We start from the raw sequence: 60,948 nt of genomic DNA on the forward strand, positions 1-60,948 counted from the left end.
AGCACGTTAACCCACAGAAAAGTTATCATGTGAGTAATCTGAAAAGTTGCTGATACAGATGCCATGTATTTTGTAAAATGAAGCGAATGAAGCAGCAGAGAATATAGAATATAGGATTTCAGCTTCACGTTTGGATAATTTTTTTAGCTTTGCTCTGTCCCAATTAATTTCTCTCTTTGAAGTGGCTTCAGCCCTTGCTGTTGTAATAACCTCCCTATTCCCCTGATTCATTGAGATCAATAGATGTATGTGAATGGCCCATATCATAAAATGTACCACATACCGTGTCTGATGTTTGTGTTACTTTGGGCTCAGGCAGTTCATTTTAATTCACAGAAAGCCTAAAGAAAGTGACACATTTACAAACCTCCACAAAAATGAATACATACAAATACACGTATAGCATAGTGGGACAGGGATATTTGTGTTTCGTTTTTTTCCCCTTTTTTTTTTATGTCAGACACCTGTAGATGACAATGATCAGCACAGACTTTGTAGCCTATAATTTCACAACTGAAAGGCATAAAATTACAGTGTGATTGACACAGGAGATGTTCTTCACACAGCTGAGGCAGAGCAGAGAAGTTTTCATCAGGTTCCTTCATTATCCCTGTGATGAATTATTGTGCATCATTATAGCATGTGTCTGATGGCTTTCTGTGTTTGTCATTCAGGGACTTCGTTTTCTAACAGGAGAGTTTGGGAGCTGTTAGCAAGCTATAAATACATGAAAAAAAAAAGAAAAAAAAAGTAGATAAGAGGCCTTTGGATATATTTAAAGCAAGATAGGAAAAATAATGAGCGTTTACCTAAACATTTATGCGCGTATGTGTGTGTGGCCCAAAAAAGTGTTTGGATATTTCACTGAAGAATGATAATTCTGACATCATGTACCCGCCCTCATGTCGTTCCAAAACTCTTCTGTGGAACATAAAAGAAGACATCAATACGATTTTTTGTTTCCATACAATGGAGGTCAATGGTCAACAAAACGGTTTAGTTACCAACATTCTTTCAAATATCTCAGTCATATAGTTTGGAATTACATTTTCCCCATACTTTAAAATATATGAATTATGTTGCATTAACACAATTATATTAAGTGGCATCTTCAAACAAATTATGCTAGACCTATAAGTAACTGGATATTTTCTTGGCCATTTTTGCAGTGACCTGTAGATTTTAGTCTATGCATGAAGTCAGTTCTCCTCAAGTTCCCACAGGTGTTCTAACAGGTGTAGTAGCGCATCACATTAACGTTTGACAAGCAGCAATTATTCAATAACTTTTTTCTTAATTCTGATCACTAATCACTAACTCTAAACCTAACAAACCTAATTTTGTCAAATGTTTTTCTTAAAAGCTGTGTTTGCTGTATCATCAAAATATTTTTCGGGGTCAATGCGTGTGTGTGTTTTGGTATTTGTTTGTATTACAGGCACATGTAACGGCTATAGAATATCTAATTTAGTTTTCTAAATTGTATTACCTTTTAATGCATGGTAAAACCTGTGATCTGGCTGCTTGTAAGATGTTCGTAAGATTGTGAGATACAGAGTACTCCAGTCAAGAAGAAGTAAAATAAATATGCTATTCCCATTGCTCTTTGGTCTAGTCAAAACTGGTGACAGAAATTCAATTAAACCTGTTTAATGACCCTCTGAGGAGTTCCTGCCAGATGCCTACAATATTCTGAATGTGATTTAGGACTGGCCTTGTGAAATAAATTACATCCCAAGCCACCCCGGATGCCACACACTAAACTAGCATACTAAGGGGGGAAAGCTGCATATGTAGTATAATCTTAAAAATTCATCATTGCAAATAATATATTTTGCTGTATTTTTATTGTACACAAACGAGGGAATCTCAAAGAGAAGGATTTGTAGAGAAGGCATTTCAGCTGAGAGAAACATATTAGCACAAAGAGGCCCTAGATGCTGTTTTATTAGTTTCTATTTCCCCTTTGTTTTTAAATTGCTTTTGTTCTTCACATATCTTCAAATCCATCTAGTCCTTTTAGACTAGATAATCCAAATATAGGCCTATCTATAGAGTCCTATAATTCAAAGCCATTTTTTTCCCTCAGTGAACTTCTATTAGACTGATCTTACAGAATTTGCCACAGGTGCAATACAACGTTCCTGCTGTACAGCACAATAACAGATAGTAGTCCCTGGACAGGCAGCTTTGTAATATTGTGCAAAGCTCAGTCAATCTGGCATGGTTTTGTTGTATGAAATATTGAATGAAGGATATACTGTTGTTGTTGTTTTATCAACATTTGATAACCCCGGGTGTACGGCTGCAAGAAGGGTCTTCTGGACTAGACTCTAGATTGTTAGGTAATTGCAGAGCTTTTCAATGTTAATAGTACTTTTAGTCACAAGAAACAGTCTTTATGGAGTCTTTCTTATTGTGCATATTGAGTCCTGTGTGAATTTCAACTCCTTTGATGTTCATAGCAGTGTATGTCGCCATAACAACAGTTACAGCTTTATTTATAGCCTAATGCAACATCGTTTGCATTCCGAGAAATCTATTATGACAGCCAGCGTGAGCATTGATTCATTTCACATTTACATTTTAATGACTGCAATATCATATTGCTGATGGGAACATGGGAACAAATATAATTGTACACTATTGCCTGTGGCATTATTTTCCATAATGACATATTCATTGTCCGAATTACAATAAATTAAAGGCTATTCTTTTTTTTAGCAGAAGATATGCTTGCTTGAAAGCCAGAAGAATTTTTACTCTTCAAATTATTTCAAGTGATCTCTTGAGTTCCAAAATGTTAAAAGTATTAATTTATTGGCATCGCCTGCCTCTGTTTTGTAACCAGGGTTTATATGCAGAAACTGCTTAACATAAGTTTCAAACAGCCTGACTGAAAATTTCAATGTAATAGGATTGCATGTTAAAACTCTAGAAGAGGGAACGAGTACTGCGTAAGATATCTTACGCTAGGGGAAAATCCTTTTTCCGCGAGATATTGAAGCCAAAAATTATCCTTAATTTTGTAATAATGCAAAACGCGTTGCGGCAGCATGCAGACATAGGCGAGACAGCTCGCGCGCCTATTGGCTGCTCTGCGGCAACTGCAGCAGCCTATCGAGCGAGGCCTGGCGTGACGCCAGACCCAATCAGGGCACTTCACGCCCGCTGCGTCACGTCCCGCCGAAATGGGCGTGGTCTAGGCCTATAAATACCGCTCGCAGGCAGCTATTATCTGGTTTTTCATCATCGAAGCAACCAGAGCGTGTGCATGCACGGCAAGATACGCAGTACTCGTTCCCTCTTCTAGAGAGAACCGAGGTTACGTTAGTAACCGAGTACGTTCTCTTACGAGAGGTCTCTCGTACTGCGTAATATATCTTACGCTAGGGGACCCAATGCAAAACGCCGTGCATGCTGAGATCTGACACCAAAGACCCAAGGGCGAAAGCCCGGGGTACATATAGTGCACAATCACTCAGGGAACTCACAGGGAGTCCAGGAAGAGGGAGGGGCGAAGCCGCACTCTTCCACATATGGTAGCGTCGCTGAGACGCGAATTTCATCATACAGACAGGGCGGGGTACGGCCTGAACTGATGGGGGAATGTGGGTCTTACACAGTTTGCCCAGGCACATCTCGTGCTGCTACTTTTTTACTGTCGAACATTGAGCTGTGCTCAGTAGACGCAGCATTCTGAGCTGATCGCATCAGGTCAGACAATACTGGTAAACTTCTAGGTTATAAAACCTTATAAATGTAGACGGGGAGGCCCAGCCTGCCGCCATACAAATATCTTGCAAGGCAATCCCACTTGACCAGGCCCACGAAGAGGCCATGCCTCTCGTGGAGTGCGCTCTGACACCCAACGGGCACTGCATGCCCTTGGAGGCGTATGCCAGCGCTATAGCATCAACTATCCATCTGGATAGGCTCTGTTTCGACGCGGCTAGTCCCTTAGAACGTCCGCTAAACGAAACAAAGAGCTGCTCCGTCTGTCTGAAACCAGACGAGCGAGACACATAAGCTCGTAATGCCCTGACTGGGCAGAGGAGGCTCGCTCCTCATCAGGGACCGGTAGGGCTGACAGGGAGATAACCTGCGCCCTAAACGGTGTGTTGAGGGATTTCGGAACATAACCGTGCTTAGGTTTGAGTCTAACTTTCGAGTCATTAGGCCCAAACTCCATGCACGCCGCGCTCACAGAGAGCGCGTGCAGATCCCCTATGCGCTTCACCGAAGCGAGAGCCAGCAAAAACACCGTCTTGAAAGACAGGTGTTTCAAATCGATTGACTGTAAAGGCTCAAATGGCGCACATTTCATGGCTTCCAGAACCGTAGAAAGGTCCCATACGGGGACTGAGGGAGGTCTGGGAGGATTCAGTCTCTTAGCCCCTCTAAGGAAGCGGATGACTAAATCGTTCCTTCCTATTGACTGAAGCGTTGTTTCTGAGAACGCTGCTATAGCCGCCACATAAACTTTGAGCGTGGAGGGGGCCCTGCCCCCATCCAACAGCTCTTGTAGGAAGGAAAGCACCTCCGCCACACCACAGTCTGTGGGTGACACACCACGGGCTGTGCACCAGCCCGAAAACACTGACCATTTCGAGGAATAGAGTCGTCTCGTAGACGGAGCTCTAGCCTGCGTGATCGTGTTTAATACTCCTTCAGGGAGTCCAACATGTACCCGTTGATGGCCCAGACATGAAGGGACCACAGTTCCGGGTGAGGATGCCAGATCGAACCGTGGGCCTGTGAGAGGAGGTCTCTCCTCACTGGTACTGGCCACGGGGCAGTACTTGCTAACTGCATCACGACTGGGAACCAAGGTTGGTTTTTCCAGAACGGTGCCACCAGCAGTACTGAGCATCCTTCTTCCCTGATCCGTTCTATCACCTGAGGCAGGAGAGAGACGGGGGGAAAAGCATAGAGCGGGCGGCGGGGCCACACATGGGCCAGCGCGCTCCTGCTCTTTGAGAAAAATTCCTGACAGTGAGCGTTTTCTTGAGACGCAAACAGGTCTACTTCCGCTCTGCCGAATTTCTTCCACAGCAGTTGGACTGTCTGTGGGTGTAGAGACCACTCGCCTGCCGGAACATTGTTCCTGGACAGTCTGTCCGGTCCTATGTTCAGGAGCCCTGGCACGTGCGCTGCTCTGAGCGAGCGCAGGTTGCACTGAGCCCATACCAGGAGGCGTTCTGCCAGCCTGTACAGGTTCTTGGACCTGAGGCCGCCCTGGCGATTTATGTAGGACACCACAGACATGTTGTCCGAACGGACCAAGACGTGGCGTCCTTTTATCTGGGGACAAAAACGCGTCAGCGCGTTGTCTACTGCCAGCATTTCGAGGCAGTTTATGTGCAGGAGCTTCTCCCGTTCCGACCACTGGCCGAAGAACGGTCTGCCCTCGAGCAGCGCTCCCCATCCCGAGGTGGACGCGTCCGTGGACACCACTTTCACCCTCGAGGAAGTCCCCAGGCTTACACCTAATTGGTACCAGTCGTTCGCTCTCCAAGGTTTCAGAGCTGTGACGCACTTCTGATTGACCCTGAGGCGAAGCGAACCGGATGCTCACGCTCTGCGTGGGACTCGCACTTTCAGCCAAAACTGCAGCGGGCGCATGCGGAGCAGGCCCAGCTGGAGCACTGACGATGCTGAGGCCATGAGACCTAGCATCTTCTGAAATTTCTTGAGCGGGACAGACGCGCCGCAGCGAAACGCGTTCGCTGTGCGTTGAATGTCTACCGCACGCTGTGGTGATAGTCGCACTATCATGGACAGCGAGTCCAATTCTGTGCCCAGGAAAGATATCTTCTGACTGGGTAACAGAGAGCTCTTCGCCCAATTGACACTGAGACCCAAATCCTCGAGGTGATCGAGTAAAATGGTCGTGTGTTCTATGAGCACTGCGCGAGATTGCGCTAGAATCAGCCAATCGTCCAAATAGTTCAGCACTCGTATGCCTCTCATTCTGAGGGGTGCGAGCGCCGCGTCCATGCACTTCGTAAATGTACGGGGTGCCAGGGACAAACCGAATGGCAGGACTGTGTACTGATATGCCTGGCCCTCGAAGGCGAATCTCAAATATCGCCTGTGACGTGACGCTATCTGTATTTGAAAATACGCGTCTTTCAGATCTATTGACACAAACCAATCTCCTTGGCGAATCTGCACAAGGATTTGTCTGGTCATGAGCATCCTGAACTGTCGCTTCACAAGCACTTTGTTCAGTTGCCTTAGATCTAGTATGGGTCTGAGACCCCCGTCTTTTTTCGGTACCAGGAAGTATCTGCTGTATAGCCCTCCTTCGCTCTGAACTTGAGAGAGAGGCTCTATGGCCCCTTTGCTCAATAGTTTCGTCACTTCGGCTCGAAGTAAATGTGCTACCTCTGTTTTTACCGTGGTCTCGACGCGCGCCACATAGCGGCGAGGGCGTCGGCGAAACTGCAGCGAATAGCCTCTTTTTATAATGTTCAGCAACCACTTCGAAACCCCGGGCAGCTTTGCCCATGCGTCTGCATGGATAGCTAGGGGTTGAATACGAAGCGCGCTCCGCTCGCTCAGCGATGGAGAGGCTTCGGCGTGCTGCAACACAAGCATCGCGCTCGTGACATTTGAGGCATGGGGCGCGCTGATAACAGCGGGCAGATTGCCCGCGCTCGACTCCTCTGCGGTGGTCAGCCGCGAGGGGGAGGGCTGGGCGGTTCCCGTGGGAACTGTCATGTCTATGTGTGGATGTGGGCGCGGGACAGCGGGCACATTTATCACACCGAAAACATCGTTCGCTTGCGTGAAGCGAGTGCACGTTGGTTTCGTTTTTACAGAAACCGTGAGACATGCACAACGCGGTGTTAGTGGGCACTGGGTAGTGGGCACTTTCACCATGTTTGAAGCGCAACCGATCTGAGTCGGTTTTATGTGCGCGAGCCCTGTGTGACAGGCTGTGCTTGTGTGTAGGGATGGGCACTGGGCAGTGGGCATTCTTACTACACATGAAACACCATCGGCCGTGGCCGGGACACCAGAAAATACACTCTTTTGGGGATTTATCTGGGTAGCCATGAAAACGGCATTTGTGTGCAGGCAAGCGGGTGACAGAACCGACTTGTTGGCTGCAGAAAACACTGGAACAGTCACATTTACTGGAACTGGACGAGCGAATAGCTTTGGTGTGAGTCTGGCCGCAGCGGGACTTAAACACCGTCGTTTTCCTAGCTGTGCTAGGACGACTTCGGGGCCTCGGGCTTCACCATAATCCTAGGTCGCGGGCCACGTACAGCGGGGCGGCGACCGGATGAGCGGGAGCGCGGTCTCGCGCTTCGGGCCTGGCGGCGCTGTGAAGTGGAGGCAGTGGACGGTGGCTGTGGCTGTGAGCTCTGAGCAGACGGTTTCGCACGGCCTGCTGCAGAGCTGGAGCGCTTCGGGAGGAAGTGCTTCATAGCCTGTGACGCTTTCTGTACCTCTGCGAATCTCTCCGCGAAATCCTTGACGGAGGATCCAAAGAGGCCTGTGGCGGAAAGCGGGGCGTCGAGGAACGCGGTGCGCTCAGACTCGGCCATTTCCGAGAGCGTCAGCCAAAGATGTCTCTCAGTCACGGTGAGAGAGGCCATATTCCGTCCAATGGCTTGCGCTGCAGACTTAGTAGCACGGAGAGCGAGGTCCGTGGCACTCCTTAAGTCCGGCACGCAGATCGCGTCAGGCCCTTCCTCATCCAGCTTACGGAGGAGATCGGCCTGGAAGATCTGAAGCATTGCCATGGTGTGCAGCGCTGACGCAGCTTGCCCGGCGGCGGAGAAAGAGCGGCGGAGCAGGCTTGACGTCGTGCGGCAAGCTTTAGAGGGTAGGGCCGACTTAGCACGCCGTCCAGCAGAGGGCGGGCATAAGTGGGTCGCTATCGCCTCTTCGACCGGCGGCAGCGAAAGGTATCCTTTGTTCTTGGCATCGTCAACAGCGGAGAATGCCAAAGAAACAGCAGGACGCACTCTAGCCGAATAGGGGGCGTTCCAGGACTTGGCGACTTCTTCGTGTAACTCAGGAAGAAAAGGCGCCGGTCTGGACGCAGGCGAAGCACGCTCCCCAGGCAGGAAAAATCCATCCAGCCGGTTGTGAGCGGGCTGCTCAGGCGAAGACCACTCGACCACTGCGAGTACTCGCATGAGCTCCGTCTCGATGGACACTCTCTTGCCTGAAGACATGCGGGCGCCAGGATAGATCAGGAATCATCCTCTCCCAGCAGGGCTTCCTCATCCACGATGTCAACGGAAGCGGCGGCAGACGGCGGCCGCTGTCCGTCAGGAAGCGAGGCTGACGAAGCCGGGGAAGCAAGCGGGCGAACCGGCGAGCTTTGGCGGCTGAGGGAGGGTTCCGGGGCCCGCTGGGCACGGCGCGACGCCGCGGCGGGCGGGGGAGGAAACGCAAATCACGTGGCGGTCCCCGTCGCTGAGTGTGGCTCTGCACGAGCCGCAGGAAGGCATCTTTAAAAAGACGCTAGCTCTTTTAGAATGTGTGTCGCCGCCGCGCCACACACAAAAGTACAGTGTAATAAAAGGGAAGGATATAAGCGCCGGAAAGCGCAGCAGGAAGGCAGGAAGGCGGCGCGGCCAGCGACTTCAGTGACTCGTCCCGCTGAAGGTGCTCTCTCTCAGACGGCGCGGCTTCTTCTCCGGCTCCAGCAATGCGTGTGCTTCGCTTGAAGGATGAAAAATCAGATAATAGCTGCCTGCGAGCGGTATTTATAGGCCTAGACCACGCCCATTTCGGCGGGACGTGACGCAGCGGGCGCGAAGTGCCCTGATTGGGTCTGGCGTCACGCCAGGCCTCGCTCGATAGGCTGCTGCAGTTGCCGCAGAGCAGCCAATAGGCGCGCGAGCTGTCTCGCCTATGTCTGCATGCTGCCGCAACGCGTTTTGCATTATTACAAAATTAAGGATAATTTTTAGCTTCAATATCTCGCGGAAAAAGGATTTTCCCCTAGCGTAAGATATCTTACGCAGTACGAGAGACCTCTCGTAAGAGAACTTGAACCTCAAACCAGCAGCTGATTCCTGTGGATACTGGACAGCATCATGTCGAGAAGATGATTGATCAGGTAAGTCATAATAGTATACATTTATATACCAACAGCAAGTATTATTGATAAACAAATGAGATTTTTGTTCTGTTAAATTCACTAAATCACCCACTTTTATTTGCATTTGTTTCAGGAACTCAACAGATTTGTTGAGTCATTAGTTGGACTCATTATACTGGACTCATTAGTTCTATGATGATCTCAGTGAGCCCATCTGTGACCTCATCCGACACTCAAAGCAGCCGACACCCAAATTTGTGGTGTTCTATCATGAACTGTTTCATTCGTTAAAAATGAACATTAAAAATTACAAGGCACATTTTGTCAAGCTGTAAAATTTCACATATTTTCCCAAGATACTCAAATTACACAAGATAAAACAATCCAAATTCTTGGTAGTTATCAGCATATTGTTGTGCATGTAAACACACTAAAGCCACTTTCACACAGAGATTCTGGAAAATACACGGATAAAGTGACCCGGGATTTGACCTGGGTTCGTTTGATTTTGGTTCATTCACACTGCCAGTGATTTTCCGGGATCAGAGTGTGCGTTCACACACAACCCGTAAAAATCCCGTAAAGACATGTGACATCGATGTGACTTGTAATGTCTCAGCAGCGTCTTAAGTTTGCTTATGAGCTGCGATTTCTCTCTCGAGAAACCACGCTCGTGCATTTTGTTCTCTGATTCGATCATAAACTTGCGCATTACGTACCGTTTCACAGCTGGCGAACGATCCCGGCTTCAGCGTCATGACTACGACACAGCATTATTACGGCTTTTGTTCACACCGCGCGCGTTCCGGGACTGAACACGGCAATGTTACTAGGTCCCCAACCCGGCATCGATGCCGGAATCAATCCCGGGTCGTGTTTGCGTTCACACAGAAGGCGTTCTGGCAATTTTCCGGCAATTTTCCGGGATCATCGAGCTGTGTGAAAGGGGCTTATCTGTTATGGCCCGTTCACATTTTTTAACAAAAATTTTACCTTTAAGAGTACAACGGCTTGTCACTGGGGCAGTGCCCTTAAAGGGACAACTATGTACCTTATCAACCCCTAAAAGGTTCATAGTAGTACCTTAAGGTACGTGTTGCTATAAGGTACTAATATGCATCTTTTAGGAGTAAAACAAGTATGTCGTTTTTTTTTTACTGCCCCAGTGACAAGCTGTTGTACCCCAAAGGTACAATTAAAAAAAAAAAAAAAAAAATTCTGAGAATGCACCAACAACAATATAACGATACTAATAAAGATATTGGATATGTAACAGTCAGCTCCCTATCTCCCTAGCCCACACCATAACTATAACAATAACGGCACAGAGAAACAAATTCTTTGGAATCACTGATAAAATATTACAATGATATTTTCCAGCTGATGAACTGTAAAAACTTTGACTGCCAATCAATATCCATCCTGCTTTAAAGAGCTTGAGCATTTAAATTGTCAGACGCCATAACTGCAGCACATGCTTATAATAAACAGAACAATCATGTGTTGCTGTGGATGCTAATATAGTTATCTATATTAATGTTCTTGGTGTGAAGTGGCCTTTAGACTGTCCTGGACTCAGTTTCTACCTTTAATGGCAATATTCATTCACACCGCAAATATATAACTAAATCTAAAAATAATGAAACATTTGTTTTATAGTCACAACATAATGTCCATTGTTGATGTGTCTTATGTTCTAAAACCACCTGCCATGCACACTGTAACCAGACCAGAAATGTAGTGCTTTATTCTGGGGTATGGGGTTCAGTCATATTAATGGGAATGGTTGAAATGGGGGGAGTTTGTTTTAGAGGTAATGTTTACACAATACTAACTATGCTTAACCAACTATTACTTGCTCTATGAATGAGGTATAGGCTAATTAAGACCTTACCTGGCAAAAGGCAGATACATCACTGTAATACAGTAATGCTATTTCAGCGAGTTTTTGTAAGTGGCTGCTCATGAGTATTTGTTTTAAATGTCAGAAAATACCACGCATCCCCATTACTTTTAAATTACCTCCGCATTGCCCACCATGCTCAATTAAGTAATGAGAGTCTAGTAAATTAAAGGCAGTTATAGAATTGGATGTGTACAGTTGGTTAGAGCAGAGGTGGAGGGAATTATAGAGCGCTTCTTTGTGAATATAAACCCATTTAGCAAAAAAGCCTGATTCTAAATGTATTTTCACTTTTACGGGGAAAGTACAATCATGCAACAAAGACTTCCATTTAATACTTAAAAGTTTGCTTATTTGAATAATTATGAGCAAATATTGCTTTTGGACAGTCTACAAAATGGATATTTTCACACTCAAATTAATTCGCCACCCCTGGTGTAGAGTACATTGTTATTAACAGTTAAAAAAACAAAAAAAAAAACATTTTCCATATAGTCACTCAACTGAGTCTCCCATGCTTTTAGCCTTTAATTAGACCCAGAGACCCTTTCGGAAAATGCTTGTGTTTCAGCTGAGAGAGCCTGCCCTATGGTGGCCAAGATTTATCTGAGCAGCAGAATGTAAAGTAGCCTCCACAGAGACATGATGCCTCACCAACCACTGTTCAGTCTGGTCTCTGGATAAGAGGCAGTGGAGCTCTGGTGGTGCAAATCACACATCGAACCACATGTTTGTGCGGGCAAATCGATAGGACTCATGGGTGCCAAATGGCAAAGAATTTAGTCAAAATTGCAGATAAAATTGAGCTTATCATCCCATCACAGTGTGAATGCTGGTCAAACTCTAATGTCCTCAGTGATGTTGCCATGAGAAAAGGGTTACAGTGAAATGTCACATTGCCATTTTAAAAGGTGTACTGGCCATTATTTACAGTTTTTCTCAATTGATTCGAAGTAAGGTTGATGTCGATGTTGAAACGTTTCATAATTTTTTCTAAACAAATTAAAAAATTCAAATGGCGTCATATTGATGTCTACAACTATGAACTTGTAATACAAAGGTTCACCTGTGAAAAACCAGAGCAAACAAATGAGGACACGGGAGAAAAAAAGAAGAGGATAGCTATGTTTCCATCCACCTATTTTTATGCGCATTTTGAGATATTGCATAAAAAACGTTGGACGGAAACCCCAAGATGCACAATTGAGGCGATATATTTTGGAAACACATTTACCAATTAAATCTCTCGATGCGCAGCAAAAAACTTGTGTGATTGGAGGATGTGATTGGATAACTGGACAAACCAGCGTGAATGCTTTATGCGTTGTTCCCATTTGCGCATAAGTTATTTAAGACTAAAAAGAGGTGGTGAAGACAGAAGTAGAGGGGCAAGAGATGAAAAGAGAAAGAGCAAGAGAAGATAAAGCTGACAGCAGAGAGGAAAGGGACAGATAATGGAAGATTATCAGTTTATCACGTGGAGGGAGAAAGAGTCTAAGGATTTTACAATGAGAATGATGTTATATACAGTAAGTTTAGAGAGAATAAATGAATCTTTAAGGGTCATTATCACTCCAAAAATAATGAAGTCAAAATGGAAGAAATTATTTATTTGGGATTTGTAAGAATATTTTATTTTAAGATATCACATTTTTGAATTGCAAGATAACATCAGAATATATATATTTATATATATATATATTTTTTATATATTTTTTTCAGAATCTATTTTATTTATTTTTTAACCTTAATCATGTTGTTTTGTTTCCACAATATCCGGCCAGGCTGAATATCTCTAGATTCAAATTATTTTTGGTCCAGTACACTAATATAAGTTCCATACTGGCCGTGGGGTATTTAGCATCTCATACTTTAAAAAAAAATTGCCTTTTACATTCACAGGAGAGTCTGGGGAGAAATAGAGAGAGTGAGAGGGGAATGGTTCAAACAGACAAAGCATGAACCTACATCCTCATTATAGGTCTTACATGATGTACTTCCCACTGTGCCCTACCTTCAACACATCACATGCTGTATTAATAAACATGATTCCATAAATGCAAAAGGAAAAACATACACACATACAATATGCAGAAATAGGAGCTGAAAAATGAAAAACCATCAAAAATCACATAAAAACAGCGAGTCTTATTCATGAAACAAGCAGATTGAATTTATGTGCAAATTGTTTGTTTGCATATTGTTGTTTGTTTGCCATTATTGCATATCGTCACATTCAATTCAGTGCAACAATTTACATAAAAATGGATTTACGAAGGATTTACACAGAAACATGCTCTGTTGCTGTTTCATGAGAAAGGACCAGAGACTTTTAAAATGTCTCCTTTAATGATATGCACAGAGAACATTTCAGAAATGTTTCAGCACTGAGAGAATGGGGAGTGTTATGAAGTAAATTCATAATTTATAAGTAAAGGAAGGCAGAACCTATTTGTGCAGAATTGTGTGCTTCTGAGAGAGCATTTTACGGTGTCTCCTGAGCATTAGACGCATGGCAAACTTATGTTTCAAGCTTTTTCCAATGTATGCTTGTATATACATAAATGATGTGTCTCTCGTATGTTTGTTGATACGTGATTATACTGTATGCATAAAGGTGTGACAATAGACTAGACCTTAACCGGGGTTCATGCCATATTTAATTTTTCAGAAATGTAAATTTGGTTGTGCATAATATATATAGGCTATATATACAATATATTTATTATTATTATTATATATTTTTTTATTATGTCTCGCCTGCTGAATGATCAACAGCAAGTTAACAGAACAACTTATGGAACCGGCGTACATATCATCCTTCAGCCTTGTTTTCATCCATGAGAAATTAGATATGGCATCTACCCTAACTAAAGTCCAAAGCAGACGCTCTCTCTTGTCATTAAAGACACTGTATCCGTGTTATGTTCATTATTAATGTCCTTCCAGAGTCTTTTGGAAGAATGCAAGATGACAGGCCTAACCACATACTCAGGTTTGGGGGCAATCAAACGTAATTACTTAAGAATTAACTATTGAAAAGGCCATATTGGTCCTACTGAAATGAATATTTAGGGAGGAGGGATTTAAGGGACCTGCTCTTTGGTTAATGTCAGCTGAAAGTAACTCTCCACACAGGTCAGGAGATACAGCAGTGCTCTTAATTATGACAAACACATGTTGCATATAAATTACCCTGGAGCCAGAGAAGCCATGCATACTCTGTTTATCAGGGTCATGACAAGGTGAAATAAAACACGTCTGTAGTGTTCTCTCTTTTTGTCTGTCTCTAGATCACACACACAAATGCACACACAATTTGAGCACAGTGCCTGAGGACTTGATCTTCGCAGCAGTGCTCTATGCGTGCTTGTGTATGTGAGTTTGTGTTCTTGAGACACAAGACAATTAGATAGGTGATTAAAAGTGTTGCTCTTTTATTACCAGTATTCAGCTATGATTGTATTATTCATACTAATATTAAGCAGTTTATCCTTGTATCCTCACTTGATTATATTTTCTGTTTATCATCAGTTCTGTGTTGTGATCAGTGCAGTTGAAACCTTTTCTTTTTTTTTTTTTTTTTTACTGAAAATGATTCATGCAACATTAAAACATTTTAAAAAGTAATTATTTTTATAATTATAAATATTTCTTGTTTGCCTTTTTCTGTTTCCTTTTTCTTTTCTTGCCCAGTCGTAACATCATGATTTGTGCCATCAAGACTAGAAAATAATGTTTTTTGTTTTCTCATATTCACAAGTAAATATAATTGTTTTTAACCAATATATCTACAATTTGCACCTGTAAGTTCTGTATATTAAATTAAAGATTAATCATTTGAATATTGAAGAGTTGAAAAGTTGAGTTATCAATAAACAGTATAAAAACACGTTCACAAGCACAACAAAGGACATTAGCAGAGAGCTCCTGGCTCAGGTTCGCCACAGGCAATCCTTGTCCAGCCGAGTGTTTAATGGCCATAATGATTGTAGAGACCATCTAAGATCAAGAGCACAGACAGAGCTGTATGGGGTAAAAGAAGAAGAAGAGGAACAGAACTCTAGAGACTGAAAATTACAGGAACTCAACAGTGCAGGACTGGCCCAAGCCAGCAGAGGGTCATAAATAAGAAGGGCACAAAGGGCAGATGGGACAGGAGAATGTATTTTAAAGAGACTGTACATTTCAGATTGATATGAGAACAGAATTTAGATTTACATGTTTGCCACACCAGCAGGGATTTAATTTTTTTTTACCACACCAGAAGGGATTTTTTTTTTAAATTACTCAAGTGAGAACAGCAGAATTTATGATAAATTATTTGTTGGCAGTGTGTGTACACAACCACCCTATAATGGTAAAAATCCTCCACTGTTTTAAAAAAAAAATCTGTTTGCAGTTTCTATGCAATGTGACATCACAATGCCCACGACTGCTGATGGACGCTGCCCTATTAGCATAGACTCTGGCCTGAGTGAGCTCGCCAGAGCATTGAACATCAGCATTCAAGTACGAAATGTATTCTTATTAAAGCTACTAAAGTTATTCAGTCAAGAGCAGTGAGTGATTTTCTCATTTTCTTTTGTTGTTTGATTCATATTTATAGCAGTAGGTACTGTACATTACTTTGCTTTCACTTTAATACACAGATCTAATATACACATGCGATTTCTTTACTTGCTGTTTTCATTCTCAGACATAACCGACTGTGTTTATGTAAACTTTGTGCGTTTTTGACAACCTTGCGTATTTGACAGTTTAAGCGCAATAAGACGTGAAAGAGAACTACTCACGGGATGCGCCGTCTGACATCTTGCTCTCTGTGCATGTGCTTCGGATGTGTGTGCTCAAAAAAATATATATATCAGAAGTTTAGACTGATATGGCTATAAAGTGCATGCAGATGTGCAAAGTGCAAACTTTCATGATGATGAAGAACTGTAAAGGTTCCGCCCTCTTCTGGAAAGCAGAGTTGGGAACAGCAGTTTATTTACATTTAAAGATACATGCATGAAAACAGCTTGTTTTTCCTTCTGCTCAAAAATGTGCATTTACAAAATATAATCAATTATCTGTGGGGTATTTTGAAACTTCAGAGACACATTCTGGGGACATCTGAGACTTATATTACATTGTAACGCGGTTAGATGTTGTGGGAAGGAAGAGGCGGGAACCGGCGAACATTTAAAGACTTTAATGGCATAAAATAAATCAACAACAAAACGAAAGTAAAGGCAGCAGTCCCTCACGGACGACTGCTGCCACATATAATAAAACAAAACATCAAATAAAGTAGTCCAGGCCTGGTCCTCTCTCATCCTTCACGATCGCCGCTCCTCCTTTTATGCCTCCGCTCCTCCGTGAGAGATACGAGACAGATGCGTCGCACAGGTGTCGCTCATCAGCAATCACGCCACCGGCCTCGTCCTGCTCGCCGCATACATCTTGTAAAAAGGGGCATAATAGGTCCCCTTTAAATGTAAACTTAAACAAATCAGAAGCCCAAATGAGCCATTACAGCAGCACTCAGGTGATTAAAGGCTAAACCGTTCATAAGGAGTATTTTCAATGTCGTGTTTTCAAAAAATCAGTATTTTGTTAATTCGTTTTTTTGTGTGATTTCCTCAAGCATTTGTCATCAGGTGTTTGCAGAGATAGGGATAGGGTATGTTTTAAATGAATATTTTGTCTGTATAGCAAAACAAATGCAAATTGATGCAGATTATGCGACAAAGACCTCTCTCTGTGCCTCGCCGTAACACTTAAACTCAATGGAAGCAACAGCTTTTGATGGCCTGTTTTGTTTTTGCCGAACAAAACACACAACAATTATTTTTTCCCCACTTCATTATTATTATATTCTGCTCTGTTTTTGGGCCCTAGGGGTCATTGTGCCTTTTCATTTCCGCTCTCTGGGAAGTTTTACCATCAGAACACACATGGATGTTGCTAACAGGCTCAGCGGTAGCTATCAATTCGACATCAGGATTAATAATGTGCCCGTCAACAAATGAGGATCCCACTGTGAAAGGCACCACATGTGGTGGCATGAGTGGGGCTGCAGTGAAGTCGACGAACTGTTTACCCTCCCCCTCAAAGCAGCCATACATGCTCACATGCGTCCATCCCTGCAGCTGCTCACATGACGCGCAGCAGTGACCTCTGGATGTCCTCACCTTAAGTTTGCATGTGAAGGAATTACATCACATTTTAATGCTGGCTGGAATTCATGAGGCATTCACAAAGCATTTTGCAAAGGTGCCAGTTTGGAAAAATAACATGAGGCATCCCCTGTCTATACAATTTTTGTAATGGTTGTCCGGGGGTGGGACAGCTGAAGCATAAATTAGTGCTGCCATTGATCTTCCCCATGATATGGGCTTATTTTGCACTGATGAAATCTTCCTTCACATTGGCCAGAGTAAATGCCAAGCTGCTAGCAATGCCAAGCTGTACGAAACCCTCAGACCCAGCAATCTCACTCTCTTGGTCTGGGTACAGTGCCTAATTCCCTGCCAGGGGACTGCCCTTCTGTTCTTCTTTGGCACCAAGCTCTCTCACCATGTCTACCATATGTCAAGTGTTACCATGGGATGCTTTTCAGTGGCATCCTGAAGGCTGTCAGAAAACTGAGATAGACTACCGATTATGACCTCTTTACTTTCTTTTGATTTTGTCCTTGATGCCTTAAACACATTAATATATATCATAATGATTTAAGCTGGGGCACAGTTGGAAAGCATAGTCAAAAGCATTGAAAAAAAAACACTATGAGCATAGCAGAAAACCTGTAGGATTAGGTGGCACTGTATGCAACCAAATGCAGATAGTCTGTGAACATTTGAATAACCGGGACATAGAGGCACAAATGAAATGTTTCCATTAGAGAGAGGAGCGTTAATCTGGATGTGCCTCGGTGGACATGTAAAACCCATCTTCACAGAACACATCCATGGTCTCCCTCTGCATCTATGGTGGGGAAACCCAGAGGGATAAGGATCATGGAAAAGTTATAAGCAGAAATTGAAAGAGGATTCCCACCTGCAGACATGATGCTCTGGTTGGTTTGCCAAGCTCATTTCCATTCAGTTGAAAACCAATTCAGTTTAATCTCACTTGGAATTGGTAAGGAAACATGCAATGATAAAGGTATACTACATCAGTGTCTCACTAAGCATGACTTCCCTGTGGGACATATAATTTTCCTGGTTAAAAGTTTTGTTATATGTTATCCCTTTATCGGTTGAATTTAGTGTATCATGTGACATTGTCAATTTTGATATTGGTTGTGTTTGTACCAAATACATTTTTCCTGTGTTCTGTCAGCATGCCGTTTCTTATGAAGAGTAAAATAGTATACATAATGCCTACTACAAACCTTAAGTAGCTTCAGTGTAGTTAAGCTACTTTATCTAAAAGGTAATCTGAAGTTTAAAGGTGATGTAAGCAATTTCAGATGATTTGCTTACAGCCTATAGATATACTGAATTAAAGGGATAGTTCATCAAGAAATTTGCTTAATTTGATAGAAAACATAAACTGCCATTCACTGCCATTATAAAGCTTGGAAGAGCCAAGACATTTTTTAATATAACTCCGATTGTATTCGTCTGAAAGAAGAATGTCATATACACCTTGGATGTCATTTTTGGTTGAACTAACCCTTTAAGTTGTCAGTGCTGGCAAATTACCATGGTATAAGCATGGTCCGCTTTGCGTCGAGTGGTTCGTTGCCTCCACGTCGTGCATTAAAATTGTTTGCTGCACAGCTAGCCATGCATTATCCCTTACTGAAAATGTCTTTTGAACTTTCTGAAAAATCCTGAAATAAATGTATCACAGTTTCCACAAAACTATTAATCAGCGCAACTTTTTTCGACATTTATAGTATTAAGAAATGCTTTCGCACCAAATCAGCATATTAGACTGATTTCTGAAGGATCTTGTGACACTGAAGATTGAAGTAATGATGCTGAAAATTCAACTTTGCCATCACAGGATAAATTACATTTTAAAATGTATGAAAATTGAAAACTTGTATTAATTGTATTAATATTTCTCAATATTACTGTTTTTTTTTTTTTTTTGATCAAATAAATGTAGCCTTGGTTAGCATAAGAGGCTTCTTTCAAAAACATAAGAAAAAAACTTACCAATTGTAATCAATTATTTAATTTTCTTTATTATACAGTTCTCTGGAAAACGTGATTTTAATTGATTCTACAGACCCTTTCCAAAAAATTTGAATATCATGGAAAAGTTTATTTATTTCCATAATTCCATTCAAAACGTTAAACTTCCATTATAGATTCAGGGCCCACAACTTAAACGATTTCAAGTATTTAGTTGTTTATTTGTACATAATTTGGGCTTCCAGCTCATAAAACCCACGAAAACAGGATTTCAAAAAATTCGAATATTACATGAAATCACACAGTAATTACACAGTAATACCATGGTCATTGAACCAGGTTTTGGTTCTTTTGGCAGTGTGGGCAGGTGCAAATCCTGCTGGAAAATGAAGGAAGCATGAAGTGCTCTGAAAATGTCCTGGTAGACGGCTGCGTTGACTGGATTTAATAAAGCACAGTGGACCAAAGTCCTCTTTTCTGATGAGAGCAAATTTTGCATCTCATTTGGTCACCAAGGTCCCAGAGTCTGGAGGAAGAATGGAGAGGCACACAATCCAAGATGCTTGAAGTCCAGTGTGAAGTTTCCACAGTCTGTGTTGGTTTGGGGAGCCATGTCATCGGCTGGTGTTGGTCCACTGTGCTGTCCACTCAACGCAGCCGTCTACCAGGACATTTTCAGAGCACTTCATGCTTCCTTCAGCAGACAAGCTTTATGGCGATGCTGACTTCATTTTCCAGCAGGATTTGCACCTGCCCACACTGCCAAAAGAACCAAAACCTGGTTCAATGACCATGGTATCACTGTGTAATTACTGTGTGATTTCATGTAATATTCAAATTTTTTGAAATCCTGTTTTCGTGGGTTTTATGAGCTGGAAGCCCAAATTATGTACAAATAAACAACTAAATACTTGAAATCGTTTAAGTTGTGGGCCCTGAATCTATAATCTATGGAAATGTAACGTTTTGAATGGAATTATGGAAATAAATCAACTTTTCCATGATATTCTAATTTTTTGGAAAGGGTCTGTATGTATTCTTCGGTTAATGAGGCTTTGAAAGTCATATCTATGAATTCTGACTAAAGGCAATATTATGTTTTTTTGCACAGATGGACAGAGGGAGAGAGACACCAGATGCGGAAATGGGGAATGAACAGATGTATGGAACAGAGGCCTTAGGTCCTGCCACGTCTCATATATCAACCTCACACCTCACTTTGCCCTTGGCCTCAAGTATTCTCAGGATCAGAATTAAACCGGATTAGTGAGTTGATTACGACAAACATGAGATTACACAAGCAAAAACTAATTGCTCGCACATGCTTGTTTTTATGTTCTTCCTGTTGCCTGTAATACCACTCTAGATAAACACTCGAAAAGACCCATGAGGAAAATTATTGAAATCACACTAATGCTTTCATTTACATATTTATTTATTTATTTATGTAATGCTAAGGAGCAGTGACTCATAGCCTACTCTCAGCCATTTCTTCAGTCATAGAAGAGACGCATATCTCCCCTCTCAGAGAGACACACCATTTAACTTTACTGCTCTGTCTGTGAGGGGGTGTAAGTGAGCGTGAATAATGTGGGACATTAAAGCACTGGAGATCACCCACTCCCTTCTGCTGACTATTCAAAAGAGACGGACTGTCTGACCATTTTGTCCACTGTACCACATTTGACTTAATATAAGTAACTCAATCACATTTATACAATCCGTTAGATAGAGATTTTTTAGAGAGCTGTATCCATACTCAATTTCTAACTCCATTTCGTCTGAAAGCAATTCAATCAAGAGATTAAAGTGCCTTTATTTGTTCATTTTGAGAGTACTGCATTAGTGTGTTTTAATTCTCTGTCTGTGCTACTCAAAGGTATATTTGTGGTTTCTATCACAACATACTCAGTTACATAAAGCACATTAATACCCTTGCACAGTAGAGAATCTCTGGATGAGCTGAATAATCACTGCATGTAAGTGGTTGCCATAGAAACTCATGCAGTGTAAGGCGGCAAACACTAGTTGAACTTCGGCACAAATTAGTATGTTGCATGACTACCTCAGCTAGTGCCTCTGTGGTTTTGAGGTACAAAGATCACACCAATCAGTTGTTGTAGACATGTGTTTGTGACTTGTAAAGGTGACAAAGACATGAATCAATTACAACAACATCTTCAGATCCCACATGCTAAACGGCATCCTGTTCTTCACACAGGAAAGAGCACAGCCAATGCTGTTTCCATGACAACACAGCCAGGGGATAACAGGTTCTATTTTTTCCTTTCTGTGCAGAATCCCAACCCATTACCGCAAGAGAAAAAAAATCTGAATTTTTCTTTTGTTGTTTGAAGATAGCCTTGAGAAAAAAACGAAATGAAGATGAGCTTTCAGCAGTGTGTCCTATGTCAGCTCTACAGAGAAAAGACTTCATGTCACATGTCAAAAGCAGATGCCATCTGCAACTTTCAGACAGGGCTGCTAGTGTAGGCTACTGTGAAACCATCTCCCAACTGAATTATGGGTCAGGGATTCACATATCGCATCAACTTATCAAGTTTTTTGAAGGGCAATCTGGTAAGATATCCATCTCCCATATCTTGAATATTGACACTTCATCTCAACCAGGCCAAATAGAGGTCTATAGTTTTATGCTTAATTTGTGCCGGAACCTTTTGGATTTGACTATGTTTTCCAGTACCTGTTTGGGTGGATCCAGTATCTCTCGTCAGAAGAAGCGTTATGGGTGCTCCTTACGAGAGTTAAACAGACAATAGCCCCTTTCACACAGCAATCCCGGTAAATTAGGCTACCGTAAAATTGCCAGAATGACTTTACCGGTAAATACACAAATATGCTGTTCACACATGCAACGGCGTTCTTGCTTTTTACCGGTGAGAGATCATTCACACATCAGCAGCAAAATGCCAGTAAATTCTGTGATGTCAGTCATCGGAAGGGATCTTTTAACACCGCGCCATTGTCTTCAGCCGCCCGCATGAGGAGAAGCGCTTTAGTTTCACCGTCTGTTCAATTTGACAAAAATTGTTGACGTCTGAGTGAAAGGCATAAGGGTATGATCAAACAGCGTGTTTTTGCTCTTAAAAACACTCAACTGCCGAGCCGCGAACGCTGTTGAATGAAAAAAATGGCTGAGTCTTGAGCACATCTTGAGCACGTTGAGTAATCACGTCATCTCCATAAGAACTTTATGATTGGCTCAAAGCAGACTTCTTATGTCAGCACATTCTGACCTCGTACATGATCATACGGTAATCTTCATTCCGAATTCACACAGAGCACATTACCGGTAATTTCCCCACAAAGATGGCAATATCCAAAATCTTTGTCCTTGTGGGGACATTTATTGGTTTATAAATCATACTAAAAGTAAAATGTAAAAATGCAGAAAGTTTTCTGTGATGGATAAGTTTAGGGGTAGGGTTAATAGCATATACAGTTCAACAATACTACAAATAATTATGTCTATGGAAAGTCTCCATAAAACATGAAAACACAGTGTGTGTTCCCGATCTGCTCTTAACTTTTTGAGTTAAGCATTAAACACATAAAGCATTAAACACATATCTTACCCATGATTTTTTTTTTTTTTTATAATATGAAATGCTTAACGGAAATGTAATTGTAATATATCACAACAAAACAAACCAACTTGAATTATTCTGTTTATATGTAAATTCCAACTCTAGATTTAAAATGAATTGTGAGAACTTGGGTGGGTCACATGACCATAAACGATTAAATGACTTCCTTGAAGTGACCTTCACTAATGGATTTGGGAATGCTGTGTAATAAATAAATAAAATTCAACTATTATCCTGGAAGTTTTTTTTGTTTTTTGGAATAATTTGATCTGAATAGTACCGTAAAACTAGAACAAAGTTTGTCCTGATGAATCACATCTCTGGACTGGAGAAATGGAAATATTTTAGTGGATGAATACAAATGATTTTGTAATGAGACTTTGGCCACTGACCCTAATATCAAAGTAGTTTTCCTCGTCTGGGTGACATATGCAAAATTCATTGCTAGGGCAAAATTGTGAATTCAAATTAATCCAGTGGGCCGTCAATCAAAATTCTCTTTTACCGTTCTAGATGGAGAGATATTAAGGTCGTGTTACATCATACTGCTGGTTAACTGATGTAGGGAATAATTTCTTCAACCTTTTGTATTTTGGAAAGGAACATAAGTTCATCCTTATGAATATGTACGTACGTACAGCAATATTATGTATTTTGCCAAAGCTTGTAATATAAATTATGCAGTGAATTGCTGTATTACTTAAAGCACAATCACATTTTTGAATTTGGGATTATTAGGATTACTGCTGTAAATTTTCTTGCCCCAATTATGTCCCACATAATTCCACTTATAATGCATGTGTTTTCATAAAATTGTAATCGTGTTCTTGCAGCCCACTCTCTGGTTCCTCTGCAGACCCCAGGAAATGGCTCTGGGGCTTCATTATGAGAGTAGCGAGATGAAAGGTGAGACTGTATGGGGTATTGATGTCTCCACTGCACTGGCATATTCAGGGCAGTCCTGTTGTTCCTCCTCCTGTCATCTAGCTGTGCTGTGCTTGACTTTATCAATGGCGGCTTTGATTGAGTTGCAAAAAGGGGAAGCTGAAGCACAGATAGTCATATTAGACATGGCAATGGGTTTTTGAGTTTAGCCCACTAACCCCCCTGTCTTATTATTGACCTAATGACTCATAAATGCTGGAGATAGCCCAAAGGTCAGTATTTTCTGACTGATGTAGATATAACCACGGCTATCCCTCCTTTTGTCTCTGTATCAGATGACTGCCTTATTCTTTGTAATGCATCTTTGAAGGTCTTTTGAGGACACGTTGTAAGTCTTACCAATTATACAGTTTTTATATAAAGAGTACAATATGTTGGTCACACTTTAGATTTAAATTATTTTATTTTTACTTTAAGATTTAAGGTTTTTTTTACTATAAAACGAACTTTTTACATTTTACCCTAGAATTCAACATCTGACACAAAATGGCAACTACATTTTGTGCGTTTCGCTGCCAGTTGTTTCTGTGAATTGCAGCGATCCATTACCTTCTCTTTTCTGTAGCTTTCGGAAGTCTGTAAAAAGATAGCTCAGATTTCTTGTTGATTATATTTCTCTTTCCTATTTTTCCCACCGTGTTTTGTGTGTTTTTAGCAGCATTCAAGCTGAACACCTACACTGCCACTCAGTCTCATTCTGCAGTGACTTCCGCCTTGATAAGTTGGTGAGATGTGTATCCCCGATCCATATTCATGTTTTATGTATTAAATTAAAGGGGCATTTCACCCATTTGAACATTGTTTTTTATTTAAAGTGGGTCATATATGTAGTCGAAATGTAAAATAAATTTTGAATTTGGTGCCTTTGTGACCGAGAAAAGACAAAAAATAACTTCAGGACGCATTTGTATGAAAGACAACAACTCCCACAATGCACCACATTGCACAGCTCCGCAAGCCACTCCCACTAATCCAGAAAGCGCATATCTGCCTATAAGAGAAATCACTCTTCCGTCTACAAGTCTAGCTACCACCAGAGCTTGAAATTCATTTCACATTCACACAAAATGTCTAGTTAGTTGGCGAACTCATTAGTGCATTACTCCTCGTTTGTATTTCTTTCGAAAAGGTGAATTATTGCATGGTACCTGGATGTTCAGTCAGAACATATGCGGTGCGAAACTAGGAAACTAGTTCACAACACAAACGTCCGTGTCCTCGTCTGATTCAGAGATTTCGTCCAGGAGAAATTGTCATCGTTGAAAATCTTTGCCACAGACTCTGTGACACTATCTCTGTGTTCGTAGCGGTTCGTAGTTGCATAGTGAGATCACCGGCGCCACCAGTCCGCCCTAACTCGAGCCAGTCCGGGCTCCTCGTCCGCGGCAGGCAGGTCTTCTGCCTCGGCTGCTCTTCGCTACAATGCGGCTTGTAAAGGTAGCCACAAACACCTGATTCAAGCATCAGACTTCCGAAATCCTCTTCCTCTAGTCATATCATATTGAGTACTCTCCTCCGCTATTGTCATAACTTTACATCTGCCTCCACAGCGCCTGTTAGCTTAGCTTCAAACAAGATGGAGGATATTGCTTTCAGTTTCAGAGAGTAAAGTCCCACCCACTGATCTGTAATAGGTCTGTAGCGTGAGCGGGTCCCGCCCCCTGGGAAAGATGAGGAACTAGTGCTTGTAGTCTCAACAGAAATCCCCCCCTCTTACACTTCCTCCTACAATGACGCAAAATGACGATTTTTGCGTCATTGTAGGAGGAAGTGTAAGAGGTAAATAACGGATTTCTCCCGTCTCAGGGGAAAATGAGAGAGTGTTGCACAACCATTCAATAGTATGACTGGGTTTCTAACAATGCAAAGCTTAATGCAAATGGGTGAAGTGTCCCTTTAAGCATTTTACTTGTCTTTTTCTAAATTAACCTTAAATTATTCCTTTTGTTGATTAACATTTTTTGCCACTGCTTTCGGCGAAAATACATGAAGTCACTGATGGGGCCACCATGTTGAGATCACATGACCAAACACTTACTAATAAAACTGAAACCTGTCCTATTTTTCAGACACTATTGCATCCATGCTGCTAGATGTCAAAATAAATGCAATTTGGTCTAATAGAAAAATGAGCAGGGGGCATTGTTTGGAAACCCAGTATAAAGGAACGGAAACAGGACAGGCGGTCTTTTAACAGAAAGTCCCAAGCTATTTTGTTTTGCATCAAGAATCTTCAGAAATACAGGGAACATAAAGTTCAGATGATGATGTGAAATTAGATTTTCTATTAGATTAGAAATTAGATAGAAATTAGACACTTCATTTCTAAACTGCCCTCCAATTCAGTACATGCCCCTGTTTAAAAGCCCAAAGAGCCTTTAATTATTTGAGACTAAATGTTAGATGAAATATTAAATGGATGTCTCCAGAAGTGCTAGGCACCATATGGGCTGCAAAGATGGAAGGGGGATTATGTGTGAAGAGCAGGGGGAGGGTATCTGTCATCTCGGAATGTGTGACATTCATTAACACCAATGCGTCACAGCATGATTATTTATGATCAAAAACACCTCTCCGTTCCTCTCATTTCCTATCAGCTAGCAGACACATTCAAATCACAGTCAACGCAACAAGGAATGAGTGGAAATCACTTCATGAATTATCTATTGGAAAGAATGAAATCCTTGATTGTGTCTTTGTGTTTGATTGAATCATTTTGACAGTGATTACTGGAAACACTTTAAAAGAATCATGCTAAAATTACATTTTATTCAAAATGATTAGTGCATATTTCTCAGATGGCTCGAAATGTTCTGTAAAATTAGATCTATGAAGTTCTGTTACCTCAAACTCTTGCACTACATGCTTAGACAGAACTTAAGTCCTCCTGTAATTTTATCCCTTAAAACTCATCTTTGATCATCAAAATGACATATGTATATGTTTTTTCCTTGAATTTCTTTATTTTTTATTCATGCCTTAAAATAGCTTGAATGTAACTCTACACCCTTGCCTCATTTAGTATACACGGTTCTATGAATATGCAAATTAGCCCAGCCTCCACTAACTCAGAGATCCACTGATTGACGATCACACTTTGACGTGATTGGTTACAAGGTAGTTTGTGAGGTCAGAAACACCATCGATTTCAAACCTCTTTGCTTCACTGCAGTTTTAAGGAGACAATATTCAGCAATGGTGTTGACTTATGAATTTCTTAAAGCATATTAAAAACACCACATAGACATATAAACAGCTTGATTTTTCAACTGTGGTATAAGTAAAATGATGCCATAATCTATTTGGTCATTGAAAAACTGCAATCAAAACATAAGAATATTAGTCAGCTTTTATTTAGAAAGAATCCCAAAAATAAACAAGTTGGCACACATTCATTTACAAAATGGTAAAGAGAGCGGTCCTTAAAATTACATGAACTTGTTCAACTAAATTTAGTATATCATGACAAAACCAATCGATCCAGTATCTGTCTCCCAGTCTAGTGCGAAAGACTGAGGAGAAAAAGGCTGAAGAAGTGTGAGAAAAAAAGGACTAATAAAAATCATTCAAAACTGTACATAATTGTGACAATTATCTAAGTTTACAAATGTTCTCTCACTTTTGGTGACATCTCTTGTTTTTTAATCTTGGCTTATTGCAATATCAAGTGTTAACTGTTACGGTTGCCATTGCTTTTATAGGAAATAGTCATTTAACTGTAAGATAATAAACTGTGAATCGTTATCATTTTCAAACAAAATGTTCTTGTGATAGGTATCTTAAATACTGAAGAATAAGCACAGATGTTTTTGCCTGTAATATGGAATTTCTCATATTTTATGAAAGAATATATTAAAACTAGATGCTTGGAAAACAAATTCAAGATGCAGAGTTATCATTTTAAAAAGCCATATTGTGTGAATCCTAACAGAAAGAAAAAAAAAAGAAAGAAAGAAAAAAAATCCTTGATAAATCACTGTGTATACCATCCAACTGTACATTTAGTAACAAAACTTACAGAATGTATTGACTACATTCACATTGATGACAGATTAATATATGACTAGGCTATATTTATCAATAATTTTGGCACATTTAATTATTTGGCATTTTTAACAGAGCATTTTGTTGACGTGTATGCTTCTATTCATTTCACAGCAAAACATATGCAACAATACAATAGGTACTTTTTAAAACATTTTCCTTTTTTGTTATGTTCATATTGTAGACACTTTTTTTCTTTTTTTTTTTTTTATATTTTAACCGCTACCCTGATTTTCTTGATGAACAAGAAAATACAAACAGATTCTTGAAACCAAACAAGTTGATGAAAGTAAGAGAACATAACTGCGGCACCCACTTTTCAAACAGATTTCAAATGTCAAGCATTGCTAGATATTTCATATTAACACCAAAATGTTAATGAATATATCAGAAAAGGACTAATAAATTACAAGATAAGCAACATATTTGGCATTAAAATGTGAAACTAGTAGCTAAGCTCTTAAAAGTATGTCGAGATTATGATTTACAGCTTTAATTAACTGGTATGTAAGCAGGTTTATTTAAAAGCCATTTCTGTGAAAATACATAAAAATACTTTTTCATAGAGTTTTTTGTATGTTTGTTTGTTTTATTAATAAAAAGACGTTTCACATCCTGAAGCAGACAATGGTAAAGTGTGCTTGAGCCGAAATGGACATCGGATGGCGTCAGCTACGAAAACAGACAGACTTTATTGACTTCTTTCTTTCCCGCTCAGAGCTTCTGTGAGTTTCAAGTTTGTCGTCAAAAATATCCGTTACAGGGGGTAGATGTCATCAGCTCGCTTATCGAGCATCTTTATCTCAGTCGGCGTATTTCCAATAGGAGAGTGCATGTTTTGTTATAAAGGGCCAAGAAAGGATTCTGTCTCTTATGACATCAAATGAGGCCTCCGTCTTCCATTCAGACGAGAGAGAGGGGAGAAAGCGACAGGAAAGAGAATAGAACGCGCTCTATTGAAAACCATTGTGTAAGGCACTCGACAGGTTCTTATCCATCAGGAGAGATCAGTCAGACTGTCGTTCATTCCCACACCAGGTCTAACAAAGGGCACCGCATGTACTGCTTTGGGAAACTCAGGACTCATCACACGTCCATTCTCGCCAGTACTTCCAGTTATAGACAGCCTCGCTTTGCTCCTCATAGCGTCCGAAAAGGTCACCTGGAACACACGCACGCACGCACGCACGCACGCAAACGGAGAAACAAACATCCACGCACGCACACCAAACAGAGAGATGGCAGAAAGTTAGAGCGTATCCCACAAAAGGGCTTCAGTCTTATTTTTTAAATGTTTAGTTGAAAATGCAGATGTGAATTTGATGTGGTGTAAAAAAACACTGAAAATGAAGAGCAAAGTTACGAGCAAACACCATTCAGAAAATCATATCGCAAGCAGGGAATGAGGGAGACGGGTGATACAACAACAAAAACATTCATACATGACAATGGGGTTGACGGAACAAAATCACATGGGATGTACAAAAAACTTTTCTCTCCAATATATGTGCAGTGGAGGGGGAGAAGTCAAGTTTTTTTTTCCACTAGGAACACCAGTACATACGATCCAGCTTTACGGTCCAAACCTCCTCATTCAATAGAACATTCAGGGAATGGAACAGATGGAAGCCAAAAGAAGCGTGCACGGGGATAGATTGGAATGACGGCCGCGTATCCTACCCCCTTAAATTTTTACACTTTCGATCCCATATACGTTGTACCCTTCCTTATAAGTGGCAAAATTCTGTGAATTCTGCGAGGAAGTGGGATTAATATTCTGTGCATTCTTTGCCACCTTCATGCGCTTGGCCTCGGCTCGGGACTTGTAACAGAACTCGACCAAGGCCACCAGCATGGCCAAGCCCAGGCCGCCCACTAGGATGTAGAAGACCCCAGCCACATTGCTCAGGCTGAGAGCGCTGGTCTTCTCCTGTAAATGCACAGGAGACACGGGTCAGCGGTCAGGGAAAGTACAACATATCTGTAATAAGCATTTATATGCATAAACAAGAGAATATTTAAAGTGGCAGTTTTACGTCTATGTGGATACAAATGCACAGCTCAGGACAGTAATGTTAAAACAATAACTGTGCTAAGTAGAATGCGCTATTGGTTAATGTGCCCTTGAAGCGATGCAAATGGGGGGCATTCAACAATTCTGCTCAAATGGGATGGATTTACTAAAGCCTTTAACATTGGCTTGAAAGTTACATACAAAACCAGCAATGTGGTTTTAAATCACAGTCCTTACATTTCCCACATGCTAATGGCTGTAGTAAATATTATTTCTTTTGTTGAATTCACAGTTATAGCAGGGGTTAATGTGCTATGCTTAGCTGTGATATGAATTATGCTTGTGTAAGAAAGCCTACAGGACCATTTAAAGGGATGCTCAAGAGAGGCATCTGAATGGAAGGCATAGCATTAGACACAGGGAAGCAGATGACAGGCATTGTGGGTAAAAGACAGGAGATCGACACACATATACACACCTACCAAAAAGGTATTTAGGGGCTGTCAGTTAGATATTCTTTTCAAATATTAGTGTACTGTACTGTGCACAGAATGACCACGCATAAAACACGACACATAGACAGATATAGAGCTTACTTTTGTGAAAATTCATTTCTTGTTTGCACTGTAAAAGGTGGTATATTTTTAACCTTGAATTTTAAAATGTAATAAAATCATTAAAATCATTGAATTATATGTATTTAACAATTTAACCTTTTTAAATAATAATAATAATAAAATCTTTAAAAATGTATTTTGTTAAGTTTGTTTGTGTAACCATATGCAGATGGATTTGACTTTACCTGTTAATTTAGATGTTACCACACGAAACACTTTTTTTTTAACAATCCGTCCAATAACAGCAATAAATTGGGGTTCCAAAGGTGAAATTTTAAGAACTAGACATACCGAAATTGATCAACCACTATCCTGAATATTGCCTATGGTGGTTACAACCCTGAAGCGGAGATATACTTTGACTATATGGCTATGAAAGCAACCTATGCCTTGTTGCAGAGAGTGTACTGTTTTATATTCCCATTTTTGTTGTATTATAAAAGTGCAAACATGGCAAAGCAGTTTTCAAACAATGTACATATAAATATTTCAATAAGCATCGAAATAAAGCACACTAAGACAATACAACAATCGACAAAACACAACCAAACAGCTTAACACAATATGAAAGACATTTAAGAATCTTGGACACCCTTGTAGATGGTCCTACAAATGACCTGAGAGAAATCATGTTTGTACTGGAACAATTTGAAGTCTTTCGTTGTATGTGCTGGATATGAATGTCTGAGAACTGCAATTCTAAACTTGGCACAGCTCAGGCCTGCAAGTAATAGCAGGATCTGTGATTCTCAGAATTAGAAGCTGGAAGGAGACCACTGATTATGGTACAGATATTACAAAAGGTGCATATGGCAAAAGTGGCATGCATTACTTTTTAATTCTCAGTGGATGGTACCAGATATTAGTAGCTCTGCAGGCATTAGTCAAAGAATCTCACCAAGGCATCTCATGCTTGTCTGTGCATTGTCTGTCTAAAATCGTTTTTTTTTTTAGTCATTATTATTTAAAATATGGGTAATTCCCACTAATCAAAAATGTGCTTGATCACATAGAACCTGCAGCGACTAACCTTACTTCCAGAGTCCTTGGCTCCACATTCACCTTTATCGTACCACCATTTGTTTTTCAGCTTGTCTAAGGTGCCTTGCTCACTGAGTTTCAATACTGCAAGGTTTACTGGCGTTCTTCACGTGGGAAATAACATAAATAACATTATCAATGTTATTTTATGTTATTATTACATTCAACTTTCTCTTAGATTTCACCTTTTCTCTCCTCTTTTCTTTATTGCCATAGCGATTATGACGTTGATGCGCCATTTGGCCTAAGCAAATGCAAGTTTTGCAGAGCCAGATGTGCATTAACGTATCGCCTGAAGTAAGCAGCAAGGACAACAGCGATGTGTACTGCACACAATAACCAATCAGAATACCAGTGGCTATTATGTTTATGTGTGTGTCCTCTGGCAATGGTTAGCAATGCTAAACCTGTCAGTGTTGAAGAAAATGTCCGCCTTTGGACTTGTGGTTCCTGTGTGGTTTTGCTGCTTACTTGAGTGTTGCATTGAGTTACCCATCACTTTGCTCTCTGGGGCTGACCTTGGAATCACCTCCCCCGCTGCCGCACTCTCCCTTGTCGTACCACCATTTGTTTTTCAATTTGTCCAACAGGCCTTGTTCATTCAGTTTTAGTACTGCGAGGTTAACCGCATTTCTTGAAACGATAAAACATAACTTGTAAGACAGGGTGAGCCAACTTAGCAATTGTCAATGGTCCTCTTTCAAACCTGCTGATTGCTTTTCTCTGTTTTCAGCATTTTAACAAGTAAGAAGAAATCATATCTCCTCCCTTTCAAAGCAAACATAAGTCAAATCAACTAATATCATCAGTTAAATGTACTTTAGGTGAGTTTAACTGATAAAGGTGGCTCAGAGTGCCGTGAATAGAGACGTTTAACGCAGTACTCACATCCATAACTAATAGCAGTGGCCTGCAAGTAACATTACTTGAAGAAGGACAGCAGAACAGCAATAAAAGCTGGTTATATCTTCATCATATATAATTCAATCTTCTCCTAAGGCCCGCCCACCCAATTCTTAAATCTGTCCAGATTGGTTGCTGTTCACAGGAGGAGGAGAAATTGAATCCCACTAAAAGAAGACTGTCTCTAATAAGGCTGAGAGATGGCATTATGAAATACATTTCAAATATCAGCATATCTTCAAATACATTTACATAGGTAAACCCAAGCAGTGCCACCTGTTCCTTGAATATGGCTAAATTTAGTTTGATTGCCAATTTGGAGGTTCAAAGCACATCTTTGTTAATGTTCTTAACGAAAAATGTGTACTGCAAGGGTTTGGTAAAAACATTTCAGCAATCATTACATTATTAGAAATAGGCAAAGACAGCAATAATTAATGAATATAGAAAGATGAGAGACATGATAGGAGAGGATATTAGGCAAAACCTTAAAACATTCACAAGACAAAACTGAGACACAACACTTAAAATACAAAATCTCAAAGATATATCTCTATAGATTAGCATTCGGTTAAACTTGAATTCAAAGCATGAAAAAATGCACTAATATAATGTATATCTTTAAGATATAAAAAATGGATGTATTCAAATATATTATATATATTTATTAAAATGTATTAAATAAGGAGGTATTCATATATGTAAGATATAAATAATGAAGTATTCATTTTTCTTTTTAAATTTGTAAAAAAATCTGATAAGATAAATATTTTCTTTCTTTAAAAAAAAAAAAAAGATTATTAATCTTTGACTAATTTGGCTCTAATGTATCCAGCTACTACATCTATCTCTTTTATACAAACCAGGACACATGAGCACAGCTACATCAGGGTAGGTGGGATACTATAACAACATTGGACACATTGTTATACTATTCCACCCACCTTAATGAGGATCCTTTGGGGGTGGCGATGCCGTAGCCTTTGGAGTCCAGGTTCCCTCCGACCTTCATAGTGTCACAGGGCTTGCGCTGCTCGATGTACTCGTTCATGGTAGACTCCAGCAGATAGGCATACTTCCCCTTGGACTTCCTCACCCGCATAACACCTTCTGCTGTCGTCTTAACAAATACTGAGGGCTCCGCACTTTTCATGTATGTCCACATTTTGTCGAAAAGAGCGATTTTGGAACGCTGGAGAAAAAAAAGATGCAATGATTACGTAAACTCTGTTAAATCTTAGTTACACTTTACAATAAGGTCCCACTGGTTAACTAAAATTAACTAACAAACAAATCATTTGTTGCAGTATTCATTCATTTGTGTTCATGTTAGTTTGTCAATACAGCTGTTCATGTCAGCTTAGGTGCATTAAAAAATATTACCAGAAACAACTTTTGATATTGATAATTTATTAGGAAATGCTCATTAATGCATGCTTTAGAGTTATTCTTAATTTTTTTTTTATCATAAACAATATAGTTAAATAATGTTAACAAACTTTGTTACTAAAATGGCCATGCCAAACACATTTTTTTCAAATTACTGTAACTAAAGCAATTTATTATTTAGCTTTGCATTTTATCTTAGCCTCTTAAACTCAAACTTAAAAGTTTGTACTATTTCATATTTAAAACAGTCATACATTATATATACAGTAAAAAAAAAATAATAATAATTGCAAATGAAAAAGTAAAGAAAAAGTAGGCATCTGGATTACATGGGAATTAAGAAAATGGGTGTCTTACCCTGAAAAACTCTTTCGTTGAACCAGAATCTAAAGTTCCATAAGCAATCTCTGTTTGCTTTGCTAAGTCCTCTGCACTCTCAATTGGAGACACCATCCTTTCCACTGTTAGGAAGGCAGCCAAATTAGCCGTATAGGATGAAATTATGATCAGGGTGAAAAACCACCAGACACCTCCAACAATGCGGCCAGAAAGAGACCTGATAAAAAAAAGACATGAGATCATGATCACAGTTCAAAAATGTTATTCTCAGCTAACAGGCTACATTGAAAGCAAACTGCGATCGATGTAAAACTCAACCATATAAATGTTTTAACAAAATTTTGAAACTTATCTCTGAAAAGATATTTACAGTATGTAAAAGAGTTAGACTAAGGTTTTTGAAGGCAACATGAAGTCTGAACAGAAGCTTCACTAATGATTTTAAGGTATTTGTGAAAATAGCTGCTAGGCAGAATTTGCTTCGCCTGCTTAGATGAGTCTGCGTCATGCATAATGAATAATGAACATCTCAATATATAATGTTTTATCTTAATTTAAAAGTGTAGTATATATTTATGAATTTCAGCATATAGATGTACCTAATAATTTATCTTAAATAATATCTTTCGACCATGCATTGCATTACAATAATGCATTTGCCTTTATAAAAGCAGCATTTCTTGAAAAAATGGCATGTAGAAATATAAAGACCTTATAAGGCAAAAACAAACCTTGGTGAAATATCACAGCCTTGTCTCATAAAAGCTCCAAGAGAGAACCAAAGGCTGTTGAAAATCCCAAACTCATTGGTTGACTCGTTGGTCTGGATCTGGCCGTCCTCATATTCCTCTGTGTGCCACTCATATGGACTGAAACGACTGACCAGGAAAAGCACCACGCTCACGCCGATGTAGGCAAACACGATACACATCCAGATCTCATAGGCCAGAGGGTCCAGGAATGAGAACACACCAGGCTTGGACTTCTGAGGCTTCTTGATCATGATGGAGATGCCCAAACTCATGAATGGCTTGGAGAAGTCGATGACTTCTTCTCTGACTAAAGTGATAGTCAGTGGAGCCACTGCTATGTCCGCTTTCTAAAATGAAAGAGATTTAATTTAATTCAATATATTTAATAATATTGTTTGAACTGAAAAATGTTTGATCAAAGAAAAATATTTATGCTCATGGTTAAGACTAGCAGCAGCTACTTGTCAATTATGCCCAACTCTGAAGGTTTAATAAATAATGTTCTTACCCCATAAACCAATTCTCCAACCATTCCATTCCAGATCTTCGTCTCTGCATCTCTAGCTCCATATTTGCCATCTTCCACTATTTTCAGCTGATATTTAAATCCACAGTGCTTTGCTATTTCAGCTGCCAAGTCCACACAGTACCCCTCATATCTTTCATTGTCCATAAAAAGGTCAGCATTCTTCTTTAGCATTACATACGGCGCTTCCTGAAAGTGACAGCAAGGAACACCTTGTCAGAGCTGTGCACATTTTTACTACAGTGCGCATGTTTCAACAGAACAGCATAATAGCATGGAAAATCACAAGTGAAACCTACTAGAATGGTGGTGACAATCACAGTCTTGTTTTCCAGCCCCATTGTATCATTTGGGAAGAGATCAGACTTTGTCACAACCATTTTGTCAACTTCATTCCAATAGCCAATCTGAAAAAGAGAGGCATTTGTGAGTAACTTATGATTTGAAATGATAAAGCATGCTTTTCTGTCCATATACTTTTCTTAGAACAGAGTCTTACCTTAACTGGGCCATTGCTTTTCAGTTCCATGACATTGACGGTGTAATTCACCCTCTTTCCATACTGGTCAAACTGAATGTTACCAGTGAGACCATCAACTCTCACCTGCATGAAAAAGATATGACAGTGAGGAATTGTTTCCTTTCTTTTTTTTTCTTAGAAAGATGAAATATCTAAAGTGGGCTTCAAAATAGTATTTAATCCTGGGAATAAAAAAAATAACGTTTATTTTACAAACACATTTAAGACCCAATATTAAGAAGCTCTGTTTTCTGTTCAACATTTTTTATCAAACATTAATTAGAGATTAAATTAAATGTGAAATAGAAACAGTTTATATAGTGTTCAGAAAAAGTAATCACTTACAATTATTAATAACATATTAATGAGATTTGATTATATTATATGTAATTTAAATAGTTCTATAAATTTCTTTGTGCTCATCGTATGGCAGGGTGGCACGGTGACTTGTCACCTGTTTTAGGGCACGCTCTATCTCAACCCCCTGTGCCCATGGTACAGCTGGATTAGCCAGGCAGTCTCCGTTGTTAGCTCTACGGGAGATGTCAATTCTCTGTTTGTGCAGATAGCGGAAGGCCTCAGTCATCACCTGAACTGCGTCATATGTCAGTGCTGAAGTGTACTGGATACAGAGAGAGAGATAACAATGAGTTAGTTATCAGGAAAAAAATTCTGAAGGTGGTGTAGCAATTCAAAATTTAATTTGTGGTCCAGAATTATATTTGAAATGAATAACACATGGCAAAGCCATATGCTTTTATTTAACATGTATTTGGTGAAGCCATCTCTGAAAAAAAAACAGCAGGTATATTTGAATTTCATTACATTTGAATTCTACTCACATACATTCAAATTCTATACTCTGTTTGTTACCTTAATGTAGGTTCAATTCATATTCAGGATTCGTTAGCAATGTAAAAATGACACACTTGATTTCAGTCCCAGGAAATTAAACACCTACTTTGTCTTGGTGAGAAGACAGATGAGACCACATTTTATCTGGAGTACAAATTGACTAACAAGCTTGTCCTGTAAATGGCCTGAACTATACAGGCATTTAAATGAAGACAATTTATGTTCATGTAGCAATTACCTGAACATCTTTTTGAATCAAATTTAGTAAAGCTGTCTGAAATAAAATAATTAATGGACGGACACAAACCGGGATCTCACCCGTATTTTGCTGTCTGCTCCAGGATATTCTTTTTCCTCCAGAGCTTCCCAGCGCTGGTCAAATTTGGACACCAAGGGGTCATCGAAATCCACAATCTGAAAGCCTGATACATTGGATCCACCATACTGGATTTTTGAAAGATCTCCATCCACAAAACCCTGAAAACATGACATGGTTTTTCTCAGCATTTTAGTTTGATTATTTATTTATTTATTTTCTCAACGTCATATGTTTTTCCATTTCAGATCATTTACCAGATTTGCTATGATGTAGTGATATCCCTTCACATGCCTGCCAATAGTTATCACCTGCAAAGAGAATAATGAAACTCATCAAATTAATGAGATCAAAATAAACAAAATAAAACTGCACTTAACATCTAAGCCATTATAATATATTTAAGACATGACAAGAAAATGCGAACTGCTCCACACTGCCGTCAAACAGACGGACTGAAATAAAAGCAGCTTCAGCAGTTTGTGTGTGATAAGGGCAAGGCACTTGTGATGTATTTGTGCAAGTGTGTGTGTAGATGAAGCTATATTATAGAGCCAAGATCAGTTGCATTGATTCTGGCGGTTGGTTAAACACACTTCTGCAGGCCTTAAATACAAATCAATAGCTCTTCCCTGAGGGTGCAGCGAGTCTGAATGAAAAACCCATCTCATGAGGACTTTTCTGCCCGCTAACAACGTTTGTTTGTGCAGCCTAATTAAAGATTCATAGTTATGGTGCTCTTAGTCCTTAGTTGCTTTAATTATCATTTTTTTTATATAGTTTTTATGTAGACTTATAAGACACAAACATTTCACATTGTCACTTTCTTTTTCTTTAAATGTTCTACCATATTTTTTTTATGTTTTTGTTTTCTTCTGCTCACCAAGGCTGCATTTATTTTATCATACAGTAAAAACAGTAATATTGTGAAATATTATCACAAAACTGTTTTCTATTTTAATATATTTTAAAATGTGTTTTATTCCTGTGATGGCAAAGCTGAATATTCGGCATCATTACTCCAGTCTTCAGTGTCACACGATCCTTCAGAAATCATTCTGATATGCTGATTTGATGCCCAAGAAACATTTCTTATTATTATCAATGTTGTGCTGCTAAATATTTTTGTTGAAACCATGCTACTTTTTTTCAGGATTCTTTGATAAAAATGTTCAAAATAACAGCATTTATTTTAAATAAAAGAAAACTTTGCTTTCACTTTTGATGAATTATTGCATTGCTGCTAATTATGCCTGGCCAGGATGGTTGCTGTTAAAGGGATAGTTCACCCAAAAATGAAAATTCTGTCAGTAATTACTCACCCTCATGTTGTTCCAATCGCGTAAGACCTTCGTTCCTCTTCGGAACACAAATTAAGATATTTTTGATGAAATCTGAGCCTTGTCTCACTCCTCCATAGGCTGCTAGGTGGCCCAAACTTGCTGGCCCAGAAAAGTTATTAAAGAGATCGTTAATATAGTCCAAGTGACTCCAGTGGCTCAATCTTAAGTATATCAAGCGACGAGAATACTTTTTGTGCGCAAAAACAAACAAAAATAACGACTTTATTCCACTATTCATTTCCTTCTCTCTGGGCCTCGTAGTGTTTTTGCGCTGCGCGTCTGTGTTGCACGTCATCACGCATCACACACATGACCAGCGTCGGCCAATAGTGAGCCTACGTGATGACGTGTAACACAGACGCACTGCGCAAAAACACTACGCGAACCAACTAGAGGTCGAGAGAGAAGGAAATGAATAGTAGAATAAAGTCGTTATTTTTGTTTGTTTTTGCGCACAAAAAGTATTCTCGTCGCTTGATATACTTAAGATTGAGCCACTGTAGCCACTTGGACTATATTAACGATCTCTTTAATAACTTTTCTGGGCCAGCAAGTTTGGGCCACCTAGCAGCCTATGGAGGAGTGAGACAAGGCTCAGATTTCATCAAAAATATCTTAATTTGTGTTCCGAAGATGAACGAAGGTCTTACGCGGTTGGAACAACATGAGGGTGAGTAATTACTGACAGAATTTTACTATCCCTTTAATGAATATGATGCAGGTTTTTCAGCTGAAATTTTCCAAATGTATATTAAATAAAGACTATTTAGTTTTTGTACATGTGTTGATGTCTATACCTGCTCCATGATGTCTTTAACTTTGTCCTGCTCACAGTCAAGGATGACCCTCCGTTCCTTCTTGTTTTCTAGGTCCTGAAAGAGTGAGCGATATGCTTCATCCTTTTTCTCGTCCTTCATGTTGCCCACGTTGATGGCGGTCACCTGCCATTTCTTCTCAGCTGCTGTGTCCAGCACAACTTGGAGTGTGGTAAGTCCTGATTATAAGGAAGAGGAACAAATTAGGAAAACAAAGACCTCCAAATGTTGATTAGACCCCTTATAAACTGCTTTATACGTGACTTAACAATAAGTGGTTAAGAACTATGCAATGTATTTGCTACACCGTTTAGACTGTTTGGGTTGTATCGCCCGAGGGCTGACAGAAACCACAGTGTGATCGGGTCAGGACTGTTTTTGCAATATTCATGGCAAGCAGCAATTCAGGGTTTATACATGATATAATAATAATTGTCTTCATTTTTATTCAGTCACTTTTTTCCATTTCTTTCCATGCTTAACAGAGTTGCCAGTTGCATTATTAATAATACTCCATGGAGGATTTGATGCAGATAATACGACTCTAAAATTGGCATTTTGATTTCTGTCAGTCACAGGGGAGGTAAACAACTAAAACAATCAATTAAGCGTGCATAATAGCTACAGCACTTGTTTATACACAAGTACATGTCAATGTAAGGGGAGTGTTTGCATGCTAGATATGTATATATATATATTTTTTTTTTTTTAAATACCATGCATGTGAAGTAGTTTGACCAAGGGTAAAATCTCAGGGAGTGCAAGGCACAGTGGGCTCCAATGTTTAACCTTTGTAAAATGTGTATCTTGGGAACATGAAGATCAAAGCTTACAGCTATTCTTGGAGATAAGTGATTAAAAACTCGTTAGTAAGGGCCATTAGCGCTAACAAATGAGATGATAGCATTGAAATGCATTGTTTCTCCGGCACACTCCAAAATCACTTCTGAATCTAGGAAATCCTGATGTGGGTCACTAAAAGACTAAGGAGCAAATTAGATGATAGCACTTCAGTTCATTATTGTTCCAGCACACTCCAAAATCACTTCTAAAATCTAGGAATGCCTGATGGGTGAATTTTCAGCATCATTACTCCAGTCTTCACTGTCACACGATCCTTCAGAAGCCAATTGCTGATTTTGGAGCTCAAGAAACATTTACTATTATTATCAATGTTGAAAACCGTTGTGCTGCTTAATTTTGTTTTGTGTAAACCGTGATAAAAAAAAAAAAAAATCAGGACTCTTTGATGAATATAAAGTTCAAAAGCAAAGCATTTATTTGAAATATAAATATTTTGTAACAGTATAAATGTCTTTACTGTCATCTTTCATCAGTTTAATGCATAGGCGTACTTGCTGATTAAAAGTATTAATGAAAAAAAAACGTATTGACCCCAAACTTTTAAACAGTAGTGTATTTGTATATATATATATATTTTTTCTTGTTACATAAACATGAGTGAAACCTTAGTGAATAATAGTCCAATATCTGTTTATTTGTTTCCCGGTATGGGGTCTCCCTCACTGAACTGTGCTGTCAACTGCATTACATAATCTCATTGTCTCTTTATAAGCACTACACAGCTGGATCTTTGTAGATTGTGAGAGGTGCTTGGCTGATTTAATTAGCCATCCCAATTATGCAGAGGTTATGGATGAGTCTTACAGTCTTACAGAGGGAGAATTAGTCTTTGTGCACAGCCAATCATTTATTGATTATATAAGACACTTTAACATAAAGCAAACCACTAAAAGAACATAAAGTCCAATGAGACAAGGATCAGTGACTGTCTTTAAAATCCTTCAAGCTCAAACAAAAAAGAAAAGCACAATCCAAACTTCAGTTGACTTTATTGACCTGCTGAGACAGGGATTCTGGTGCTCTAGTATGTTTCCAGTCGTAAGCATATTTCTCTGTTGTTGTTGTTGTTTGTCATGCACCTGTCCCTTAAGACAACACACCACCTAACAAGCACTAGAGTGTGTGTGTGTGTGTGTGTCAGTGTCGCTCTGGGTCCCTTGTCTCATGCACTCCAGGACCGCGGACAGCACCACGCCAGATCCACATAGGCAGCAGGCAGGGTGACGAAATGACCCTCAGCTGCAGTCACTTACTCACTTCTGTGCTCATCAACACTGAGTACAAAAGAGATGCTGGCATCTCTGTCAGGTGGGTGATGAAAAAGTATCTAAAGAGATCAATTGTCCTGCAGAAAGCAACCAGCATGCTGTAAGAATCCACCATGTCTTCACATGCGCGCCAATGAACGAAACACTTAGCTGGAATCTTTACACAATTTATATAAGCACAACAACTACCATTCTGGCCACCAGTTACTTTAAGCCTTAAAAATAAAAGGCTTTCCGGGGTTATAAATTATGAATTTGTTTCCTGCTAAAGTGCTCAATATCGGGCTTGAATAAACTCTTTATTAACCCATCAGCCATTTCCTCACTAAAACATTCACAATGTATTTAATGCAACAACAAGTGTGTATGCCTCTGTCTTTGAAGGTTATCCGGGCCAATGTAAAATGCAGTTGTGTGTGGTGGAGAAGGCAAAGTCACTTTTTTTGTCTAATATAAATTCATATAGTTCGGTTTGATAGTTACACATTTTCCAGAAATTATTTTTCCCCATAATTATTTATATTATAATGTAAACCACCGTTCAAAAGTTTGAGGTCCGTAGGTTTTTTTTTTTTTTTTGAATAAAATACTTGTATTACTTTTATTCAGCAAGGACAAAAGTGATTACAAGTGACAGTAAATGTTTTAATAATGTTACAAAAGATTTCAGTTTAAAATAAATGCTGTTCTTTTGAACTTTCTATTCATCAAATAATCTGAAAAAGATTTCAAGCAGCACAACTGATAATAATAAGAAATGTTTATTGAGCATCAAATCAGTATATTAGAATGATTTCTGAAGGATCATGTGACACTGAAGACTGGAGTAATGATGCTGAAAATTCAGCCTTGCCGTCACAGGAATAAATTACATTTTACAATATATTAAAATAGAAAATAGTTCTTATAAATTCTAATAATACTTCACAACATTACATGTTTTACTATATTTTTGATCAGGTAAATGCAGCCTTGGTGAGCAGAAGAGACTTCTAAAAAAGTTAATATTAGCAGATTATTATTTGAAACCAAATTCAAGTTTTTGTATTTTAAACCTTTTTCCTTTAAAAATACAAATAACTACAATAATACAGAAACACATATTTCATATAGCTTTTATTTGTTATTATTGCCCTTTCGTAGCCTTTATTTTTCATAGCCACCTTCTTTCAAACTATCAGTCAACAAATCGTCTATGAACAACACTAGTGTAATGAAGGTCGCAGACACACAGATGTACCAGTATAAACCGGCTCACTCTCAAATCATCATTCAGTACATTCACACGCGACCGAAAGTGATGTCTGAGTAAGTGTGTTATGTCGTACTGATTTAAACTAAAAAAACTCTGAAAATTATGTTCTATGTTCTTGTGTTTCACATACCAAAGCATGTAAATCATTTGAAAAAATATGTTATGTACCCTCAATCTTCAGTATTATTACACAAATGGAGGCGTGAAATACTGGTTGTGGCGTTAAGTTTGCATTTATGTCAGAACAATCTCACCAGTGGAATGCATCATGACCACAGGCGCTGTGCTGCTGCTCTCACACTGTAACGTTGACACATTAATAACACACACAGCACAATGGTTGCCATGGGAATGCAGCGTCGATTGACCTAATTAGTATGGCAGGTGATGAAATATGCACCTTGACACACGTTTACTACCACACACACAAACACACAGGTCTGAAATAAATAATGCAGCCAGATTCAGCCCGCAACAAAAGCAAACAGTCGCAAATGCACGCATGCAAAAACACACACAAAGGTGATTTTTTTGCGGGGTGGGCATTGTGTTATGTATACATAATTCATATTAATAAATTATAAATGGCACATTGTGTACATACTGATCTTCATCACAGGGAAGTTGAAAGTAGCAACCTCACAGTTAATAAAACGTCCCCATTACAGATATGTGTGACACCACGGCCCTTAGAGAGACACATCAACCATTCTCATTTGTGCCACAAAGCTCTCAACCTCCGCAACCATCAAAGAAATGGGAGGGTGGGAGGAAAATGAGTGAGACAGAGAGGGAGACTGAAAAAATGGAGAGTGAGAGAGACAGATATGCTTGAGGCAAATAGAAAGCTGAGAAACAAAGGCCAGTGGGTCCAACAAACACAAAATGAACCTTTAATAATTCTGTAGCCCACAGGATCCTGCCACTCTTGCTCAAGGTGCAAAAACAAGCCTGTGTTTTATTGTAGATATGCCTTTTGACAGGCTATGCTCCCTTAATATACTTAAAATATGTGTGACTATTCAGAAAACAACAGCCATAATCCATAATGACATCCCTAAAAACACATACGCAACAAGACACTTTACTGATATCTATTTTAAAAATCACTATTTATCTCATGTTCATATGGTATTGAATAATGCAGTGCAGTGCTTTACCTCGGTCACTGTCGTACAGGTAGGCAAACTTGTCCCATTTGTAGTATTCAATGAGACTCAAGAGAGGACCTTTGATGTCTGGTCGCATCTGAATGATGAACTGCTGATTTCCATCCAGGGGAAAGCTTGGTGTGATGAAGGAGACGTGAAGTGTCCCGCAGAACGACGTTATTGTGTTCACTGACTTCTTGTCATAAAATCCAAAAATAGCATAAACTCCCCTTGAGAACTGAGAACAGACTGGAAATAAAGAGAATCAATTAGAATCTGACAGAAAAGTATGAGAGTCTTAAACAAACTCTAAAATCTCATCTGTAAAAATTAAATTAAGTGTTTTTAAATAAATATAAAAAATATATATATATATAGGAGAAGAGTTTGTATTAATCTTTTATCTACAACAATGTGACTCATTATTGTTTGATCGAAAGAGAAAAAAGAAAAAAATAGGCTATATAATAATACGTGGTAAAATAAAATAAACATTTCAATGTAATCTTCAGGTATATGACTCTATACATTCTTTTTTTTTTATATGTTACTAAATTATTTTAATTACATCTTTTCTCTTTCTCTCACCAAAGAGGCGAATGGCCTAAAAAAGATGAAAACCCCTGATCTACAATTTTATTGCAAACAAAACCTGAAAGAGCCCCCAGAACAGATTAAAAAAAAATCTCATTCGGAGCCACTCATTTTTAAAGTTGTCTAATGGGCTGATTAAATGAATTTGAGAATCTGAGCACTTTAAACTTCATTGTTCCAATATGATGTGAGAAGCAAAAGGTGGAGATTATTACTGGGGGATGGCATAATCAAATTCACTGATGAAATATGCATTGCAATCAGTGTAATTAACTCTAATTACTCTTGTAATTAAGTCTAATTGCTGAACAAATTATGACTTTATGATTGATCATATAGTTAAATTAGTATATTAAAAAAGCCATGAAAAAATAGAGACAATAGTACTAACATTTTTTTCTTGGTCTTACTGTCTGGTCAGCCTCAGGAGTATATGAGCAAGAGCAATGGTATTAGTAATAAAGAATGGTTGCTGGCACAAAGAGTCCTGCTGTCACTGATGCCGTGCATGAGTATAATTCACCTCATATAATACACCAAGATTAAAAAATTGTACAACTAAAGTACAGTGTGTCCTCATGTTCATGAGATGGTACAACATACTGTAACTGGGCCACCTCTATATATCAATGACCATCTGGCTCTGAGCCTCTGAATTTTTTCCCTACTTGGTCCCTTCCCCCACTCCACTTTTCGCTACCATCCCCAACTCGGACTGTCGCTATTTCCCAAGACACCTTTCTGCCTGTCACCTCCATGTATACATTTTATACAATGAAAATGAAAGATCATGCTGCTCTTAAACCTGTCCTTAATGAGTATGTTGCTCTGCACTATTAGTGAAACCATTTATGAACATTAAAACTTTCTTATCTATAACCAGTTTCAACATTTCCATTGATCTATAGCAATCAAAGAGGTCGGGTTATCAGATCAGGTGAGGTCATCTGGTGTATGGTTGGTTGTTGAATCAGCGTGAATCAACCCCATGAATGCATTTTTTCAAAATACCAGCCGTATTATAACATAATAGGTAAAAAAGGATGTCAAGTGCAGATAAAGATACACTTTTGAATTGCCTTTCCTCAGGCTATTACTGAATAAGAAAAAAAGGACTATTTTTTCTTTTTACAATTCTGCCAATTATTGCTTGCAGTCAACCTCAATACATGTTGGGTGATTCTTCCTTTAGGGGAACTGTTTTGGTCTCTAGTATGAATTTAAAGGGGAACATGAAATTATTCTAGTTGTAAAGGACAGATTGTAATAGCCTTAAACTTCTTTATTATGTCTCTGTAATTACTCTTTAGAGATTAGAAATGTTACATTTGCCAGAATTTCTCGATATCGGTCATCGACTCAAACTTCCCCTCTATAATAAATGTATAAAACAACATTAAAATCAGCGATGTCCTACCTTGTGCTTTTTCCTAAGAACTTTTGCTATTTACAGTATGTTTACAATTTTTTTTTTCAAACAAAGAATCACTGTAAAAATCCAACTTGCAAAATGTTGTCCTAACCAATTTAAAAATGTAGCTTGAACAAAGATTATTTAGTAGGATGAGTCAGTTTATTATCTTGAGTGAACTGAACAAGAATACTCTTAACATGTTGCTAACTAAAGTTGTTTAGATGACCTTATTTAGATTCTCAAGTATTTGTCTAAATGTCTTTCCAAATTGAGTAATCTGAACAAACAATTTTACGGTGAACAATGTTGTGCCAGTTCCCAGCATGCATCGCAGCTTGAAAATAATATGTGGTAATACGTATTATTAAAAATGGCATTTACTGGCTAGAAATGTATAATGCAGCTGTTGTTTTTACAGTTATTTAGCTGTCGGTTCAGAGTTCATATTTTTACTGAATATGCATTTGTTGATTATCATCACCATGTCTGAGATTTGGGTTGTGTTGAGGTATATGTGTACCTTACTGCAACGTTTGTATGCAGTTTATTTGCCTAACAGTGTAAAATGTTTGCCTCTTGTTGTAAGAAGTATATAAAGTTCATATAATGTAGTTAGCTTTGAAAATCAAACAGAATTAAAGAAGAGGAAAGAACAAGGATTGTAGCCCCTCCATCACTTAAGGGCCAGTTGTTCAAAAGCTTTGATCTGGATTTGGAAATCCCATGTTTTGCTATCCAGGATCAGGTAATCCATCTTACTTTTGTGCAGGTTTTTCAAAGCAAAATTGGATTGGATCACCTTGATCTGGATGTAAACTTTTTACGATTACCAAATCTGGATTACTGGTGCTCTACGGAACCCCCAAAGGGACATGGTCATGTAAAAAATACGAGATAGGGAAAAAAAATATTTCAATGCTTTTGCGTTCTCTCAGAAAAGTTTTGTATAGCGTTCACCAAAAAAACGTTGTGTCCGCTTGCAAAGATCTTTTGACTGGTTCATCTCTTATGATTGTGCCAGTGTAGTTTAGAAATAGTGATAAAACACTTTGAATTAAATATAATATTTTTGTTTTATTTTTTACAGCTGTTTGGGGATTATTTAATGGCGCCAAAATCTCTTTTTTAGATTTTTGCATGGGCTAGTCAGTCAAGTGTGGAAGAACAGTAGATATATGTCGTCTTATTAAAGTCTTTTAATCAAGACCGCCACCATATACAGAGAGCGAATAAGAGACCCAAGAAGTCATTAATGACACTGTCACAAATGACTGCTTTTCAATAGCACAGAGTCATTAGCATACAGAAACAACCCCAATGAGTGAAGTGTGTGGATAAATTACTTCATGCTGTTAATAGCTAATGCTTCAAAGCTCTGCTTATTTATTTCATTTCTCGTCATCATTATTTTTACATTTAATCGAAGAAACACAATAAAGACTGGTCTGTCTTAAAGGATGTACTGTATGTATAATCTGTATGCGTTCTGTCTTTAAACTTTGCTCACAGCAAATTTCTATCACACTTTAGATTAGGGTCCAATTCTCACTATTAACTACGACTTTTGCCTCAATAAACTCCTAATTACTGCTTATTAACAGTTAGTAAGATAGTTGAAGTAGGATTAAGGGAACATGGTCATGCAGAATAAGGCATTAATATGTGCTTTATAATGACTCATAAACAGCCAATATCCTAGTAATATGCATGCTAATAGGTAACTGTAGTTGTTGTTGTACAACAATTGTAGTATTTATTATAGTATTTGTACAAAAAGGATAAACATCACTGCTAAAATAGCACCATAAAAGCTACTACTGCCGTTTTTTTATTTAATTATTTCTTTTTGGAGCATGACAGCCCTGGTCACTATGCTGTATAACAAGCTGCGTAATGATTATTAAAAAAGGAGAAAAAAAAAACTACTTTCATTTTCCACATAAAAAATAACAACAGCAAATAGGGTCAGAACAACATGACGGTCAGCAAACAGTGACAGAATTTTCGAATTTTTGTTCTCTATCCTTGGGCACAAAAAATAGTATGTCTTCTTTGAAAATTATGATGGTCCAAACCCCAGATAAAGCTCTATATGGGCTCACTGGGCATGACCATAAAACTGATATTAAATATGTCCTCATGTAATGAAAGCAAGGTAACCTTCAGAGAAAGAGAGAGAGAGAGAGAGAGAGAGAGAGAGAGAGAGAGATGAGAGAGAGAGAGAGCAGAATGCCTGAAGTGGTATATTTAGCTGTCCTCATTAGTTGGCCTTATTTTCTTGTGTCTGACACATTCTGTTCTATAGGGCTTCCATTTCCGGGACCTGTGATCAAGTTCCCTGCAAAACGTGTTGCTTGATGGACTTGTAAGCTAACTAAGCACATTTCTAGAACACGTATTGAGTCCACGGCACATCATTTTCCAGCCTCCATGTTACGAGTCAGTCACCTTTGATGAAATAACTATATTAACTAGAGCGAAAAATAGCACAATACTGTGCAATATATTACACTCATATGCCCTAATAACTTATTTACACATAAACTGCATAGGTGCCACACAAGAGCAATCAACTTCCCCTTATTAAGTCCTCATTATCATTTCTAATTTGTTGTTTACTCATTTTCTTATTTGTTTGTTTATATTGACTGAGAGCGTGCACAGTAAGTCTAATTAAACATTGATTTGTTAACATGATCATTTCTACTGTTCCTCCTCCTCTTATGTGTTTGACATTGCAATATATTGCATATGGCACCTTATCGCTGCTTGCCAAAGCGTTTCATAGGGTTTGTGCTGTTAGCAAACAGAATTGTACTGTCAACCTCTTTTTACGGTTGACAGTACATTACTCTGTCACTTTTCATATATGATGTGCTAAGGATGTGAATGCTGAAATGGCTGCTTTTGGTCAGGTTTAATAGGCTTTGACTGTAACGGTCTGGTCCTGTGTGTGTTTAAGTCCGTATGTGTCTCTGTGTATAAAAGTAAGTTTATCTGAGCAGACATGTCTGAGCGGACACATTCCTGCCATTGGTTTAAGAGGAGCATTGTGGGATGGATGTGGTTCTCACAGTCTCTTCCTGCAGCTGCTCCATGGAAACACAGAGAGCCTCAGTCCCCAGCAACCCTCTTGTTTACAGAGACCGGATAGAAGCATGCTAAAAAGACAGGGGGATATAAACCAGACAAAAACCTAACCTTTGAGACCTGACCTAAATGATCTGATTTTAAACACATAGGGCAAAAGTTCAAATAAAGCAGATTTCAACACATAATCAAGGCATCTGGTGACTTCCTGGTTCAAAATATAATGCTCACTATGAAATGAACAAATTATGCTTCAGTAATGCATGTGATTGTTTTGATGCTAAATTATTTTCACCTATCTCAATAAAAAATTTAGGTTATACCAGTCTGACACAGCAACACTAGTTTAACCAATGGTGTGAGTTTGGGGTGGGGCTAACTCTGTATTCAGCCAATGGCAGACAGGGGGAGTTTTCATGAAACCTCATTACAAAGTCTTCTCTCTCCATTTTTCCCCACTTCCATTTGGTGAAACAAGTGGTTCAAAAATTACACACATCACCTTTAAAAGACTTCTTGGGACCATTTAATTTTTTTTAAATTTTTTTTGGTGGAAATCATTTTGTTTTTATTAAACTTTAAAAGGTTATAAAATATATATATATGTATATAAAATACATGGCCAGAAAGACAATGTTCTGTATTCTTAAATTATATTCTCTTCTTTATGAGAAAAATAACTCTTTTGGATCAATTATCCAGTAATATAACAGCAAAAAGTCAATTTAAATGTTGTACTGCTTGATAATGGCTCAATTTGCATTCAATTATTTATTAAAAATTTGTAAACCAGCATTATTTTAGTATTATTTATATACAGTATTTAATAATACTTTTAATTAGCTATTATTTTTTTATTTTCAATTTTTTTTTAATCAATTTCTATTTACTGTAGCTTTAATTTATTTTTACTTTAACTTAAACATATTTTATTTCAGTTAGTCGTTGAGGCAACATTTCTAATTTCCGCTTAAGTTTTTTACATTTAAAATGTGTATTTTATTTCAGCTTTATTTCAACAAACAAAAACAATTTTGAAGAGCTTTAGGTTTTTAGCTGATTTTAGGGGCACGATCAGTGAATTCAGGCACAAATAAATAAGCCTGAATGCAGAGCAGGTGCGTATGTGGAAATTCTGCAAATGGCTGGATGAAGAGAGTGCAGTGCACTGGTGTGTCACAGCATCGAATAAGCTTCTGTAAGTCGTTCCGAGTCGGAGTCCAGTGTAATAAACACATGAGACTTGATGTTTGCTCATTATTGACGTGCCGTTGCCATAGAAACAGCAACCGCCAGACATTCAATGGTGTGAGAGGGAAAGCTGAATGTTTCAAAGGCTGTGAAATAAACTTGAAGAATGATTAAGGGAACAGACAGATAAAACATGAATCGAGTAAGATTATCATTTTGTTTTAGAACACACCTAGCAGTGGGAAAATCATTTTAACACAAGGACTCAACTCAAGTACTAATATAAATGAGCTGTGCACAAAAGACACTCATGCTCGATAAGCAGTTCAATTTATTAATAATAATACTTAGTGGAATAAACAATTTAACAGACCCAATCTCTGATTTTTTTTTTTTTTTTAATAATAGTGCTTTTATAATAGTTGTATTAATTATGTCATAATGCCATCAATTATTCCTTGAGCTTTTATAAACAGTGTAATTGTCTGTGAATATTGGAAAAGCGAAAGCACTTTGGTGGAATTTATTATAATGCAGTCTGCATGAATACCGGCACAGCTTGCAGACTTTCAGACACTGTTCTGAATTCACTTCTGAGAATTCCTGATCAAACATGCACACTGTAACAACTAACTGAGAGAAACCATGATTAGTCATGCTTAATTTCAGTCATGAACACTTTATATGGATTACAGCAGGGCGACAGCGATAGATGCAATTTCCATTATGTAAATGCAACCCTTTAAAAGGAACCCAGCATCTCCATGGTGACCGTCGAATAGAGCGTTTATCTTTCCTGTGTGTGTGTGTGTGTGTTGAAGTTGATTTCACACTCTGGCAGGACAAATCATATTCCACCCACACATACAAACACACACACACACACACACACACACACACACACACACACACACACACACACACACACACACACACACACACACACACACTCATTGAGGGAGTTCTCAGTGGCAAGTGTACAAGCTTAGGAACAGATAGTTAACCACAGGGTGTTAGAAAAGTCTTCCTCTAACGGGGAAGCTCATCACTATGGAAACAATGGCACAGTCTGGAGCACAGGCTGTGAGGGATACTAGAGGAAGTCCCTTCGTTTCCTGTGAAAAGTACCCAAGAATGTCCATAAAATATGCACATTTCAAGTTTTAGGATTATCTCAGAAATTAGTTTTTGTCTGGAAAGTATGTTTTATTTATTCATTTTATTTCTATTATAATTGTTTTTCTTTGTTTGTTGATTAGGTTATTGAATGTGCCTTATGAAACCTAAGCTCAGGTGCCTTCCATAATTTTTTTTTTTTTTTACCTGTAACAATCCCAAATTGTGCCATTGTTTTTCCATGTTTTTTTGTTTTTTTTTATGGCATTGCACATACATCTCAGGTCAAAGCAGAACTGCACAATTAATCGTTAAAAAGACTTTGATTCAAACACCCACACAGCCTCAAATGACAATGATTTAAGCCAGTTGCACACTACATTTTGGCCACGATTTGCCTGTCTGAGACCAATTTAGCAAATCCTAAAAGATTTCTCTGATCCTAGGCTAAAATCTGAGGTCTTTGATCATTAGTTTGACAGCCGATCAATGACCGTTGCGATAAAATTTTACCTCAGATGAAATTCTGGCAGAGTCAGAATATTTGACTCACAGTCCTGTAGTGTGACTTCTATTACGACAGCTGTCGAATTGTATTAGTTTTTCAAGTCATGACCAAAAATTAACGTTAGAGATTCTCTATAGCAACCAATAGGCATAAAGCCTATTGAATCATTCATTAAATCAAGTCATTCAAAAACACTGACTCATTCAGGAACAAACAAATGACTGCCTATAGTGAGTCATTGGATCATTTATTAAACTGATTTAATACATTTAAAACAATAGATTGAAAACATTTTATTCGGAACCTCAGAAGCCTGGATATTGCAAGGCTTTTCTTTATAAGCCTAATTTTCAGGTTTTGTAAATCACTGAAATAAAAAATATATATAATTCTCCAGAATCATGAGAATCGCAATTTCTATTGGAAGAAAAAAATAGTGATTCTCGATTTATTCAGAATAGTGCAGCTCTAGTTCAAAGCTATAAACCATTTTATCCATTTTTAAACATGGATCGCAGGTGTGAACCACCTCTGGCCATAGCTGAATGGAGCACAGACTACTAAAATTGGCCAAATTGAGATGTTGACCAGTTCTGACTCTCACTCATTTGTCATGATGAGATGATGTACTGGACTTACGCAGAAATATGACAAAGCTGCGCTGTCTCACATGGCTCAGTCTTAAAAGCTCTTATTGAATGCCACACATTTACTGTTTCCCTCTGTATGAGAAGGCCGGGAAAAGAGGAAATCGAACTGTCAGATAATTTATGCAGCCCATTTCTGTTATGTGGCTGCAGCCAGGGGAAAAAAGGGCTTTTAATAGACGGGGGTCATCCCTGTGCGGGGTGGGGGATGAAAGAACTGCACTTCACTGAAGACAAGACACCTTCCCAACATAATTGCCATAAGGAATTTTCATCTTTCTTTTTGGGATTTCCTGGTTTTAAATGAAGTAGGCCTGTAATAATGATCATTTGACCCTTGTTGATGTAAATCATCTGAGCAATTCAAGTCAAACCATCTACTAAAGAAAAAAAAAATAATCTGTCGCTTTTACCTTGGTGGAAAATATGACGTTTAGCTGAGGCTAAAGGTTTTTTTTTCTTTTCTCCAGAACTTCTTGCGACAATACTAATGTGGATTATTTCATACATTAAGCCACCAAAATGGAAACATGAGGAAAAAATCGCGATGAGTCATAATGTGTCAAGTGCAGTTTTACCAAGAGACAGAGTCTGTCACAAGGACTAAAGTATGTATTTTAGTAAGACAAAATATGCAAAATATAGTTTCATGGGCAATAAGAAATACTTATGACTAGTAAACGTCCTCAATTCGTTCGGCATCGGCAGATGTGGCATAAAGTTATTTTGGACCCTGACTTCAAATCATTCACAGTTTCTAATGCTTTTTTCTGTTCCGTGCTTCTTTTTTTCTCAGCAGTGCAGCACTAAAGCCTTTCCCAGGCTGCTGTGTGACAGCCGGATCAGAGCGAGCAGTCCTGAGAACCCTGCTGTGTCAGGTAGGAAAAAACAGCAGGTCTTTTTAATTGAAAAGGGATCGAATCACCCAGTTAGCAGAGGATAGTCGAACGACTTATGTATGTACTGACAAGGGACAAGGATTGAAACACATGCAGCTATTGATCATGATCACGTAATTTATTTCCCACGGTTAATAGACTTCAAAATCCCAAACCAGACTGAATGATGTGGAAGGGAATAGGGTCCTCACTATTTAAGACTACTGATTTAGTATCTGGGGGTTTCATGGTTACAACATAGTGAAGCACAAATGCACTGAACAAGATCCAGCACTGGAAGTGCTTCCAAAACCAGGGACAAAACCACACTGGATATCAATCAGTGCTCCCAAGTGAAATTTTGTCCGCTTACATGCAAATGAATGTCCTGTGAAAGTACTCTGAAAACAGGAGTCATGGCACGTACAAAATTGATTTCACATAGATTAGTCTGAGTAAATATTTTGATATCCAAGCTCAGAATATATATTTTTATTAGGATAAATTTGTGTAAGTTGAATACACAACACACATTTACCAATTTGTACAATCAGTGCTGGCTAGATTATTTACAAATTGTAGTCCGTTACTGATTCCAAATTACATGACAAAAACTGTATTAGTAACATAATCCATTACATTACACATTTAAGGTAATATAATCGGACAACTTTTTGATTACTTTTAGAATACTTTTGACCTAACTCGATTATCACATTGATTTGAATAGGATAAGTATCATACTGATACAAAGAGAAAGAAAATATGTTCCATTCTTTGTTATCAACAACATGAAGTGCATTAAATATTATGGGGTTCATGATGGAACTGCAAGGGGTTCGTGAGTTTATTGTAAAGCTAAATGTTAAATTAAAATAAATCATTTTAAAATGAAAACAATCAAAAATAAAACATTTACTAAAAAAGCAATATATATTTAGTTTACCTGCATGTAATGTGACCATTAACCGACATCAGAGAACCGTGAACGTAATTGTATTATTTATTATTTAACTTACTGTCATCATTTTATTATTGACCTATAAACTAAAAAATTTAGGGAGTAAATATATTAGGTCAAAGGAGTTTCAGCTGACAAAAAAAGTTTTTGAATGTGTTTGAAAAGACAAAAGCCTCCCAAAGACAGTAATACATACTGTAGTTAAATAATTAAAATAATACTTATTGTGTTTGTCAGGAGTTGATTAGATATGCAGTGTTGCAAATGCAATGCTGAGTAAACACTTCTTAAAAGTGAAATGATTTCTGTAAATCCGGTGATCAAATGCTGTGTGGGTCTCAGTTTTCAGTGATAGGCACATGGCTGGTTGCTGGTCTGTGTGTTTAATTCCACAAACCCAGAAGATATTCTGAACATATAGCAGTAGGCTAATATACGATTAAAAAAAAGAAGTTCCAAAGTAGAATCAATGTATTATTATAAATCATTTACTGCCATTGTGAGAATAACATGTGATCCATAAAAAGTAACTGTAATCTGATTACGAGTATTTTAAAACAAAATATAATCAAATTACAAGTAGCCTACTTAATTATGTATCTAGATTACATGTAATAAATTACTACCCAGCACTGTGAGATGCTGATACAGTTTCCATCCAATTAATTTGACAATTAATCTTCAAGAAATGTCAAGGAGCAGCAGACTCTTTAAATGTATTTATCTACAACTAATCTGTGTTGTATTTTGTGCGATGTCAGCAAACGTGCTCCAGATATATCTTCCAGATAGATGGAAGGGCTAAGGAAAGCTGACCAGCACATCTGCTTACTTGACTCAAATACATGCATTTAAATATGAATCATAAATCCTCTAAATTAGATTGGGAGGCCCTGCGCAAACATAAAGCTTTTATGTTTGAAGCTGGGGTGTTTTATCATTCAGTCTAGTCCATTCCTATTTAGAATTTTTTCGTTTGTTCAGTGAAGTGAGCAAGCAATCATGGTCAAATCAGAACATAACATGATCGTTGCAGCTAACTCGTAACCTACCATTAATTGTGACACCTTTTCTTGTAAAGCAACAGAAAATATGTTATTCTAACACATACTACTGAAAACATATTTCTGAGTGGTCAATTTGAATCAATTTGAAGTTGGGATGTGGCAAACAACCATATTTACATGATAGTACGAGTGCCATCAATGCCTTTTGGGTTATATAGTATGTGGGTTGATTCACATCTGAGGATAAGTGCTAATATAATAATACACAGCATCTTGCCAAAAGCTATATAGCTTCAAAGGAGAAGAGTCTCATTAGCTGCATTTCATACCAAGGTGGCATATCTTGTAGTTTTTCTCATTAGAACAGCCATTTAACACTGGGCCATTCACAGTATTTGTTCTCGAGTTGTCATACTTCAGTAACAAGAATGACTGTAACTGACTCATGCCTAACCAACAACACAGAGCAAATGTCAGGTTTAGAGAGTAAATGTTTTTCAAACCAACAAGACCCATGAAGTCTTCCATATATCAGAGACCAAAAAGCAGTGTTGCATTATGAATCATATCATCGGTTGTGCTCTTCAAATTATTCATTTTAAGTAAAGCAAGTGTAAATGACATTTAGTGTGGTCCAGATTAAATACGACTGATGGACACATTCTCCCCAGCTGCTTTTAAAAAGACAAACTAAACTGTATGGAAAAGATTGAAAAAGATAAAGCAGTGCCTGTAAATGCATAGTGCCATCTAGGGGTTTTTATGTTTGAGAAATAAAATGAACGACGCCTGACAGACCAAATGTTAACACATAACACTCATCTTGGGGAAGAAATTCAGTGCTAAAGTACGTACAACAAATGAAGTGCTACACTATCATTATTAACAATATCAAAGAATACTAATTCTAAAAATGCATCTGTACTGAATAGGAAACTAAAACATCAAATAGAATGTTCTCATAAGGTTGTTAGGAGAAAGTTCTGCAAATGATTTAGATATGTAGTCTTTTTGAGAAAAATAATTGAAAAAAATGTAACTGAACCTCTTGAAGAGACAAGAATCATTTTCGAAATATTGCTTAGCAACAGCCCACTGAATACTTAATGAAATCCTTGAATATAAGTGATCCACTTAATAAAGGCTTCATTTATTCATGATCATCTCATAAAGTTCTTTACTGATTAAATCTAATGCAGTGATGGTCAGTAAATGTAAGAGAGGTTTCTCATACATTGAAAATGTCTTCTTTCTACTCTTTTGACCATTTGTAGCTCAACAGGCTACCCACGTTAAAACAGCAAATATGTGAATGCAAATCAACCGTATGGCATTTTCTAGCCTTGTGATACTGATAGACCACAAAAATTCCTACAAAAAAATATTGTGGCATAGTTTCAAATGTCTGGATATTTATACATTTCGTCTGCATTATAAACCTCCTGAGTTAAGCGGGTAATTTATTCAGATAAATGGACACTCTTGTAGCCTATGCTTTCTACGACATTAATCTTTATATTATCCTAAGACACTATATAAATATGTATATATATATATATATATATAAATTGAATGTTCATTGAATAATAATAATTGTAACATAACTTAACATAACTTGTGCAAAATGTGTACAAAATGTAATGAATCAAATCATCACTTTTGCATTTCATAATAACTATTTTTAACAAATATGTGATTGGAGCAGTCAATATGGGCCAAATTTGAACATCTGTCTTAACAAATCCATTCCTCCCTGCTTATGCAAAACAACCATTACAGATGTTTAGAAAAAGGCCATTGGGACCCAAACTTAAAGAGAAAATTGTGTGAGTGGTTAAATCTAAAAAAAATAAAAAATAAAAAAAGGTCAAAGGTGAAAGTCGTAATCCGGTTCAAAATTATGAAATTATTCAAATCCGGGTCAAATGCGACAACATAAATAAATAATATCCTATATAGCCTATATTTTTTTTAATGTAATTTTATACATGTAAACAGATATTCGTGATAACGTCAAAAAATCTTGGTTCTAGTAACATAAATATAGTAGGCTATTTATGTATAGCGTTTTCTTTACCGAAGACAATAGAATGGTTAAGCTGCTTCTGATGATGTGAGCTCGTGCTCATCTCCGTTACTGTGGAAACCAAGTTCACATCCTGCTATACACAAATTCCTACCAATAGCCACACTGAAACTTCAGCATGCAAACAAACTATCCATTAACACAGACGAAATGTAGAAAAACGAACAGCTGTAAAAACTATGCAATCACATGTATCTATATATAAAAAAAAGAAGAAGAAGACATAACTTACAGCAGTTAGTTACAGCGAAACTGTTAGCTACTTCCAGATTGTCGATGTGAGGCGTCAGTCTAAATTCAGCCGTTCCGAACTGAACCATTCCGATCCGAAACGCGCTGTATTCCTGATCAGCTCCCCTCGGAAACAAGCCCCCTGTGCGACACACACCAAAATATGCTGAAAATAATCATACCGTTCACACGAATTAAAAACGCTGATTTAACACAAATGACGCCCATATTAAACGTACCAATTTGAACACTTGGAGAGCCTCCAGTTGACAACCCACATAAAAGGGAAATGAGACAAATCGATAAATTCTTTAACTGTTGCATCTCCACGCCAGTGTGTGTTCACCCACTGTATGAAGGAAGTATTTGTCGTTTACACAGTGTTCAATCAAATCCGTAACATATTGAGGCGTTGCTGGAGAATGAGAGCGGCTGCTGCCTGCAGGTGGTTCCTCTATCGCGGACTCCTGCCTCAGTCCCGCTTCTGGAAGAATAATGCAGATTTCTCTCTCTCTCTCTCTCTCTCTCTCTCTCTCTCTCTCTCTCTCTCTCTCTCTCTCTCTCTCTCTCTCTCTCTCTCTCTCTCTCTCTCTCTCTCTCTCTCTCTCTCCCTCTCTCTCTCTCTCTCTCTCACCCCACTCTCTCCCTCCTGCTCCTATTCGCGCGCCTTCCTATGAGTTGATATTACCTTCACAAACATACAGAACGCTGCATTCACGGTAACTGGTGACGAATGATAACGAAACACGGGTCAGCGGTAACTTTAGCTATATATAAACTAGTTTAAAACACACGTGCCAAGTTCTTATTTATTTTTTAGTTCATTTTGCTTTCATACATTTTTGAAAAACCTTTAAACCATTTTATAAACACTATTTGAATTACCGACTCTAAAAATATCGAGTGCTATACAAGGTGGTGTAACCATCATGTAAAAATACTAAAATACTGTCCTTGCACCTTGAATACAGTTTTGAATAGGCCTACTTGAACACATTTTTTTTTTTTTCACATCTCTCTCAAACTAAAGTTTTCAAACATATTTTGAAGTAATCACTGAGTCATGAAGTTTGTGTTTTTTCAAAAGAAGGTAAAATGTGATCTTGACACACAAACAGGAGGGTCTAAATGGGTCTTTTCTGATTTGTCTTATGTAGTCACATGACAATACAGTGGCTTCCACCATGTTGGTTACACCAAACTGGCTGCATCCAGAATTGCATACTCTCTTGAGTAGGTAGCCTACTTACTTTGAATAGGCTAAGTAATTACTTAATGACCGCTAACAAAGTACGTTATGAATGTAATCCAGACATACTACATGCGCCATGTTGTCATTATCATGTGACCTATCAGCATCCGTTGCGTCGCTTCACTGCCATTCACAAATCCTCTCCCGTGGCCTCATGGGATAGTAAAGTGTCCATCGGATGCACACTTCAGAATCTCACCGGAAGAAGTAGGTCATCCGGGTACTATTTGTCTACACTTTTATGAGTAGCCTACTGTGAATTTAGACATACTTCTTTTGTCCCATACTTTTTTTCACCTACTATTTAGTAGGAACGTTATGCAATTTCGGAAGCAGCCACTGACTTTGATTTGGCTGACAAAGGTTTTTCAAATATTAATAAGATTTTTAAACAAAATTGCTTCAAAGAAATAATAATAAGAGCATGCCAAGCTACATATACCCCATACATTTTTATTGTCAAAAATTTCAGTATTTTACGAACTCTGGGCATATAAACCAATTTTTATTTTATTTTAAGCCCAACAAATATATAAAAGAAAGAAAGAAAGAAAGAAAGAAAGAAAGAAAGAAAGAAAGAAAGAAAGAAAGAAAGAAAGAGGTTAGTTATTTTAATTTATCCAGTTGAAAATGGACTTGGCTGATAGATATTCTGGTCCATTTCCCCTTTTAAAATGTGATGACTCACTCAATGAGAACAGGCGATCATAAATGAATGAATATTTTATAGTCATACAAAAAGTGCTAAATGAGACAGATTTTATTTTACCATCCATATAGGCTAAATATAGAGAGTACTTCCTCCATGGAAGTACTGCAGTGTATGTAAAGAGGGCTGTATCTAGGCATTCTGGGCCTCTTACTTTTTCAAAATAAAAATTGAATTTATTGTGAGCCCCATAAAATTAGAAATTGGATCTGTGCGCCCTTGAGTCATTCCCACCATTCACCCCACTTGCTATATATCCTGTTCTAGAATACTGGACTTCCTAGATTTTGGCCAAATCTCTGATGTATAGAAGTTGCATTGCATTCAGGACCATGGACAGGTCCCTCTCACCTCCATAAAACAAATGACATGAAAAGTGACCTGATTTGATGAGCCGAACATATAGCCACACTTCGTTATTTCTCTGGATGTCCATGTCTGTGATGAAACAAAGTCATTAAAATTTCATGAATATTTAGCATTGCACAGCTTTGAACCTCCTGTGAGAGCAGTCATTTTTTTCACACTATTTGTGCACTCATATGTGTATATATATGTGTGTGGATCATCGGTTTACATGATGTTTATTACACCTGTCCCAACCAATAACCCAAGCTATAGTTTGTACCTCTGTACTACAACTCTTTGTGCCATAGTTTTGCAGTGTACATCACAGCACGCTAAACCCCTGACTGCTTTCATTGCTAAATATATAATGGCAATGAATCTACTAATACTGCTCACAGATATCTGATTGGATTTTGGAAACTGTTCTGTTTGCCTCCACCTCCTTTTAGCACAGACCACAAGCAACACCTTAATCATCATCTCTTACAGCTCCCCAACTTCCATGTCCCAGTTTCATTCCCCTCGGCCCAAGCTCCATACTGCATGAGTTGCTAAAACAAGATCCCAGGCTGCAAGGTCTTCCAGAGTTAAATTGAAAATATAAAAACGGAGCTCACTCAAGTGATAAATGGAAAATTAAATATTTCATGATGAAAAAATTACAATGTGTTTATCTAAAGAAAGGTGAGGATAACCATAACCCAAGAGGGGGCTTTTAACCACGTTTAATCATCCAGGCTCAGGTACAGTAACTTCTAACCACAAGCATATTTTAACTTCAGTCAGTATGGCTAACATTCCCTGGAAGATCTTATGTCTGAACTGAAAGACAGTTTAATATAACATGCTGAATCTCTGTAAACAATGCTGTTTAGTCATCAAGTCACACAAACTATACCATGTTTGCCCAATATATGTCTTTGTAGAATTAAGAAAAGGAGAAAGCCATGTAGATGAATGACAAGCAAAAACTTAGTCTAAACTATAATTTGATCCATTTAAGCTTTAGTATATGTTGTTGTGCATGACACATTCATGCTCTCGCTTTCTCTCTCTGTGTCTTCTAGCACTCTTCAATGTCCTTTTTCATGCTCATGGCTGTTTATCAAGTGGGTCGTCCTCACATTAACACATTACTGCTCTATCCTCTCTTCTCCTCTTGGATAAGCCACCGTGAATTTACCCATATATGAGTAGAAAGGTCATGCAGTGGGCAAGGAGATTGGCTGAAGGACTAATG

The 60,948-nt window shown here is 38.5% G+C and overlaps 1 protein-coding gene across 7 annotated transcripts; it reads right to left on the minus strand.

Annotated features, from left to right (window-relative positions):
- Window positions 1-27,925: 27,925 nt before the first annotated feature.
- On the minus strand, window positions 27,926-57,939 carry gria2b (glutamate receptor, ionotropic, AMPA 2b). 7 transcript variants are annotated; one of them, XR_014629745.1, is made up of 17 exons: window positions 57,639-57,857; window positions 57,401-57,541; window positions 43,686-43,925; window positions 39,121-39,317; window positions 37,238-37,291; window positions 36,983-37,141; window positions 36,264-36,431; window positions 35,789-35,893; window positions 35,589-35,696; window positions 35,272-35,478; window positions 34,743-35,110; window positions 34,030-34,228; window positions 33,228-33,475; window positions 31,899-32,013; window positions 31,370-31,484; window positions 29,504-29,638; window positions 27,926-28,870 (listed from the first exon to the last, which is right to left on the minus strand). XR_014629745.1 is itself a non-coding variant. In XM_084429809.1 (16 exons), exons 1-15 carry the CDS (start codon window positions 57,721-57,723, stop codon window positions 29,393-29,395), a joined length of 2,640 nt encoding a protein of 879 aa, XP_084285935.1. In that variant the 5' UTR covers window positions 57,724-57,939; the 3' UTR covers window positions 27,926-28,870; window positions 29,389-29,392. The 7 variants fall into 7 exon arrangements, 6 of the variants coding, with proteins under 6 accessions (XP_084285935.1, XP_084285934.1, XP_084285932.1 ...); XM_084429809.1 differs by lacking the exon at window positions 31,899-32,013 and having other exon boundaries at window positions 29,389-29,638; window positions 57,639-57,939; XM_084429808.1 differs by lacking the exon at window positions 31,370-31,484 and having other exon boundaries at window positions 29,389-29,638; window positions 57,639-57,867.
- Window positions 57,940-60,948: the final 3,009 nt, after the last annotated feature.

This window comes from Rutilus rutilus (assembly GCF_951802725.1).
Source record: "Rutilus rutilus genome assembly, chromosome: 14".
Classification (NCBI taxonomy): domain Eukaryota; kingdom Metazoa; phylum Chordata; class Actinopteri; order Cypriniformes; family Leuciscidae; genus Rutilus; species Rutilus rutilus.

What these genes read in the sequence shown, in the direction of transcription:
- gria2b (XM_084429806.1), bottom strand. Translation starts at nt 57,723, where the DNA reads ATGCAACAGTTAAAGAATTTATCGATTTGTCTCATTTCCCTTTTATGT. An exon ending in CTCTCCAAGTGTTCAAATTG is followed by an intron (nt 57,542 to 57,638) that starts GTACGTTTAATA and finishes TGTGTCGCACAG; the next exon opens with GGGGCTTGTTTCCGAGGGGA. An exon ending in ACTACATCATAGCAAATCTG is followed by an intron (nt 37,142 to 37,237) that starts GTAAATGATCTG and finishes TCATGTTTTCAG; the next exon opens with GGTTTTGTGGATGGAGATCT.